Here is a 72,089-nt window from a genome sequence, read left to right as displayed (position 1 = left end):
GCAAGCACTTTGACCGGCTTGAAAAATTATCCCCAACCTTTCTTCTTGCTGTTTTTACATGAGACTTTATAAACAGAAATCTGGAGGCAGAATTTTAGAGCCTTTCGATTTTTTTTCTGAAATAAAATCTTGTTAGTGTTTAATTAACCTTACCCCTGGAAAGCTCTTCCTTAGGATTAAGTTAAATCCTTTATGGTTTAATTATCATTCATTTTCTTTAGTTCTTTCTGTGGAGATGGAAATTTCCTGATTGTAGTCCTTCCTTAAAGAATTCTGCCAATCCACTGGAAACTAGAAGATAGTTGATACATTCCCCTTTTGTTCTTTGGTGGTGTTGTAAGGAAGAGAAAGAGGGTGTCAGGTCCAGGGTCAAATCCCAGGGCCTCTCCCATGACCGTAACCTTGGAGAAGTTATTTAGTTTCTCTGAGCTTCACTTTCCGTATCTCCTTTGACTTACCTCACAGAATCATAATGAATATGACCTATGAGAAAACTAGTAACCTTTAGCCAATGTTCTCTTGCCTCTTATATATTAAAAATTCTCCTTTAAAAGTTTTACTTTTACCTGCCTTTACACGTTCTAGGGGTGATAGCCCAGGCTCGGGATAGAGCTAGAAGTCAAAAAGTCCTAAAGTATGAAGACTGGGTCATTTGTCCCTCAGTCAGTGGCCATGAGGTCGTTGGTTGGTCACTTAGTCACTGGTATGGGCCACAGTCCTCCTCCAAAAGGTCTTAAAGACCAGTGTGGTGTAATGGGATATACATATTTAGTCTTTGTCCCCAGTTCCTGTCAAACTGTTGGAATTTCAATTGTAGAACACCTAGGTGGTGTTGGAGAAATAGCGAATTTGTTGGTTTGGGGAAAAAAAAATCTCTCATCTGCTGTCAGAAAGAATCTGAGAACCAGGATTTAAAGCACATATCCTGGAGTCAGATTGGGTGGAAATCTTTGCTCCTCTGCTATATTAGTTGTCTATTGCTGCACAAGAAATTACCACAAACTTAGCAGTTTAAAACAGTACCTATATACTATGTCACAGTTTCCCCCACTCAGGAGTCCAGACATGGTCTAGCATCCTCTGCTCAAGGTCTCACAAGGCTGCAATTAAGGTGTTTGCCAGGCCTTGAGCTCTCATCTAGACTCAGAGTCCTCTTCTAAGCTCACATAGTTGTTGGCAGAACTCATTTCCTTGTGACTATAGAACTTATTTCTTCAAGACCAGCAGGAAAAAGGGAGGCTCTGCTGCTTCAAGTCTCTGATCTTGGGAAAAGCCTAAGGTCTCTTATAAAGGACTAACTTGATTAGGCCAGGTCCACCCAGAAATGTCTCCCTTTTGATTAATTGGAAGTCAAACTGATTAGGGACCTTAATTACATCTGCAAAATTCCTTAACCTTTGCCATATGAGGTAACGTAATCATGGGAGTGATATCCCACCATCTTTGCCATAGTCTGTTGGCTTTTTCAGATGGTCTCTTTCTTGTGTGAGTTGTGTCTTTCAAGGAATTGGTCAATTTTATTTAAGTTACCAAATTTGTGATCATAGAGTTGTTTATAGTATTCCTTTATTATCCTTTTAATGTCCATGAGATCTGTAGTGATGTCCCCTCTTTAATTTCATTTTTTTATTTTGATTTATGTTAATTATTATATATGGCTTATATCATCATATGTAAAAAGTAACCAAGCAGAATTTTAAAAGCCCTTAGCTATTATATATTATCTACTCACTTCTTTTTTTTTTTAACATCTTTATTGGAGTATAATTGCTTTACAATGGTGTGTTAGTTTCTGCTTCATAAGACAGTGAATCAGCTATACATATACATATATCCCCATACCTCCTCCCTCTTGTGTCTCCCTCACACCATCTCTATCCCACCCCTCTAGGTGGTCACAAAACACAAAGCTGATCTCCCTGAGCTATGCAGCTGCTTCCCACTAGCTATCTATTTCACATTTGGTAGTGTATATATGTCCATGCCACTCTATCACTTTGTCCCAGCTTACGCTCCCCCCCACTCATGTCCTCAAGTCCATTCTCTACATCAGCGTCTTTATTCCTGTCCTGCACCTAGGTTCTTCAGAACCTATTTATTTATTTATTTATTCTTTAGATTCCATATATATGTGTTAGCATACGGTATTTGTTTTTCTCCTTCTGACTTACTTCACTCTGTATGACAGACTCTAGGTCCAACCACCTTACTACAAATAACTCAATTTCTTTTCTTTTTATGGCTGAGTAATATTCCATTATATATATATGTGGCACATCTTCTTTATCCATTCATCTGTTGATGGACACTCAGGTTGCTTCCATGTCCTGGCTATTGTAAATAGAGCTGCAATGAACATTGTGGTACATGACTCTTTTTGAATTATGGTTTTCTCAGTGTATATGCCCAGCAGTGGGATTCCTGGGTCATATGGTAGTTCTATGTTTGCTTTTCTAAGGAACCTCCATACTGTTCTCCATAGTGGCTGTATCAATTTACATTCCCACCAACAGTGCAAGAGGGTTCCCTTTTCTCCACACCCTCTCCAGCATTTATTATTTGTAGATTTTTTGATGATGGCAATTCTGACTGGTGTGAGGTGATACCTCATTGTAGTTTTGATTTGCATTTCTCTGATGATTAGTGATGTTGAGCATCCTTTCATGTGTTTGTTGGCAATCTGTATATCTTCTTTGGAGAAATGTCTATTTAAGTCTTCTGCCCATTTTTGGATTGGGCTGTTTGTTTTTTTAATATTGAGCTGCATGAGCCACTTGTAAATTTTGGAGATTAATCCTTTGTCAGTTGCTTCATTTGCAAATCATTTCTCCCATTCTGAGGGTTGTCTTTTCGTCTTGTTTATGTTTTCCTTTGCTGTGCAAAATCTTTTAAGTTTCATTACGTTCCATTTGTTTATTTTTGTTTTTATTTCTATTTCTCTAGGAGGTGGGTCAAAAAGGATCTTGCTGTGATTTATGTCATAGAGTGTTCTGCCTATGTTTTCCTCTAAGTATTTTATAGTGTCTGGCCTTACTTTGAGGTCTTTAATCCATTTTGAGTTTATCTTTGTGGATGGTGTTAGGGAGTGTTCTAATTTCATTCTTTTACATATAGCTGTCCAGTTTTCCCAGAATCACTTATTAAAGAGGCTGTCTTTTCTCCATTGTATATTCTTGCCTCCTTTATCAAAAATAAGGTGACCATATGTGTGTGGGTTTATCTCTGGGCTTTCTACCTGTTCCATTCATCTATATTTCTGTTTTTGTGCCAGTACCATACTTTCTTGATTACTGTAGCTTCGTAGTATAGTCTGAGACCTGGGAGCCTGATTCTTCCAGCTCCATTTTTCTTTCTCAAGATTGCTTTGGCTATTCGGGGTCTTCTGTGTTTCCATACAAATTGTGAAAATTTGTTCTAGTTCTGTGAAAAATGCTGTTGGTAGTTTGATAGGGATTGCACTGAATCTGTAGATTGCTTTGGGTAGTATAGTCATTTTCACAATGTTGATTCTTCCAATCCAAGAACGTGGTATATCTCTCCATCTGCTTGTATCATCTTTAATTTCTTTCATCAGTGTCTTATAGTTTTCTGCACACAGGTCTTTTGTCTCCTTAGGTAGGTTTTTTCCTAGGTATTCTATTCTTTTTGTTGCAATGGTAAATGGGATTGTTTCCTTAATTTCTCTTTCAGATTTTTCATCATTAGTGTATAGGAATGCAAGAGATTTCTGTGCATTAATTTTGTATCCTGGTACTTTCCCGAATTCATTGATTAGCTCTAGTAGTTTTCTGGTACCATCTTTAGGATTCTCTAGTATAATATCATGTCATCTGCAAACAGCGACAGCTTTACTTCTTTTTTTCCAATTTGGATTCCTTTTATTTCTTTTTCTTCTCTGATTGCTGTGGCTAAAACTTCCAAAACTATCTTGAATGATAGTGGTGAGAGAGGATAACCTTGTCTTTTTCCTGATCTTAGAGGAAATGGTTTCAATTTTTCACCACTGAGAACGATGTTGGCTCTGGGTTTGTCATATATAGCCTCTATTATGTTGAAGTAAGTCCCTCTGGCCTACTTTCTGGAGGGTTTTTATCATAAATTGGTGTTGAATTTTGTCAAAAGCTTTCTCTGCATCTATTGAGAAGATCATATGGTTCTTCTCCTTCAATTTGTTAATATGGTTTATCACATTGATTGATTTGCATATATTGAAGAATCCTTGCATTCCTGGAATAAACCCCACTTGATCATGGTGTATGATCCTTTTAATGTGCTGTAGGATTCTGTTTGCTTGTATTTTGTTGAGAAATTTTGCATCTATGTTCATCAGTGATATTGGCCTGTAGTTTTCTTTCTTTGTGACATCGTTGTCTGGTTTTGGTATCAGAGTGATGGTGGCCTCATAAAATGAGTTTAGGAGTGTTCCTCCCTCTGCTATATTTTGGAAGAGTTTGAGAAGGATAGGTGTTAGCTCTTCTCTAAATGTTTGATAGAATTCGCCTGTGAAGCCATCTGGTCCTGGGCTTTTATTTGTTGGAAGATTTTTTATCACAGTCTCAATTTCAGTGCTTGTGAATGGTCTGTTTATATTTTATTTCTTCCTGGTTCAGTCTCGGAAGGTTGTGCTTTTCTAAGAATTTGTCCATTTCTTCCAGATTGTCCATTCTATTGGCATATACTTGCTTGTAGTAATCGCTCATGATCCTTTGTATTTCTGCAGTGTCAGTTGTTACTTCTTCATTACTAATTCTATTGATTTGCGTCTTCTCCCTTTTTTTCTTGATGTGTCTGGCTAATGGTTTTCAATTTTGTTTATCTTCTCAAAGAATCAGCTTTTAGTTTTATTTATCTTTGCTATTGTTTCCTTCATTTCTTTTTCATTTATTTCTGATCTGATCTTTATGATTTTTTTCCTTCTGCTAACTTTGGGGGGGTTTTGTTCTTCTTTCTCTAATTGCTTTAGGTGTAAGGTTAGGTTGCTTATTTGAGATGTTTCTTGTTTCTTGAGGTAGGATTGTATTACTATATACTTCCCTCTTAGAACTGCTTTTGCTGCATCCCAGAACTTTTTTCTCTTTGTGTTTTCATTGTCATTCGTTTCTAGGTATATGATGATTTCCTCTTTGATTTCTTCAGTGATCCCTTGGTTATTTAGTAGTGTATTGTTTAGCTTCCATGTGTTTGTATTTTTTACAGATTTTTTCCTGTAATTGATATCTAGTCTGATAGCGTTGTGGTTGGAAAAGATACTTGATATGATTTCAATTTTCTTAAATTTACTGAGGCTTGATTTGTGACCCAAGATATGATCTATCCTGGAGAAAGTTCCATGAGCACTTGAGAAGAAAGTGTATTCTGTTGTTTTTGGATGGTTGTCCTATAAATATCAATTAAGTCCATCTTGTTTAATGTATCATTTAAAGCTTGTGTTTCCTTATTTATTTTCATTTTGGTTGATCTGTCTTTTGGTGAAAGTGGGGTGTTAAAGTCCCCTACTGTTATTGTGTTACTGTCTATTTCCCCTTTTATGGCTGTTAGTATTTGCCTTATGTATTAAGGTGTTCCTATGTTGGGTGCATGAATATTTACAATTGTTATATCTTCTTCTTGGATTGATCCCTTGATCATTATGTAGTGTCCTTCCTTGTCTCTTCTAATAGTCTTTGTTTTAAAGTCTATTTTGTCTGATATGAAAATTGCTACTCCAGCTTTCTTTTGATTTCCATTTGCATGGAATATCTTTTTCCATCCCCTCACTTTCAGTCTATGTGTGCCCTTAGGTCTGAAGTGGGTCTCTTGTAGACAGCATATATACAGATCTTGTTTTTGTATCCATTTTGCCAGTCTATGCCTTTTGGTAGGAGCATTTAATCCATTTACAGTTAAGGTAATGTTCAATATGTATGTTCCTATTACCATTTTCTTAATTGTTTGGAGTTTGTTATTGTAGGTCTTTTCCTTGTCTTGTGTTTCCTGCCTAGAGAAGTTCCTTTAGCATTTGTTGTAAAACTGGTTTTGTGGTGCTGAATTCTCTTAGCTTTTGCTTGTCTGTAAAGCTTTTAATTTCTCTGTCGAATCTGAATGAGATCCTTGCTGGGTAGAGTAATCTTTGTTGTAGGTTTTTCTCTTTCATCACTTTAAATATGTCCTGCCACTCCCTTCTGGCTTGCAGAGTTTCTGCTGAAAGATCAGCTGTTAACCTTATGGGAATTTCCTTGTATGTTATTTGTTGCTTTTCCCTTGCTGCTTTTAATGTTTTTTTCTTTGTATTTAATTTTTGATAGTTTGATTAATATGTGTCTTGGTGTGTTTCTCCTTGGATTTATCCTGTATGGGAGTCTCTCTGCTTCCTGGACTTGACTGACTATTTCCTTTCCCATATTAGGGAAATTTTCAACTATAATCTCTTCAAATATTTTCTCAGTCCCTTTCTTTTTCTCTTCTTCTTTTCGGACCCATATAATTCGAATGTTGGTGTGTTTAATGTTGTCCCAGAGGTGTCTGAGATTGTCCTCAATTCTTTTCATTCTTTTTTCTTTGTTCTGCTCTGTGGTAGTTATTTCCACTATTTCATCTTCAGGTCACTTATTCGTTCTTCTGCCTCAGTTATTTTGCTATTGATTCCTTCTAGGGAATTTTTAATTTCATTTATTGTGTTGTTCATCACTGTTTGTTTGCTCTTTATTTCTTCTAGGTCCTTGTTAAACGTTTCTTGTATTTTCTCCATTCTGTTTCCAAGATTTTGGATCATCTTTACTATCATTACTCTGAATTCTTTTTCAGGTAGACTGCCTATTTCCTCTTCACTTTTTTAGTCTGGTGGGTTTTAACCTAACTTCCTCATCTGCTGTGTGTTTCTCTGTCTTCTCACTTTGCTTAACTTACTGTGTTTGGGGTCTCCTTTTCACAGGCTGCAGGTTTGTAGTTCCCATTTGTTTTTGGTGTCTGCCCCCAGTAACTAAATTTGGTTCAGTGGGTTGTGTAGGCTTCCTGGTGGAGGGGACTGGTGCATGTGTTCAGGTGGATGAGGCTGGATCTTGTCTTTCTGGTGGGCAGGACCGCATCCGGTGGTGAGTTTTGGGGCATCTGTTACATTATTATTATTTTAGGCAGCCTCTCTACTAATGGGTGGGGTTGTGTTCCTGTCTTGCTAGTTGTTTGGCATAGGGTATCCATCACTGTAGCTTGCTGGTCGTTGAGTGGAGCTGGGTGTTAGCATTGAGATGGAGATCTCTGGGAGAGCTTTTGCCGTTTGATTTTATGTGGAAGCTGGGAGGTCTCTGGTGGTCCAATGTCCTGAACTCGGTTCTCCCTCAACCCAGAGGCACAGGCCTGACACCCGACCAGAGCAGCAAGACCCTGTCAGCCACAAGAAAGAAAATAAATAAAATAAAGTTGTTAAAAAATATTAAAAATTTAAAAAATTAAAAAGTAATAAAAAAAGAAAGAAAGAAAGAAGATAGTAACCAAGCCAAAAAACAAATCCACCAATGATAACAAGTGCTAAAAAGTATACAAAAACAGGGACTTCCCTGGTGGCACAGTGGTTGAGAGTCCGCCTGACGATGCAGGGGACACAGGTTCGTGCCCTGGTCCGGGAAGATCCCACATGGCGCGGAGCAGCTGGGCCAGTGAGCCATGGCCACTGAGCCTGCGCGTCCGGAGCCTGTGCTCCACAATGGGAGAGGCCACAACAGTGAGAGGCCCGCGTACCACAAAAAAAAAAAAAGTATACAAAAACAAAACAAAACAAAACCAACAAAAAAACGGACAGACAGATCCCTAGGACAAATGTTAAAAGCAAAGCTAAACAGACAAAATCACACAAAGAAGCATACACATACACACTAACAAAAAGAGAAAAAGGGAGGAAATATATATATCGTTCCTCCCAAAGTCCACCGCCTCAATTTTGGGATGATTCGTTGTCTATTCAGGTATTCCACAGATGCAGGGTACATCAAGTTGATTGTGGAGATTTAATCTGCTGCTCCTGAGGCTGCATGGAGAAATTTCTCTTTCTCTTCTTTGTTTGCACAGCTCCTGGGGTTCAGCTTTGGATTTGGCCCCACCTCTGCATGTAGGTCACCTGAGGGCATCTGTTCCTTGCCCAGACAGGACAGGTTTAAAGGAGCAACTGATTCGGGGGCTCTGGCTCACTCAGGCTGGGCTGAGGGAGGGGTATGGAATGCGGGGCGAGACTGCGGCAGAAGAGGCCGGCGTGACATTGCAACAGCTTGAGGTGCACCATGTGTTCTCCTGGGGACGTTGTCCCTGGATCTTGGGACCCTGGCAGTGGCGGGCTGCACAGACTCCCAGGAGGGGAGGTGTGGATAGTGACCTGTTCTTGCACACAGGTTTCTTGTTGGATGCAGCAGCAGCCTGAGCATCTCATGCCCATCTCTGGGATCTGCGCTGATAGCCGCAGCTCACACCTGTCTCTTGAGTTCATTTAGGTGGTACTCTGAATCCCCTCTCCTCGCGCACCCCGAAACAATGGTCTCTTGCCTCTTAGGCAGTTCGACTCTTTCCTGGACTCCCTCCCAGCTAGCTGTGGTGCACTAGCCCCCTTCAGGCTGTGTCCACGCAACCAACCCCAGTCCTCTCCCTGGGATCTGACCTCCGAAGCCCGAGCCTCAGCTCCCAGCCCCCGCCTGCCCTGGTGTGTGAGCAGACTAGCCTCGGGCTGGTGAGTGCTGGGCGGCACCTATCTTCTGTGCAGGAATCTCCATTTTGCCCTCTGTATCCCTGTTGCTGCGCTCTCCTCCGCAGTTCCGAAGTTTTCCCCCTCCTCCCCCCACAGTCTCTGCCTGCAGAGGGGTTTCCTAGTGTGTGGAAACCTTTCCTCCTTCACAGCTCCCTCCCACTGGTGCAGGTCCCATCCCTAATCTTTTGTCTCTGTTTTTTCTTTTTTCTTTTGCCCTACCCAGGTATGTGGGGAGTTTTTTGTCTCTTGGGAAGTCTGAGGTCTTCTGCCACTGTTCAGTAGGTGTTCTGTAGGAGTTGTTCCACATGTAGATGTATTTCTGATGTATTTGTGGGGAGGAAGGTGATCTCCACATGTTACTCCTCTGCCATCTTGAAGGTCTCTCCCCCTCTTTAATTTCTGATATTAGTCTTGTTCTCTCTTCTTTTCTTAGCCCAGCTAGAGCTTTATTGAGCTTATTGATCTTTTCAAAGAACTAGCTCTTGGTTCCATAGATTTTCTCTATTGATTTCCTGTTCTTAATTTTATTGATATCTGGTCTAATTTTTATTATTTATTTTCTTTGCCTTACTTTGGATTGAATTTACTCTTCTTTTTCTAGTTTCCTAAGGTGGAAATTTAGATGATTGATTTTAGATCTTCTTTACTAATATATGCATTCAATGCTATAAATTTCCCTCTAAGCACTGCTTTTGCGGCATTCCACAAATTTTGATAAGTTGTGGTTTATTTTCTTTTAGTTTAAAATATTTTAACTTTTATCTTGATATTTCTTCTTTGACCCATGTGCTATTTAGAAGTGTGTTGTTTAATCTCCACATATTTGGGGATTTCCCTGTTATCTTTCTATTATCGATTCCTAGTTTAATTCCATTGTGGTCTAAGAATAGACATTGCATAATTTCTATTCTTTTAAATTTGTTAGGTTTTGTAACAACTCTAAGAGTTCAACTAGTGAACCAGGTAGATGTGTTTCATGGCCCAGGATGTGGGCACCAACCTAACATCTTATGGTATGTTAGGTGTGTTTTATTGCCCAGAATGTCGTCTATCTTGGTGAATGTTCCGTGTGAGCTTGAGAAGAATATATATTGTTAGTTGGATGAAATATTCTATATGTCAATTATATCCAGTTGATTGATGGCATTGTTGAATTGAACTATGTCCTAACTGATTTTCCACCTGCTGGATCTGCCCATTTCTGGGAGAGGGTGTTGAAGTCTCGCACTACGATAGTGGATTCATCTATTTTCCCCTTGCAGTTCTATCAGTTTTTGCCTCATGAAGTTTCATGCTCTGTTGTTAGGCACATACATTTTAAGAATTACTATGTGTTCTTGGAGAATTGACCCCTTATCATTGGGTAATATCCTTCTTTATCCCAAATTCTGTTGATAAGAAGCAAGTCACAAGTCCTGCCAACACTCAAGGGGAGATTTTTACACAGAACCGTGACTTGTTGGGGGGTCAACCTAGGGTGTGTCCACCATATCTAGATACGGGCAGTGATCTTGGACCAATCGTTTCACCTTTCTGCACTTTAGTTTCTACCCTTGAAAAATGGGGATAATAATTTTAACCACATCATTGGATCACTATGAGGATTTATTAATACCTAAGAAGCATTCAGAACAGTGGAACACAGCAGGTGTTTATGACTTTTAGCAGTTTCTCTTTAAAATAGGGACATTTCCTGCACTGTCAACCTCTTAGAATTGTTACAAAACAACTCGGGGTTGCAAGGTCTCTGTTAACTAAAAAGCACCACACAAATGGGGATGGGTTATTGTTTTAAGGCTTATCTTCCTCACTCTTTTAACAAATGTTGCTTTTTGACTACTTTCCTGTATATTTTGCAACGACACATAATTGTCTCTTTACATTTGTGCATGGAAGGAAGTGAAGGCTCTGCATCTATTCATCATGTTGGCGCTTCACATCTGCCTGCTCTGAGATATTTTCTGCCTTGTTTTAGCAGCTGCTCAGGCAACAAAAATGTCACAGGGCAGCAAATAAAGAGATATGAATGCACTTAAGCTGCTGTGTGATCTTATGAAAGTCACTCACCCTCTCTGAGCCTGTAGAAGTAAAATAAGGGGTTGGACAGCACTAGCTAATCTCCAGATGACCCCTTCAGTGCATACCTTCTCTGATTTTGGCTTAATTTGTCAATTCTACCCAACTCCACTTGGAATCTCTTGACTCAGACCCATGAACTCTTTTCTTTTTATAGGCTGTTCATGGTTTCTAATGCTTTGTGCTCTCTTCCTGGACTTTAGATCATCTAATTTTCAATGGAATCAAGAAAGCCCCTTCAGAGACAGCAGAATTCATTCTCAGAAATGAATAATAATTCTAGGAGCCAGAAGCAAAGTAATGCTAACAAAGTTAAAAGGCAGGCAAAATTAACAGATGCTCCCAGTAATGACCAAGGTGCAGAGAGGTTTTTCATAATGACTGCTTCCATAGAGCATAAATAGGAATGCATCCCTTTCCTCCCGTCTCCCCTCACACCATCTGTTATTTGTGTCAGGCAGTCAGTAATTGCTATATGTGACCCTTGTTGTTGGTAACAGGGACAACACTGTACACTGCAGCTTTCTTTGCTTTCTCCCATCTCCTGGCAGCTGTGGCTATAAGGTTTGTGTCTATCCTAAGATGGTAGATCAGGATTTCCCTGGCTCTTGTAACTAAATATAAACCAATCACTCACCCTCCCAATTGGGAAATAAGTTATAAATAACAAGTGGGAACAATCTTTCATCAGAGAGACTGTGGTTACTAGGAAACGGGCACTGCAGTCAAGCTGTCTATTGTCATTATGTATCCATATGGCATTGAATATAAGCTCTGGTTCTCTGTCTTTGGCCTTTCAAATGGTTCCTGAGTACACTATTCTTGTATATTAGAGTATTCTACTCTTTGGTACATTTGGGGTTCTAATTTGGCCTCTGTCATCAACTTGCTGTGTGACTTTGGGTGAATTAATTCACCTCTCTGGTCCTCAGTTTAATTCTCAGTAAAAGCGATGAGAAGGTTCGACTAGATCAGGGCTTAACAAATGACAGCCCACAGACCAACAAATCTGGTCTGCTATCTGTTTATGTGCAGCCAGCAAGCTAAGAATGGTTTTTACATTTTTAAATGGTTAAAATCAAAAGAATACTATTTCATGACATAAAATATTTTAGTATTTCATAGTATAATTTGACAATACATAACTATAATTTGTAATAATGTACATTATAATATTTATGAAAATTATATGAAATCCCGGTTTGTGTCCATAAATAAAGTTTTGTTGGAATACAGCCACACTCACTTGTTTACATGCTGTCTATGGCTGCTTTCAGACTCAAGAGCAGAGTTGAGTAGTTGCAGCAGAGATCATATGGGTGGCCTGATAAGGACTAGAAATATCTCAGCCCAAGACAGGTTTGGGTGCTGGATTCTGGTCCTGCCCTTGTCTGGGTCGGGCCAGGCCTGGGGACCAGGGTAGTGAGCCACATGCCTGCCCTGAGGACCAGAGCCTGCAGTGGTTCTAGGCCAAGGCCCCTGCAGGTCTAGTGGAGTGATGGGGTGTTAGGATGTCCTTGTCGTGACAGAGAGACTCCACGTAACAGTGGCTTAAACAAGCCAGAAGATCGTTGGTCTTTTCCATAAAAGTCCAAGTAACCTATACACTAACAGAGACATATCAACTTATTGCAATGTATGGAATTTATTTGGATCCTGCAAAAAAGTTTATGAGATAATTGGGGAAATTAAACACTGTATGTTTAATGATAATAACAAAGAATGGTATGATGATCATGTTTTTAAAAGAGTCCTTATTCTGAGATATATGCTAAAATATTTATGGATGAAATGGTGTGATGTCTGTGATTTGCCTCAAAATAATCCACTTGGGGAGGATTGGAAGTGGATGAGGCCATACAGATGAAACAAAATTGGTCAGGAGTTAGTAGTTGAAGATGTGTAATACGTATACAGGGGTTCATTGTATTACTTTCTCTAATCATGTATATATTTGAAATTTTCCACAGTAAAAAGTTTAAAATATTTAATGTTCATAACCAGTGATTTAAAATTTGTATTTTAAAGGAATTTAGTCTATGAAAAATCTCACACAAGAGCCCAAAGCATATAATTACCGTCATTGTGTTTTTGATAGAAATTTCTAGTAAAAAGTTTCTCTATGAGAAAAAAATTCCTTGAAGAGGAATAATTGTATTAAAAGTTGTAAGCATTCAAAAAATTTCAATTGATGCAATATAGTTTATTAATAATTTCACTATTGATATATAATCATTTTAAATCTTAAAGTAGATAAAGAAGACATAGAACTTACCACTAATTCCCTAGCCAAATACACCGACTTTTTTTTAGCCTGCATATCAATCATGTAAATATTTAGCATTTACCAGTGCCTACTATAATACTGCATGATGCATGGCGTTATATTATTTCTTCAATAAAACCATAATAAAATGATTTCTTGGAATTGAAAATAAGTCTGGGTTGGCAGTGATTAGTATGGTGGCTTCGTAATCGTCAGGAACCCAGGCTTTATCCATTTTGTGTCTCTACCATCCTCATACTTGTTTTGTACCTCATGGTCCAATATAGCTGCTTTACCTCCTGCCATTAACTCTGTATTCCAGAGTGTAGAAAGGGGGAAGAGGTAAAAGACATGCCCTTTAAGAGCATGACAAGGAATTTGTACATGTCACTTTTGCTCACACCCCAAAAGCCAGAACCATGTGGCCACTACTTGGAAAGGAGATTGGAAATGTAACCCTTAGCTGGGCAGCCATTCATTCTACTAAGAATGTTTTTACTATATTGTAAGGGGAGACTAGCCCTTGCGGGGGCAATGAGTAGCCTCTGCCATTGATACATTATAGGTATGTTTTACGTGCGGATTCCAGAAGTCTTCCTCTTGATCTGAGTCTATTTCTTGCTCTTCCCTTTCCTCCATCTGTATTCTGATCCCTCCTCCCCTTTTTCTTGCTCTCTTGTAAATAGCTTAGTTTGAGAGTGCAAGTGACCACGTTCCTTCCATTCTAGTTGTTCTGATCCAGACACCCCCTTACTTATTATTCATGCATTTCTACCCATGTAGTCATTTGTCTCTCCCACACCCACACTCACATACTTGGTTTTGCAGCACAGGGGACATAGGGTTAAGTCCTGCCTCCTCTACTTAGTCTATCTGTGACCTTGGGTAAGTCCACTAAGCTTTGTCAGCCTCATCTTCCTCACCTGAAAGAAGGCATCCTTGCGTCTGAAAGAGTCCCTGCTCAGCCTACATATGTGATAATTGTGAGGATGAGAATAGTCATGGGGAAGTGCTTGGGCTTTATAAAGGGTGAAGAGCCACATGGCTGGGAAGTAATGTATGGAGGGAGCCCAGGTACACCGCACCTTTCCCGAATCTGATCACACTGTTCTTCTCACAGAGGGAGCCCCCAGGAGCCCTGCGTCTGCACATGACCCCATCCCAGTTCCAGCTGGTTGATTCAGGCATAGAATCTTGTCCCAAACAGGCTTGATTTTTTTATTTGGGGAATATGCATTTGGACTGGAGGGACAGATGATGGTGAGACAATCCTCCTAGTGGTTGAGATCTGTAGGGGCCAATCACAAACCGTGGGATCCTAGAGTCTTTCCACGGTGCTAGAGGTCAGCAAGTCTTTGTATTCTGTGAGATGCCTTATTCCCTCAATAAATTCCATTTCTTTGCTTCAGTTTATTAGGTTAGTTTCTTTTCCGTACAAGAACCTCAACTAAACTCTGTTATTGGCAAACTTGGCAGTGTTTAACATTTGGTACCCTCATCTTATAAACCTGTGCCCTTTCACCCTCTCAAAGAGAAAGGTAAACTGGTTTCTTCTGTTTCCATGTTCCTTCCCAATCAAAACTGGCCATTAGAAAAGGATCCAACAACAATTATTGACACTGCAAAAAATGTGAATTTGTAGATATACACCTCTCCCAGGCTGATCAAATCAGCCTTAATTCTAATCACATAATAAAACATATTTTTTTCTAATAAAAGAATTTTATGTGTCAGAACAGGAATGAAACGGTGGCCTTTCTGGCAAAAGGGAAGAGCTTTCGACCCTCTCCACCCCCATTTAGCACTGTACTGCACAGGTGGCTGCCTAGTTTGCTTGTGTGTGTGCCCACATGTGGACGTTTCCACATTTGTATGCATCCGCACCACACTCTGTGCAATCACAAGCAAGCTTAGCTACACTGGATTTGAAGGCAGAAGACCTGGCTTCTCCTATGTTTATCTGGCTATTTCTTCTTGCCCCCAAGACACCTCCCAAGCATTTAGCTCTCACTGAACTGGGGGCACGACCTCTGAGGCTCTAGTCCTACATTCTGTCTTCTCACTCCTCACCCACTTCATATTTGGGTAGCTTGTCTTTGGTTTAACAGAAAAAATGTTCACCAGACACTTATTAAAAATGGCAAGAGAGATTTGATTCAAGCGACTGCAGTAGAGGAGAGAGACTTTGGTTTAGAACTGAACTCACCTCTACCCCTCACATTTGGTCAATCATCAGACCCTGACGATTTGGCCTCATAAACATTTCTGCATCCCTTTACTGCCTGAGTCAGACTCTCATCATCTCCTGGGTGAGTTTCTATAAAATGTCCTTGTTGGTTGACCAGTCTCTGTTCCTACCCCTTCTCAACAGGCCCCAGCATGTCCTTCTATAACGTAAACCCAACTATGCCATTTCCTTTCGATAATTTGCTGTGAAACGACTGCACACAAGGTCCCCTCCCCAGGATGGGTTCTTGCTTCCTCCAGGCCGCCTCCACAGATATGGCCTTCCCAGGTCCCTAAGCATCTCTCCACGGCCGGCCTGTAGACCTAAATCAGCATTGCATTGCTCTGGCTCTGTGACCTTGCTGAGCCAACATAGTCCCTGTGCAGGACAGACTCGCAAATGCCTCTGATGTGGGGCTGCCAGGTTAGGGCAGGTCCTGGTACCACGTCCTCACCCCTGCACAGTCAAAGTCAGTGCTCCCAGTGACGTGCTGTCCTGCCTGGCCCTGCTGTACCCTCCAGGAAGTGCTGGATTCCTTCAAATCATTAGCTGCTTTAGTCGAGAGGGACTGTAGAGGTTTTATGAGTGGGTCGTCTTTCATGTATAATGCAGCTTTGGATCCAGCCCTGACTCGACAGATCGTAGGCTAGGGTCCTTTCTGGATGCATTTATAAGACATCGACAAGAGCTGATAAGCGTGATCTGTTGGGTCAGAGAAGGAAATTTTGTAGCTGGGTGTCTGGAGAGGAGAGAAGAGGCACTTGTGACGGGAGAGAATGCCATCCCATGTGTGGCATTTGGGTTGCGCTCAGCCTACAGGTCTGGTTTTGGGCTTTCCTGAAAGGTATGTGACATCCCAGGCACAAACGAGGCTAGTGGGGGGTACAGGTGACAGAGTGTGCTCTTCTCCACCCATGCCCTCTCTCTATCACAGACTCCATGCATTCTAGAACCCTAGGGTTGCAGAGTGTCCCTGGGGAACAATTCCTTTGCCTTGGGAAAGCAGTCTTGTCATAGAAGCCTCAGAGGCAGGTAGGCTGTGAGCTGCCTTGGTGTGGGAGCTGGGATAGCAGAGGAAACAGGAGGACTTAGAAACTTCCAGAATAAAGTAGGAGGGACTTGGGTGGGAGGGCAGGGTGGGAAGCAATGCCTTGGTTCTCTTTTTGGCAGGGGGCTGACTATTAAGAGCCATCGAAATTTGGAAATTAAATCTCGTATGATTGTTATTTCTGTTCATCTACTGGGGAAGTCCAGGGATATTTAGATTGGTTTCAGATGGGTCAACAAAGGTCAGGAAGAGTTAGATGATGCCCCAACCTTACAGAACTGGCGAGAGCAAGAGTTTGGGCTTAAACCATGTCTCTTTCCTGCTTCAACAAGCTGGTTCAATTTGAATTTACTTACTGAGAAGATAGTCTGTATTTCAGTGGCAGCGTAGTTTCAGTGATTTTAGGAAACTGATTTAAGTTCTAAGAGCAGGGGCCAAGGCCTTGTACGTCTTTCCTGTAGGGCATGTGGTTGAAGCTTAATCAATATCTTGCGAGTCATTTGATTCATTCACTAGAATCGGTACCAGCATCTTCTCTGGGGTGTTGTAGGTAGTTATTGGCAAAAGATTGGGCAGATGTGGCAGTACAGTAGACCTTATATCTCAACGTCACCACCCCCTCCAAAATGAAGGCGTGAAAGCGCTGGTAGATTTATGGTTAGACAGAAACCAAGGGGAAGGGTACATGCGAGATGGTAGGGAGGGGACTGAGTTTCGGGACTTCAGTAAAGATTAGAAGCAGTCAGGTCTCTGGGACAGAAGGAAGGGTTGAAAATCGGCCATTATCATTCAACAAAAATTTACCGAGTGCTTAGCACACATCAGGCATTGTTCTAGGGCTTCAACAGTGGATGAAACAGAATTGATTTACGGAGAAGGCATTTTGAGGATTGGGTTATATTTTCTTTACATCTTTCCTTAAGCCCTTGTAGTCCTAGCATGATGGAAAGACTTGGGTTTGTAAAATTTATATCCCAGCTTGTTCAAAAAAACTTACAGCAGCTTTTAAAGTAGTATGCAATTCACGAAGATACCATAAAACAGAAGAAGTAACAGGTAAATGCATTTCAAAAAATTTAAACATCATGGGGACCCGAATCCAGCCAGGAATAAGGCTAGTTACCAGGACACAACATGTATCTTTGAAGTCCTAGATGCCACAAGTGAGCCACAGATGCGGCTTTAGGCTTTTCGGTGACTGAACAACTTGGGGGTTTGCGGGGGTGGTGATACCACCATTGAAACAACCAACCAACTATGGTTCTTTGGAAGAAGAACAACAAATCCTAATACCAAGACCGGAAGGAAATTCCTTTGAGAATCCTCCAAAAAACAGGACGCTCTGTGGATGTCCTATGAGCCTCAGGTGAGGCTGGGAGAGCTCTCACCTTGAACCCAATGGCCAGGGCTTCGTGGCTTCATATGGCATCTCCTGCAACAAGGCGGGGGCAAGCGTGCCCATAGTGAGTCAGGCCCTGCCGCTTTCTTCAGCAGACATTACACACGCGGGAAAGCATGGCTATTGATCCTGCATGTGTTTCATGAGATAAAGAACTTTAATGTGATTCACAGAATAGCTGGAAGCAAGGCAGGAGGGAGATAAGAAGGCTTGAAGTGAGCTTCTTGCAGAGAAATGTGGGTTTGTAAACATGATCAGAACAATCTCCGCTCAGGCCCTCTGGCTCACCTGGCTCGTTACGTACACGTGGGTTTGGCCATAGATGTGCTATGGAGTGGGTGAAGAAGGCCAGAGAAAGCATGGGAAAAGGCTGTCACGTTAGGGTAGAATGAATACATCTAGAAACGAAACTGCTTTGCCTTCTCCCTAGAAATCATCTAGAGAGCCCCTCCCCCTCCCCCCCTTTAAGGAAACACTTGCTGTTCCGTCAGCTGGGGTATCTGTGAATGCGAAACACAGAGAAAAAGTGAAGCTGTGTCTCCACGTCTTTCTCTCAATGTATCTCCATGTCTTTCTCCCTCTGATTTTAGAAAACAGTAAAATGGGAAAGAAATTGTGAAGGAAGTTTGATCAGTCATTACAAGGCAAGAAATGACACTAAAAGATAACAAGGGATAAAGATTAATGTATGGGATGCAGAATCACATAACCGACCGTGATGGGTAGTTTGGGGGTCCCTGTCAAACTCATATCCTCTTCTAGGAGACCTCCCCTCACTCACACACACACACACACACACACACACACACGTACCCATCCTCTGGGCCCAGCCCCTCCCTGCCTCTGTGACTCATCTCTCTCTTTCTTCAGTTGCGTGGAGTAAGGATGGGCACGTGACCAAGGGCATCTGGTGCAGAGGCTGGGCTGCATCATTCTGATACTCATTCTCTCTCTCTCTCCCCCTCCTTCCCTCCCTCCCCCACTCCCTCTCACTCATTGGTTCTGGATCTTGGGGATAATGTAGATCCTGCAGATAATGGAGAGCTGGACTTCTCCCCCTCATGTTTTGAAAAACAAAGAAAGCTGGTATGCAGAGAGAGAGAGGAAAGTGAATTAGAGGTACAGGGAGAAATGGGCCAGAGGCATGTGGCCTTAGACACACACACACACACACACACACACACACGTACACACAGAGGAGGGTGTAGGAGAGAATAGAAGGGAGGGGAAGGGCAACCTTGGTCCTACTGGCTTTCCACGAGATCTGCCTCTCCCTGGGGCCGTCCTCGTGTACTAGGGTGATGGCGATGGTTAAGATGTTTTAAGTGGGTTTTTTTTTCTATATTAAATATTCACTGACCAAGATATTAAGTGAAATAGGAAGTTTTCTTTCTTTGGGGGTAAAGAATAGAGGATTAATTGATATAGCATAAATATACTCTATGTATTTATATATTTATGAATTTTAAAAAGGAAATAGCATTTTGTGCAGGTGGGAGGACAGTTGTGAAGTTTGCTAGAAAGTGGAAAAAAAAAAAAACATGCAGGAAAGAGCTCCCAGTTCTTTTTTTTTTAAATTGAAGTATAGTTGATTTACAATGTCATGTTAGTTTCAGGTATACAGCACAGTGATGCAGTTATATATATATATATATGTATTCTTTTTAAAATTCCTTTCCCTTGTAGGTTATTACAAAATATTGAGGATAGTTTCCAGTGCTATACAGTAGGTCCTTGTTGCCAGTTTCATGTTAATGTGTGTGTGTTGGGTGGAGGGTGAAATATTTCACTGGTTCTATTTGCTTTTCTGCTCTCCTATGTCAGTTTCACTTCTTCACCTGTATTCCAGTTACCTCTGCCCAGTCCAGGTAGCTACACATAAGCTTTGGGGAGAAGGGGGTGACGACGGTGGACTTAAAAACTGATGTTAAGTTCAGTAGTCGCTAATTTAGGTGTGAAACAGAGTCAGATACATTCTTGAAGAAAAAGTTTGCTTTTGTCTCCAAACCAGCTAGAAAATTCCTAGGGCTGGGGATGGGCAGGAGGGGGAGAGGTACACCTAGATTAAACCTAGAATCTCTGCTAGACTAAGTACCATCTTTTTCCAGCACCAGAGAATGTTGGGGAAATGAAGGCAGTGCCTGAGTGTCACCCTCATTGCCGTCCAGGTGAAGCCTCAGCTGACAGCAGGGAGAGGGTTTCCCATCAGTGTCCTTGCAGGAAGGACTCTGCTCAGGGCCCCGAGGCTTCACTCAGGGCTCGTCTGACCCAGAACTGTGGAAAAATACCTCCTCCAAATGCCCTGGCCCATCAGGAGGGGGAAGTAAGGGCAAGTGGTACTGTGGAAGGGAAAATGGCTGCCTGCCTAGGCACGACCCAGGTGACAGCCCAAACCTGGGCAGTGATGGAAGCCTCCCCCCTCCCTCCTGGCTCTTTCAGATACATTAAAAAACCTTCCTTGGCATTATTTAATTAATTTCACAGTTCTTACAATATTTTGTGAAAAATGAAACTCTAGGATAATTGTTGATTTGGGGGGGGATTTATGTAGTTAAGGAATCGCATCTGTTTTTACTGCACAAATTTTAAAGCTCTGTCTTTAATAATAAATTGAAGCTTTAAAAAGGAAATAAGGATATCGACAGATATTCTTCTCTGCTCTCAACCACAGATCAAGAAAGAATGTTTTTCTGACTCTACATTTCCTCCCCCCATCTTCAATGCCTTACCCGCAGCTAGATCCACTGTAGGTGCAAGATAAAACCTTTCTGAATGAATGAAAAGGGGTTTATTAATTGTCCATTGGAAAGAATCCTGAAGGATACCAGAAAAAGCAAAAGTATTTTATTTACTCGTTAGATATTTATGCAGAAAATTCACTCTCTGGTCTTCATTTCGTGGCTGGGGCGTGATGAGTAATGTGGCCAGAGGGCCATGGCTTTGCGGAGGACGACGGCCTAGGGAGCCACTCAGTGGTGGTGGTAGAGGGTGTACCTGGCCTCAGGCTGTATCTCAAGGGACTTAAAGAGCTTCTCACTGTCATGAAGCAGAACTTTCCTGGAGAGCAGGGCTTTGTTGGCGAGGCTAAGTAGTAACAACCACCCAAACTCAGCGGCTCTACAGAAAGTTTATTTACCACTCTTGTCACGCTCCAGGGCAGGTCACGAAGACTGCCTCTGCTTTGAAGCCTCGCCACTTGGATCCCATGACCTCCAAGCCTGCAGTGCCAGGGGAAGGCAGAGCTGGAGCATCGCATGGGAGGGTCTTCAGGACCAGCCCCAAAAATGGCCTGGGTCACTTGAGCCTGTATCCCATCAATCCAGACTCACTCCCATGGCCCCAGCTGCAAAGGAGCTGGGAAACGTGCCTTAACTGTGTTCCTAAGAGGAACGGGGTGGGGAGTGCATAGCAGTGTCTGCCACAGAGGGCCAGTGGGGAGGGGGTGACAGCCAAAGATCAGCGTGAAGGGAGCACCTATGTGGGAGCAGATGAGTGTCTACACCAGCTTCTCCTGGGGTGTCTGGCAGGAATGTGCATCAAACATGGTCCTTCCCCACGTGAAGGCCGTACTCTTCCTTTTCCTTGGCTAAATGAAAGGATGGCAAGTTAAGTGCAATTAGTGAGCTGGGGCATCTTAGAATGCATACCTGTGAATTAGATGTGATACCCTTTTTTGCACTAGGTAAAGTCCGTGACAAACTGGAACCTGAGGAGGCTGTAACGACAGGGCGAGCGGCTTGTGTGCCCTGAGACTGTGTGTCTCTGTTGGGGCAAGGGCTTGAATTGCTTGAGGGTCCAGACACCTTCTCTGTGCTCTCCCTTACAAACCAGACTGGAGGAGAGAGGGAACAGAGGCTATATCAGGAGCCCCTGAGACTCTCCCCCCTCCTCCAGGATTGGATTGCTGGCCCACAGGGAGAAGAGAACTTGTGCCAAGGGAGGGACACACCCAGCTTGCGACTCATCCTGTTCTTTGCGAGTGAGTCGAAGTCCCTCCAACCAAGACTCTAGTAAAGAGATATTACCTTTTAAGACATGTGCCTTTTAAAAAATTATTGAAGTGTAGTTGATTTACAATACTGTGTGCCTTTTAATTGTTGGGTGGCTTTCAGAGCACCATAGCTATTCCCCAGGGTCTCTACCGCCATTGTGTGATACTGTCCTGTAGGACCCACAGGGGACACTTTCTGGAGGTTTCTGACAGGGTCATCCAGTTGGCCTTGGGCTCCTTTGGACTTTCCAAACAGGCCAGTGAGTCCCAGCTCTGGGCATGACACGGCAGGGGTGTCTGGTTATCTAAGGGGGTACGGGGGAATCACAGAGTCTGTAAATCAAAGTGTAAGTTTATTGAGTTTGCATTTTTATCAGCAAGAGGGTGTTTTCCTGAGTGGGAATTTTCTCCTGGAAGCCAGGGCCCCAGGCCTGCCCAGCCTTTCTCTCTGTCCTTTAGCTTCAAGGAACAGGTACCTCTTCTCTACATTGACCAGCACTGCTCTGTCCCTTGTCACTTGGAGGAGGGGGCTTATCTGCTGAAGCAGACATCTGCCCTGAGCCATGAACGACTGCCATGAGCCATGATGAAGGGGGTTGAGAATGGGCGGACCACCAGATCACACCCCGAGCACCCAAATAGCACAGGCTCCTAACATCTAAATAGAAGGGGTCAGGGGCAGCAAGGCAGTTAGAAAAACAGGGCTGATGGCTTGGGACTGGTCTTGAAGCAGCATTTCTCTAAACCATCACCCTCTTTACTTATACTGGGTCTTGTTGGAAGGGGAAAGGTTGAGGAAAATTGAGAGAGGTTAAGCTCTCTGCTCCCCAGCCTCTCCCTGGCCAGTTGTTTGGGTTTCCATTAGGTACATGATGGGGACAATACCCACTGTAATGGCAGGCTAGTGTATTCCTCCTAGCTGGTTCATCCTGGCGCTGCCACCAGTGTGGACCCCTCCTCCCTCCACCAGAGCTGAGACGGGCAGACCTCCCCATCTCACCTCTCTCCCTGCAAATGGGCCTCCAGAGAGGAGAGGCATTGCCCCGGCGTTGTGTGCTGTGTGAGTCACCAGCCAAAGTGATCAACCTTGAATGCTTGTCAAGTGACGTGAGGGCAGCTGCTCTGAAGGAGTAGACGGGACCTCCAGAGCACAAGACGCGTAAACTGTAAAGTGAGCACAGAGGGAAGGTACCCTCCTGTTCCGTGTCCACTGCCAGCTCTGCCCCAAAGGACCCAGCTTTCACAGCTTCTTGCCGTTCTCTCCCACAGCATAATAAGCACTGATGTTCTGGGGGCTGAGGGTGTGTACGGACACCGGGAAAGGAGCCCCCAACCATGGTGTTGTGTTTGCCGCCCTGCAGCCAGCAGGCGGCCCCGAGTCCCAGAGGGAATGTGAGACAGTGGCTGCCACCTGGGGTGGGAGGTCGGACACAGTGCGATGATTGTTTTCCCCGGGCCTCTGATCCCCACAGAGAACGTCCTGGCCATATCCCTCTTGGAAGTGTTACTCTCAGGCCATGTGTCACAAACGTTTCATCTGAGAGAAGAGAAGGGGACAGCTTAAGTGCTGTCCTCTGAGGGTCCAGGTTGCATCTTCTTGTATTTTTGTGTTCCACGCAGTTTGCGGGGGTCAGCAGTCCTCCTCTACTTCCCATCAGGAAGATTGTTAGTTTGCCTATTAGGTTGTCACTGAGGTTTCAGTTGCCACTCTGAGTCATCTCTGTTTACAGAACAGAGAACAACCAGGGAGTTGTTTTCTGAAGAAGAAAGCTTCGTGTTAGAAGTTTTTCAAAACTCTGAGAAGAGAGAGAGGGATCCAGTGGGACTCTGGGGACTTCCAGGGCCTCAGGCCAGTTACCCTTGGCGGTGAAGTTCCTTGTGCCTTCCTGCTCACTCCTAGAGGAGCTGCTCTGAAGAAGCAGACGGGATCACGAGATGCTTCTGTATTTAACTGTTTCGTGAAGACTTCCAGAACTAGGCTCCGCTAGCCCGTTACTGAAATAAGCATCTCTTCATCACTAGACTGACTTGGAGTCTTCTAGAAATTCTCCAGATATATTTCCTGAATGAAGGTAGAGAGACTAACATCTGGAAACGAAGGGAGTGTTCTGATGTCAGCCTGTGGGTTGCAGGTCACCATCAGAGCAAGTTATTTCTCAGGTAGACAGACAGCTGTTTTTTTCTTGTAAATTGTTCCCAAAGAGAAAAAAGTATTTTTTAAAACCAGCACTGTCAAAACCTCTTGTATGGCGGCTGAGTACCGAGCAGCTGTGGTGAGGGGCCTGGCGGTGTGTTCTCTGTCATTCTCTGCCTCTTCCTGAGCGCTTTCTCGAGGGCAGCAGGTGGAGGATAGAGGAACGGTCAGTTCTAGGCTCACTTGCGGCCTTTGGTTAGCGGCAGATCAATTTCATGGGTAATTCAGGAAAAAAAAAAATTGACTTGAGTCATGCTTTTGTGACAGACCAAAACCCAAGATGACAGTGATATCGCTGTAATCCCAGAATGTAATATAATTTCATAATTGGGAATTAGTGCTTGAAAACACTAAAAACTTAGAAGCAACAGCCCCAATGAGTCATTCTGCATCAAGTTTACTAGGAAGAATCATTTTTCACGATTTCTCAGTGGTCCCAGCAATTACGTCTGTTGAAAGTACTGTGTTTCTTCTTTTTTCCTCTTAGAAGTTTATACATTTTGACCAATAGGCATGGATAGTAAGAGTGTGCTTTAAATGACTTTAAAAAAGTGCATTGATACACTTTATCAATGCTCATTTAATGCACTATCATTTTAGGAAAATGATTCCAGCTCTGTTTTCTGGTACCTGTGGCAACAAATGTGCAGATATATCGGAAATAGTATTTGTTTGTATTAAAATATATTCCCCGTGCCTTCCAATTCCTACCTGACGGAGCAGGCATTTTGCACTCTGGTGTGGATACGGAATAACAATTTGTCCATTCTAGTCAACTGTCTTGACTACCCGGGCGAAGCAATTTCCCACCAGGTTAAACAACCTTCCAAAGCCTTCTTTCTGCTCCCCTGACTTCCTGGCCTGTATCCTTAGTACGTAGTTTGTAAACATTATCACAGAGGGTTTGGTACTTTAATTTGTGCATCTAAAAGGTTGGACAAAATTAACCATGTTTGCCCTTCAGTACATTAGATCTGCAGCTACGTTAGTTGTCTCTGTGTCTTTAGATTTTGCAAAAGGGAACTGAAATCCAGCAAATCGTATCAGAAGCCCATTCAAAAAGTGAACAAAAAAGCAAATGAAAACCACCCAGAACGACGTGGTGTATTTTTCACTTTGTGTTTTGTAGGCATAAGTCCCTTCTTTGTAATTTGCAATTTTTTCTGAGAGGCGGTGGATTTTCACTTCAGAGGCAAACAGTATCATGACAAGACAGCCGCAGGAGCCTGCAAGAGAAAGAACAAACAGCATGTTGGGACAAATATTTCCTGATTGTAAGGGACAGGAAAGAGGGTTTGTGTGCAAACTAAAGAAAGCCTTTTCCCGTTATCCTCATGTGCATTCTTCTGCAAAAATATATTTCAAATTTTTAATCCCGAACCTGGTTCTCCAACCAATGGCTGGTAGTGCCCGGGTTATGGTTCTGCGTGAGAAGACTTTCGGGGGTGGTGTGGGTAGAATCAAGCCGATCTTACAGAGACTGGGAGACGTTCCACTTTGCGTGAGGAGAAGGCTGAATTGCTGGGCACCTTAAAAGCACAGTGGTGGAATCAGGCTATAAAGCAGCCACTGCTATGGTGTGGCTTCAAAAGAACGATTTCTCTGTACTTCACAGGTCATGCAGAATAAATGGCAGTCATCCAGCCCCCTTGTGAAAGGGCTGAGGGTTTCCTTCAGAAGGCTTACATGGCTTCTCCCCTTCCTTGGGCTCCCACCTGGCCACAGCTGCCCAGATGTGTACCTGAGCAAAGGCAGCCATGGATAAGGTGTCAAGGCGGAGAGTATCTGTTCTCCTTGTTTGTAATAGAACTCAGGATTTTTACCTGGGCATGTGGCTGACTTGAATGAGGGCTACATTGGTTGAGGGGGGCTGGGATGTAGGGGCCAGAAAGTTTCCTTGAAGTGTGCAGTATTAGGGGCCTGCACTCTCTTTCCCCTGTCCTCCTTCCTGTAGCTGAAATATGGATGCAATGGCTGGAGCACCAGCAGACGTTTTGGACAAGGTGGCCTTAGAAATGGAAGACATATATTATGGAAAAACAGGAAGGGAGGAATTTTGGATATCAGACATCGGGAGCCACCAGTGTCTTCAGTGGACTTTAACCTCTAGATTTTTGTGTGAGAGAATAATAAACATGTATTTTTTTAACCCATTATCATTTAATTAATTTATTTTTGGCTGTGTTGGGTCTTTGTTGCTGCGCGTGGGCTTTCTCTAGTTGGGCGAGCGGGGCTACTCTTCGTTGTGGTGCGTGGGCTTCTCATTGCGGTGGCTTCTCTTGTTGCGGAGCACAGGGTCCAGGTGCGCGGGCTTCAGTAGTTGTGGTACGTGGGCTCAGTAGTTGTGGCTTGTGGGCTCTAGACCTCAGGCTCAGTAGTTGTGGCGCACGGGCTGAGTTGCTCTGCAGCATGTGGGATCTTCCCGGCCAGGGCTTGAACCCGTGTCCCCTGCATTGGCAAGCGGATTCTTAACCACTGCGCCACCAGGGAAGCCCTATTATTATTATTATTTTCCCCTTATTTATCACTCATTGGTAACCTACTCTAATCTTAAGTGGTGTGGCTGTGGCCTGGATGAGATCTCTGCAGGGCAGGAGCACGTCATATTGAGTGGTGCCTGGAAACTCTAATAGTCCCTCTCCCGTGAGGATGGAGAATGAGAGCCCCCCAGATGGGTGGATGGCACGGGGGCAGAAGCAGGTGGCAAGAGGGGCAGAGTCAGGGACATCGAGGAGAGCTGGGGCTCCCAGGGCTCCCACAGCTCCATCTGCATCCTAGGCCATCACAGTGGGGTGCTAGTTAACAGGAAACTTGCTGAGATGGTTTTCAGACTTTGGTCAAACCAATTTGGGTTCAAACCCTGATTCCGCTAGTAGCTATGTGAAAGTCGTCAATTTTAACCTCCAAGCCTCCACTTCCTTGTCTATAAAATGTGGACAATAAAGATGATTCAAGATTAACATTTGGTATTAGAATTGGCACATAGAAGTGCTCACTAACTGGTAGCTGTTCCTCTGGTTTTTATGTATTTTTTCATCTTGCAAGTCTTCGTTCCACCACACGCCAAAAAAAACCCTGAATCCATCAGATAGGCCACGCCAGAGAACGTACTGATACTATAGCGCCTCGTTCCTCCACATGCTCTCCCATTAGGTTTATGACTCCTTGAGGAGGGGTAAGTGCTTTTGCCTTCAATTACAGTTAATTCAAATGCCCTGGGAGCAGCAACATAGTGGCTTAAGTTCCCATTCATTAATTCACTCATTCATTTATTCCATGAGACTTATTACGGGCCAAGCATGGGAATAGTGGTGGAGATTTCAACGTTAAAGAAAATGCAGATGGTTTCTGCTGTAACAGAGAGTATAATCGGGCAGGGAACTCAGATAAAACAGTTGTAAACCAATTGCAGTGGGTGTCATAGTAAGGGAGGTGCAGGTAGCTATTACTGAGTAGGTGGGCAGCATCCTAGAAGGTCTTTTGGAAGTAGCTGTAGGAAAAGTTAGCAAAGGGAGGTTGGGCCATGTGGGGAGAACGCTCCAGACATGAGGTGCTACCATGCCAATGATGTTCCCATTCCTTTTCCAAAGGCTGGGTTTGGGTTGGTAAGATGGGGGTGGGGTTGGTTTGGGGGTGAGGAGGAAAGGTGAAATTCTATTTCTTCTGTGAGAATTTCACCTGGGACCGGCTCCCGCCACCATCATACATCCCCAAGTAATTAAGTGATATAATTTTCTTGAAACGTCACTTCCCACCAGCCTTGGAGAATATTCCTTTGTAAAAATTGTCAGCCTATTTTTGTATTCTGAGCTTAAAACCAGAGCTCTCCCCTGGCAATACTGTATTATTCCTTTATTGTTAGATCCAACAAAAAGGCTGAGATGCTGTTTTCTCTTTATCTTTTATTTGAAAATTGTGGAGAAAATGCCATTGCTTTTACCATGAGAACCTCTTTGTGTGAGGAGATGGTGAATTTCAGACAGAAGCGAAACACTGTATTTCCCTGGTGCTTGAAAGGAAAATTCAAGCTCGGTTTTCTTTTTCAAGTTGTTAAATATTTTAAAGGTACTGCTTTGTTAAGGAGAAAGCATCACACTGAGACTGCATTTCAAATTCTTAAAGTAAAAGTTGCTTGGGTATCTAAGACCCATAGCCCTTCACTGGAGCTAATACTTCAAGCATGCAAGCTCCCCAAACACGATATAGTTGTTAAGAGGACGGTCTGAGATTCTGCTCTTGGAGTCTGGAGTTGTCCGTGAGGTCAACTTGGTCATTTCAGAGTCAGAGCATGGAAACCCAGCCTGAGTCTCTGCCAACCCCTCAGTGACGCTAGGACACACAGAGGGAAACGACTCAGTGTGAATTTAGGATATTTTTGCCTCTCTCTGTCCCTGGCTCTAAATGAAATGTGGGACCACCAATACCTATTTATGGATTATGGACCAAAAGATACCCAAGAAGGGGCTTCCCTGGTGGCGCAGTGGTTGAGAGTCCGCCTGCCGATGCAGGGGACGCGGGTTTGTGCCCCGGTCCGGGAAGATCCCACATGCCGCGGAGCGGCTGGGCCCGTGAGCCATGGCCGCTGAGCCTGCGCGTCTGGAGCCTGTGCTCCGCAACGGGAGAGGCCACAACAGTGAGAGGCCCGCGTACCGCAAAAAAAAAAAAAAAAAAAAAAAAAAAAAAAAAAGATACCCAGAAAGAGTTTCTGTTTGTGGCCTGGCCGCTGGGGACATGAAGAGAGGTGTGTAAGGGATGTGAGTGGTGGTGGGAACAGGGCTCAGCACGTTTTCCGGTCTGGCCCTTCGCTTCCAGCAAGGGGGCTCCTGCTATGGGTCCCACATTTAGAGGGTCCTGCTCTCTCTCCTGTTGACACCCCTCCCCACGGGGTGAGGAATGCTTGATGTCAGTGGGATGGGGCCATCTGGAGTCCCTGACCCCATGCCAGATGGTACCCCTGGGACCCAGGAATTTCCTCCACAAACAGCCCTGAGCACACTTCCTGGGCTGGCACGAGCATCTTCCCTGGGTCCATTTACACAGGGGTGGATTTTGTGGCTTCTGCTGTAGGCCTGAGGGTGGCCAAGGAACGGCTGTTTGGGGGGCATGGTCAGAGCTCGGATACGCGGTGGAGTGTTCACACACTTATGCTCGAGGCCCTTTACGGCGTGGATGGAACCAGCCACGGGAAGAGAGACGAATAGACAGAGCTCGGCCCTCCTCTCATCACCACATCAGCTGCAGAATTCCCAGGGCTCAAGAAGTCTAAATCTGAATCTGGCCTCCAGGTCCAGGTCCTAGAGAGACGTGTGTCAAGGGTGAAGGATAAACATGTTTCACTGAATAGTCTATTAGCTTATAACTTTTAAATGATGAGACGCGTGGTATGTGGGCTTTCATTCGTGCTCTTGCCCAAGGGTTAGGAGGATCAAGCCTGCATGCTTCCTCCCAGTTACCCATGTCCCCCAAGAGCCCAAACTCAGCTGGGGCCATTTGGACAGATTTCCCCCTTGTCTGTCTATCTGACCAACACTGCTGCAGCTCATAAGAAAGGTTAAAGTTTACACCAAATTTAGGGAAACCTGACAAGCCTTGCTCAAGCTAGAATTTGGAATATAACCAGGCAAACGAGGTTTTGCTGCCGGGTGTCTTACTCAAAGACGAGCCATTTTCCTTTCATGTGTTTGATTTCCCCACCATCTGGCTGGTACCGTAGTGTTTTGTGTTTTTTTTTCCCCTTCTCCTTTTAATGACTTTGATTACTGAGTTAATTTCTGACTGAATAGGAGAGCTGAGTTACAGGGCTGTCACATCATGAATTATCAGTCAATTAACAAACATGTGTCATGTACTAGACACTACACACTCAGGGCTCTCCTCTGGCAGCTGCGACTACAGAATCGGTCACCTCTCCCCTCCAGTCCCTTACAATATAGGGAATGAAGCTCACAGCCAACAAGAAAGCTGTTTCTTTATCCCTCGGTGACCCCTGAGAGTGACTATACTTTATGGGTGGGAAGATCCTACCAGGGTCCATGGGAGTCTAGGGTACCATGGGTTTCAGTAGACATGTGTTCTCAAAGGTGAAAAACACCTCTGAAACTTTCTCCTATTATCACTAAGATTGCATCTGGGAAATAGTAAATTAGAATTTCTATTCCATTTAAAGTAATGGCCAAGATTTCCAGAAAGCTAACATGTCATCTTTAAACTCTCTTAGAGATGATGAGTGGAAGCAAGATTTGCCCCTCCCAAATATACCACTTCAACAGATTGATTATTTTGAATTAAAGTTACTTAAGAAACAACTAGTGCAAGAAGGACACTCTGACCTTCCTCTGTCTCCCTGAAATCAGGAAATAAATTTCCCATATGAAGCCTACCCTCCCTGCACCTGGAGGGTAGAAGGCATCCTTAACACCAGAGATAGGGAATTCAGGACCGAGATGGCTGTATAAACAAACCTTGCTACTTCTTCACTAATTTACTACCCCAAGCCCAAACTACTTTGGTCAGTTTTTCACAAATTTATTGTTTTTTGTCTGAAGGGTATAAACGCGGCCTGCTTGGGTCAGTTCTTTGAGTCTCATATTTTATGAGCTCCTGTACGTATGAAACAAAATTTGTTCTTCTCCTGTTAACCTGTCTTACGTCAATTTAATTACGAGGCAGCCAAAGAACCTGGAAGAGAAGAGTGAAAACTTTTTCTCCCCTACAATGACAACTGTTAGAGGCATTCCATTTCCTCCACAGAATGATAAGTTGAAGATTTCCTTCTTTAAGGAGTCTTGAGAGACGATACATGGGGTTGAAAAAGCCACTTCAGGTGTAAGTGCTAATTTTCTGTGAAATTATGTAATCTCACTAGAAAGTCAGTTATTATTGGTGAGATCTCCAGCAATGATTTCTTCCCCAAATGGAAGCTGCTCCAATTCCAAACTGCTTTAGAGACCAATGGCTACCATCTAGATTAGTAAAGCAAGCTAATATCTAAGAGTAGATTTTGAGGTCATAATGGAGAGCAATTTGGTCATGTATTTCCAAAGAGCAGGTGAGGAGGAAGTTATAACACCAGCTGGGTTCAGCTTTTCCCCTTCTTCTGTGATATAATGTCTTCTGTAACGGAGAGTTGAAGAGCCCATATCTAACTTAAGTTTTACAGATGTCATGTTAGTGAGAAGAGTGATTCATGCAAAGATCTTTTTCTCATTTGAACTGATTTTCAGAAAAGGAGATTGTCATGTGTTACTAGAAAATATGTAGAGCTGCTTCTGTTTTATTCATTTACCAACAAATACTTATTGGATGCTGACTGAACTATTCTGGGCACTGGGGATACAGCACTGAATGAAGCAGACAAAAATCCCTATCTTCATGGAGGTCTCAGTGGTAGAGAGAGTGGAGAGAGAGGCTATAACAACATAAGTAATTCCATTCTGTAGTTTATCAGAGTGTGATGTGTACTAAGGAGAATAAAATAAAGCAGGGAAGAGGGATGGCCTGGGGAGGCCTCAGTCTTTGCACTTGTGACAGGACAAGACTGAGCATCTCCTTGCACCAGCTCATGCACGGCCGGGCCCCGTGCAAAGTGAGTTAAACAATCCTTCTGTCGCGTCCTTGCCGTGAATGACCTGAATGCAATCCCGTCACTACGTTTCTGCCCCTTCAGATGCTGCCCTGTATCTCAAAACAAAATTCCTTGTCCGTTGACCATCACGGGCTGGCTAATATTACCTCTCTTCCTTCTGTGGCCTCCTTCCAAAGTTTATGCTGAGAAACCAGTCTTTTTGTTGCTGACTTTTCCTACCACCAATCCTATCCTTCCTCAGGCTCTGTGGCTTTAATGCCCAGGTGTCCCTGGATCTTTCTCAGACTCTGAACAACAGCTCCTCCATAAGGACTGAAGTGGAACTAAGTTGCAGATGGTTTTTCACTAACAGTTGCAGAATAATATGCCCTAGACTTATTACAGAGGCCAGGGTGTGATTAATACTGAAACTGATGTATGACGTGAAGCACCCTTCTATCCCTGTGCTGCTCTTTATTTTCCTGTCTTCTTGTTTTACGTATGACTGGGCTTATTTATGTTCCATGCCACGGCTGTAATTTTCGTAATTAATTATGTCCACATTAGGAGTATCCCCTTTTTAAAGAAAGGCCGTTGTTTTCTTTGTTTGCCTTGCTTGGTGTAACTCAAACATGATGCTACATGTAAGACAAGGCATAATAAATATGCTTTGCAATAAGTCCACATTTCGGTGGTTTCCATCGCCTCTAAAAGGCCTGAACTGATACATTTCATAGCATCCTCAGGGAATATTCCCTGAACTGTCTAGGATGTCCCACTAAGGATCCATGGCGAGTCTTCCACGTAACCTGCTCTCTTACATGCATATGTGGGGTAGACTCTCTATCATCAATTGGGAACCTTCTCGAATGGAAAGTGTAAAAGGCATATATCAGTGCTCCAGCGTGAAACTATGGGTCTAGCTGCTGCTATACTCAGCTCCTCCTATTTGGGCACCTGCTCTTTCTCCACCTCCTTAATTTGAGGGCCTCTCTCTCTCCTACTGTGTTATAAACCTTGAGGAAAGTGTTTTTCACCCTGTTTTCCCCATTCTGCCTTCCCCTGCCACCCTTCCCTCCCTCTCATTGACTCTCGCAGGTGGCCTCCCTTTCCCATACTTCATTGTTGATCTGTACTCTTTTTTCTTTTTTAACTTTTAATTGGAGTAGAGTTGATTTACAATGTCATGTTAGTGTCTGGTGTACAGCAAAATGATTCAGTTATATATATATATATGTATGTATGTATGTATATATATTTTTTCATATTCTTTTCCATTATGGTTTATTACAGGATACTGACTATGGAGCACTATGGTGCTCTACAGTAGGCCTTGCTGTTTGTTTGTTTGTTTGTTTGTTTTTGTGGTACGCGGGCCTCTCAATGTTGTGGCCTCTCCCGTTGCGGAGCACAGGCTCTGGACGCGCAGGCTCAGTGGCCATGGCTCACGGGCCCAGCCGCTCCGCGGCATGTGGGATCTTCCTGGACCGGGGCACAAATCCGCGTCCCCTGCATCAGCAGGCAGACTCTCAACCACTGCGCCACCAGGGAAGCCCTGTTTATCTGTTTTATATCTAGTTGTCAGTATCTGCTAATCCCAGACTCCTAATTTATCCCTTCCCCACCCCCTTCCCCCTTTGGTAACCATAAATTTGTTTTCTATTGTTGGCCTGTACTCTAGAACCATCCCCCTCTTGTAGCCTCTGGGACACCACGTCTCCTGATTTTCCTTCATCCTCTCCAGACACACCTAGTCAGTATCCTTTGCTGCCTCCTTCTCCTCTTTCTTCTCAACCCCAAAATTAACTGATGGTGTTATTCAGGGATTGGTCCTAGGCCAATTTTTCTCTATCAACATTCTCTTCCTAGATGATCTCACCCATGTTCATTGCTTTGAGTGATATCTATATCTTGACAACTCTTAAATTTATGTTTTTTGTCTAGACCTCTTCTCTGAGCTCCAGACTCATATATCTGACTGTCTACTTGAAATGTCCTCTTGAACATCTCATACGATCTCAAACTGGACATGCCCTAAATGGAACACTTGATTTCTAATGCTAAGCTCCTCTCCCCACTTCTTTTTTGCCCTAAACTCTAAGCCTGTTCCTCCCCTGTCTTATTCAGCTGGATTAATGCCACCACTGTCTACTAATTGCTTAAGCTACCTACAAAACATTTTGCTTTTAGAATACATTTTAGAATACATTCATCTCTCTCCATCTCCAATGCAATAGCCTAGTCTTTCACCAGACATTTCTTAAAAGGGAAATCAGTTGGACTTCCCTGGTGGTGCAGTGGTTAAGAATCCGCCTGCCAATGCAGGGGACACGGGTTCGAGCCCTGGTCCGGGAAGATCCCACATGCCAGGGAGCTACGAAGCCCATGTGCCATAACTACTGAGCTTGCGCTCTAGAGCCTGAGAGCCACAACTACTGAGCCCATGTGCCACAACTACTGAAACCCACGTGCCTAGAGCCCGTGCTCCACAACAAGAGAAGCCACAGCAATGAGAAGCCCGTGCACCACAACGAAGAGTAGACCCCGTTCGCCGCAACTAGAGAAAGCCCACGTGCAGTAACGAAGACCCAATGCAGCCAAAAATAAATAAATTTATAAAAAATTAAAAGGTAAATCAGCTATCAGACAGCTTCTTAAGGACTTTCAGAAGTGTCTCATTGCAATTAGAATCCATTCTGAAAGACTTGCCGTGGCTTTTGAGGTCTGACATTAACTGACGTCAACTGATCTAATTTTTTTTTTTTTTGGGCCATTTTCCCCTCACTGCCTGTTCTCTAGCCACATGGGCCTTCTTTCAGTGCCTACAACAAGCTGGCCTCTTTCCCTAGCATCCTCATGTGTGTTTTTTCCTCTCCTTGGGAAGTTCTCTGAGGATCCTTAGCTCTTTTGTATCTTTAGAACTCAGCTACCTGGAGTAGCCTTTGCCGACCACCATATCAAGACCCGATCTTCCCTTCCCTTCATTCTCTATCATGACAGCCTGTTCATCACCATTATTGTGATCTTTAATTCCCTATGTAAACTTCTGTTGACTCTCCCACTAGATTTTAGCCTCCATGAAGGCAGGACTGTGTGCCTGATGGGTTGTGGTAACACCAGTACCTCTCGTAATGGCTGCTACGTGGTGGCACTCAGTCAGCGTTTGTTGAATAAATGAAATAAGTGCACCTGTATCAGTGGTTCTTGACACTGGTCACACATCAGAATTATTACCTACGAAACCTTAAAAAAAAAAAGAAAAAAGACCAGTGCCCAGGCTCCACCCCCAGAGACTCCAATTTGTGATGCGGGACCAGCATCAGTATTTTTGGAACTTACTTCTGGTGATTCTAATGCATGGTCCAGGAAGAGAATCACTGTCCAAAATGAACCATGGGAGATCATTAAGATATTACTAAAATCCTAACTCAGGGAAAGACTTCTCAGGCCTGGGTTATGATTGACAAGATGAGAAAGAGCAAATTAACTGTCTTGGGTGGGTTTCATGGAACAATGATAGTGGGAAGAAAGTTACATGAAGAAGGCTGAGGAATGTGAACCAGTCTGAAGGCCGTGAGAAGTGGAAGAGGCACTTTTCTGGTCCAGAAGGGCCACAGGATATTGGGCTGCAAGGACAAGCAGGCTGTGGTGACAAACCGTTGCTGACCTCATCCAGAAGTTGGCGCCCTTTTTCCTTTTCTCCCCCTGAGGTCTGGCTTGCAGTGCATCAGGGAACTCAAGGAGATGCCCACAGCGTTGTTACTCTAGGCAGCATGCAAGGTCCCAGACAGACAAGCGGAAGAGCTCCTTTCCCTTCTCTTCCCCCGCAAGGAGGATGCCAAGCCTGGGGGTCCCATCCAGCAGGGAGGTAGACAGCTGAAGAAAGAACCCTGGTGTGACATCAGCACAAGGAAAGGTGGCATCTTGGGGAACCCAGGGCTGAGTAGGAGGAGAAGAAGAAAAGGGAGGAAGGAGTTTTTCTCTGCTGGCTATGAGGGAGGCCGCTCTCTTCTCTCTCAGCAGAAGAGAGCTGCCCCAGGGGAAGGAGGTCTCTAGTGAAGTGTGACTCCCACGGGCATTAAGGGACACCCCCCCCCAATACAGGCTCTGGCCTCTGAGTGTGTGATTCATTGCCTCACATTCCGAGTGTTTGTGATAAGGGCCGTGAAATCCCCACCTTTCCCCGAGTGGGGTTTACAGCTGGGGTCTCTGTGAATATTACAACTTTCGATAAACTTTTCCAAGCCTCCAGAGGCTTACGGGTACCATATGTAGATCAAAGGGAATGAAGTAGTTAGTCTATGATTCAAGAGTGACCTGTTACCTCTAGAGGTCACAAACTGTCAGTCCATCTGACCTTCAAACATGTTTCGTTGTCAGGCACAGTTTTTTAAAAATTGTTGAAAATTCTGGTTTTTAAAAACAAGAATTCTTATTTTAAAAATAAGAATGTTAGGGCTTCCCTGGTGGCACAGTGGTTGAGAGTCCGCCTGCCGATGCAGGGGACACAGGTTCGTGCCCTGGTCCGGGAAGATCCCACATGCCACGGAGCGGCTGGGCCTGTGAGCCATGGCCGCTGAGCCTGCGCGTCTGGAGCCTGTGCTCCGCAACGGGAGAGGCCACAACAGTGAGAGGCCCGCGTACCGCAAAAAAAAAAAAAAAAGAATTTTTAAAAGAAACAGATAATCTGGAAACACTGAGCCTTTATCCTCTGTGAGACGCAGATCTGGAGCTGGCTCCTTCTTTCCTTTCTCCCTCTCTCTTCCTTCCCTCGTCCACAGACCTTTATTGAGCACCTGCTTTTGCAACAAGTTCAAGGATAAATACAGTACAGTGTGAGCCCAGGGCCTGTGTTCCCGCATATATTTCTGTGCTCAGGTTTTCTCTGCACTAGACTTGGCCAAAAGCCGAGATAAGATCTGGGACTTGGATTAAAGTCTGCATTCTCTGAGTCATCCTGCTTTTCAAATACCGTTAGTTTGGTCGTCCGTTAGAACGGTCAAATAATTTGTCTTCCAAATGGGCTGTTCTCAGTTTCATCCAGAAGCCAGAGTGTGAGATGGCTGTACCACTTAATAAGCGGTGGTGTCTTGGCATCAAACCAGCTCTTCTTTTCTGTGCTTTGTGATGCAGGGTGCAGACTCCCCCCACTCTGGTTCTGCCTTGTCACCTGCCCCAGTCCTACCAACAGGGAGGATACCAGGGCAGGGGAGGAAGTCTGGCTGGCCTTGCCACTGGGTAGCACTTCTCTGGGCCTCAGCTGAGGAGTTCCCAAGCCCTTTCCACATTGCCAGAGCTGCCTGCTGCTGTCACATGACAGTGCCACCTCTTCAGAGGTCTGAGACCCAGTGCCCCAAGGCCTCTCCTTAAGCCTCTAGGTTCTGGTAACACTAAACACTTCCCTGGGTTCCCTAGCCCTAGGGCTGGCCACTGCTTTGTGACATTGCCATCTCTGAGTTACCTCAGCGTCTCCTTGTTTTTCAGTCCTCCAACGTCTATTTAATCAACTCCCTATAGCCCTGGTTCTCAAACCTGAACTTGCATCAGAATTACCTGGAGGGCTTGGTGAAACACAGACGGCTGGGCCCCACTCGAGAGTTTCTGGTTCAGGCGGTCTGGGGTGAAGCTGGAGAATTTCCTTTTCTATCAAGATCCCAGGTGATGCAGGTGCTGCTGGTCTGGGGACTCCACTTGAAAAACCACTCCTGAACATTATATTCCCTCTGTTAAAATAGTGTGTATCCTGTTGTCTAGTTGGTCCCTGGTTGCTTCAAGGGCCTTCACTGAAACGGCACACCACCCAGATCCTCCAGTTTGGTTTGCTGTCGTGGGTGGGGTGAAGTAATCCCAATACCCACTTCTAACCTGACCCTCCCTTGAGACTGAACCGCTACCTCTGTCTGTCTGTGTGCACCCTGTATTTGCGTTCTAGCTCCTCTGCCCTGATTGCAAAGCTCTTGGCCTTCCTTTACATTATTCTGTTCCATCTCTTTGGATCTTGTCCCACCGCCTCTGCAGGTCTACTCTGCTAATTCCATCCCATTCGCATTCTGTGCTGTTTAAGTGACCGGCTTAACATCTCCTTCTGGGCTTGCTTTGGCAAGTCAGTGAATACGTATTGAATCGTTTACTGTGTGCAGAGGCCCATGCTGGATACTTTCCCTAGCGATCCAAAGATGAGAAGGACTTAGACACTGCCGTCATAGGGTAATCATTTCTGCACAATTGAAACTGTATTATTTGCTTGTGAAAAATATGGAGAAAATATTAGCAGAACCTCCGCTAGAGAGAGAACTATATTGGTTGGGTAAATAATTTGAATAGCAAGATGTAGATGGTGGAAGACCCCAAGAGATTGAGACAGGCTGAGACCTGGGCCCCTTTGTCTCCTCGAGCGAAAGAATACAAAGAAACTACAAGGGACTAAAAATCACTGCACGCATGTGCACGTGGGGCAAATTATGAACAATAAGATACAAAAAGGTCAGAGCGCAGCTGCCACTTCTGAGTTGCGGGGAGCAAAAGCGGGGTACTGTGCAGGATCCCTTCACACAGCACCACCGAGGGGGTGAGCAGACCACCTGTCACCCCTCCAGCCTGACCCACCGATCTGCTCCCACCCTCACCCCATTTAAGGAACCGGCTCCCCCCACCTCAGCGAGCAAGCTAGGGCACCTGTTACTTGGTGTTACTCCCTTGTGCTTCAGCACAAGTCCCAGTAAAGCCTTGCCTGAATTCCGCATTTTACCAATTTCTATTGATTAAGGAGCCCAAGAACCCAGGTTGAGTAATAAAGGGTGCTCAAGTGATCATGAATAGAGGCTCATATACTGCTTTCTAAGACAAGGGAGCACCCGTTAACTACAAGGCTTTGTTTGATAGAGAGGGAGCTCTGAGAGTTTGTGGCTGGAGTTGAATTGTGCAGGGAGAAGGGAGTGGTGTCAAGAGAAGGAAGGGGCCTGGTGGCCTGGGGGCTGGGGGCTGGGGGCTGGGGGCTGGGGGCTGGCAGCCAAAGGGCAGCTGCAGAGAAGCAGAGAGTCTGATACAGATCTTCAATACACTGTTTGCTGGTGTGAGTTACGTTCTCTCTCATCTCTCCATGAAATCACTAATACAATGACTTGCTTCCTGGGGCTATGACAAAGCATTGAGTCTTGTTTGCAAGTTTGGAGTGGGGTGAAGTCAGAGACCTCCCCCTGAAGGATGGTGCATGTGAGTTATGTAGACACTTTCGACTTTCTCATCTCTTTCTCTTTCTTGTAAATATATCCTAAGCACCCTGTGGCACTGCCTGGGTTTTATATTGTTTCCCATCAGCCCTAGTTACTGAGGAGGACGTGTTCATTAATGAACTAATTTTGGGGTTTAGAGTTTTCTCCTTGCCCAGATACACCTACGTAGGCTACACGAAGACCCTATAGGCCTGAATATGGCAACTCATGTGTGGGTGGAACACTGGCTCTTTACTCTTTTTTCATGGCTTTTATTTATTCTTCTGATTAGGAATAAATAAATGTACATTACTGAATGTTTGGAAATAGTAAAAAGTATGAGAAAAAATAAAAATCACCCATAATTTTACTGCTCAGAGATAACTACTACCAACAGAATACATTCTCTATCTCTCTCTCTCTATGTGTGCGTGTGTGTATATATATATATATATATATATATATATATATATATATATATATATATATGTGTGTGTGTGTGTGTATTTATGTATATCTATATGGAGGCTATATATATGGAGAGTCTATATACAATATATGTATATATTCTCTATATTTATATATAAAATCAAATTAGGTTCATGTTTATAAAATCTTATATACGGCTTTTTTCACTTAACTTTTTGATACAAACACTTGTCCTTTTGATTTCATCTTCTTCAAAAATATAGTTCAATGCCATCTAGTCAAATAGATCACCAGAATGAATTTATTGAATTCCCCATTGTTGGATAAGTATAGTTATCTCCACTCTTTGCTCTCATAGATAGTGCCACCGTGGACATCCACGTATATGTACTGTCACTTTACATTTGGGTAGCTCTGTCTTTTGCACATTGAAAAGCGCATTTATCTTCAGAGATAGAATTCTGTACTCACCGGAAATGAAGCTCAAGAGATACAACCCCAGTGGACCATGCAGGGTTTCAAAGGGCTTGCCGAAAGCATTGTACATGAAGAAGGCCGTCCCCACCAGGGTTAAAACGATGAGGATCGTGGAGAAAAGAATGACATTGACGTGGATACTCACTGGGATGGCTTTGAGCAAATCTGGGAAAACTGAAGATAAAACAAAGATTAGAGGAAATTTCATCAGCGGTCATCTGCAAGTGTAATTTTAAAAAATTAAATCCTTTTTTTTTAACTTCAAAAATCACTAAAATCCTTCAGAGGAATACATTCTCACTTACTAATTTACAAGGGATTTACAAAAAGGTTTAAACATGGGATTATTTTATAGAACTCACCAGTAAAAACTAGCAAAGGGGAAGATTTGAGGGAATTTTTTTTTTTTTGCCCTCGCTCATATGTAATTATTTAAATAAACAAGTGCTGGCTTTATAATCAAAATCTATACATTTTGATGACCAAACTTTTAATGACATTTCTCATTAGTCTTTAAAAAAAAAGGTCTATCTTAACTTGTAATGACATTTTCAGAACTGGGGGAGTTCAAACGTCAGGAGGTTTCTATATTTCCTTTGATACAAAAACAAAAATTGTTCCTTGTTCACACCAAGATTAAAGAATGGGGTATTTTCAGTCAACTTCAATATTTTGATGTAGCACAAGCTGTGGGAAAATAATTTCTGGTAATACAAGAAATATTTTCCATTTAGAAAACATGCCAAATCTATTTCTAGATTTTGCGTTCAGGGCAAGTTTTTCTTGTTTGCAGAAGAGATGAAATACTTTATAAATGTAGGATTTCTCTTATCTGGTGAGTCGTCAGCATGTTAGCGTCAGTGAATCTGGAAAAACCAAACTGGAGAAGTTTAGTTTAGTCCATTTTAGTTTCCCAGACTTTATTTATTGAGCACCTACTGTGTGCCCGACATTGTTCTAGGCGCTGGAAATAGAGCCATAAAATAAGATAGACAAGGTCCCTGTTGTCTTATGGAGTTTATATAACCTAATGGGAGTTGATAGACAAATAACAGGTAAACAAATGAATGTGATAGTTGATTGCCAAAGAAGGCCACCATCAATTCCTTTCCTCCTTTTACAAACATGTCACTTCTGCTTTAAGAGGTAGAAGTTATTCCTCAGTCCCCTTGAACCTGGGCTGGCTTATGACTGCTCTGACCATTTGAATATGGCAGCAGAAATACATTGTGCCACTTTCAGGCCTGGCTTATAAGAGGACCAACCATTTCCACTTCTTTTCTCTTGGAGACTTGAGCTGCCATGCAGGAAGTCCAGTTCTCTGCTGGAAAAGGAGGCCACCCAGAGGAGCACCGGGGCACCAGACAAGGGAGGGAAGAAGCTTAGACATCCAGCCCAGAAAAGCCTCCGGATGACTCCAACCCCAGCCGCTGTTTAACGGCAACAGGGAAAGTCCCAATCAAGAACTGCCCAGCTGAACTGGTAAATTTCTGTTTCAAGCCCCTGAGTTTTGAGCGGCTGTTACCCACTGATAACAAGACACTTTCAGATTGTGATAATGCTGTGGAGAAAGAAAACAGGGTGATGGGGTTTTGAGTGACTGGATGAGTGGATGGGGGTGGTCAGGAAGGTGACACCTGAGCTGACACCTGAATGTTGAGAAGGAAGTGCCTGTATAAAGGTCTGGGGCAGAGCGTTTCAGGGAAGGGGAACGCAGCTGAGGCAGCGCTGTGCCGGTGTGGGCCGCGGTTCCTGGTGAATGAGGTGGAGGAAGAAGTGGGTTTCTGTAGGCTGGGATCAGATTCTCGGCTCCTGCTAGATCCTGGTCTGTTGACTATGGTGGCGGGGGTGGGGGGGGCGGTCTGCCTTTAGGCTAAATCATTTGGAAGCCACTAGAGGTTTTTTTTTTTAACATCTTTATTGGAGTATAATTGCTTTACAATGGTGTGTTAGTTTCTGCTTTATAACAAAGTGAATCAGTCATACATACACATATGTTCCCGTATCTCTTAGTTCCCACTAGAGGGTTTTAAGTAGGAGAGTGACCTAATCTACTTCAGGATGTGAAAAGATCGCTCTGCCTGCTGAGTAATGAGTACACAAGGGAGGCGGAAGGGGAAGAGGGGAGGGGGAAGGGGGAGAGGGGAGGGGGAAGGGGGAGGGGGAAGGGGGAGAGGGGAGGGGGAAGGGGAAGGGGGAGGGGAGGGGGAGGGGAGGGGAGGGGGAGGGGAGGGGAGGGGAGGGGAGGGGGAGGGGAGGGGAGGGGGAGGGGAGGGGAGGGGAGGGGAGGGGGAGGGGAGGGGAGGGGAGGGGAGGGGGAGGGGAGGGGAGGGGGAGGGAGAGGCCAAGGGTGGAAGCGGGGATACTGGGGGTGGGTGTGGGGAGTTGGCAGGTATTTACAGTGATAAGAGATGGAGGCCTGGCCTAAGGTGTAGCAGTAGAAGTGGTGAGAGCTTGTCAGATGTGAAGATGGAAGATAGAACTTGTTGAAAGAAAGAAATCGAGGATAACTCCTACTAGAGTAACTGAATAAATGGTGACGCTATTGAGACAGATAAGTAGAAGGAGCAGGTTTGGCCAGGGGAGGGGGAAGTGATGCAAGAGTTCTGTTTTAGATATTTTAAATTTGAGCTGTGTTTCGGATATCCAAGTAGAGACGACAAATAGAATTTGTCTGCAGGTCCAGGGAGAGGGTGGAGGTATTTAAGGAGGTGAAACTAGGGTGAGGAAAGCAAGGTACCTAGGGCAAATAGGGAAACTTAAGGAGACAGTCGCGCTCTGGGGCCAAGCCTGCCCTTGCACAAGCCCAAGAGTAAATGCCTCCTTAACTTTTATGACCTAGGTGCCTCCGTGGCCTCACCCTGGTTCTGGAGCTCGTATTTAAAGCCAAGGGAATGGCTATCACCTGTGGAGAAGCTGTAGCTAGAGGAGAGAAGGGCCCAGGAGAGAAAGAGAGCTTGTGAGTTAGGAGCAAATCCATGGATTGGACAGCAGGAAGCCAAGGGAAGAAAATGTTTCAAGGAGGAAGTGGTCGGCTGTGCAAATACATGTCCTAAGGCCACAACGCTGTGCTCCTGACCACGTGTCAGAAAGCAACCAGGTGAAGGAGTTGCAACCCGGTTGAAGGGTTCAGAACAAACCCTTCACCACTGCTAGATATAACTAACTACCTACAGACGTGCGTAAAACATGCTTAGCGCTATCAGCTAGGGAACATCCTCTCCACGAGTACCGACAAGGTCATTTGTTTGTGCCCTGCCGGTCATTTGACTGCTGAGGTTTACTTGCGCTATATTTCTTTTACCTTCCCATAAGAGAAATGCACACTAAATCTATGAGATACCATTTTCCACAAATCATATTTACAAAGATTAAAACGTTCAGTGATATCCTGTGTGAGCTAAGGTGTAGGGAAATGGAGATCCTTGTGCACTTTTCTTGGGAGTGTAAATTGGTACAGCTTCCTTGGGGCAGTTGGGCACTACCTATAAAGAATTAAAATGCACATATCCTTTAGCTCAGCAATTTTACTTCCAGGAGTTTATCCTATGGATATTTTGCATATGAATCCAATAAAATATTACAAGGGTATTCATGGCAGCATTTTTTTGGTAAAAACAAAAGGTTGGAAATAACTTACGTGTCTATCAGTATGGCATCCATACAGTAGAATTAAGTCAATGATTTCAAACAATGAAGCAAATCTTTAAGAACAGGTATGGAATTATCATCAAAATGCGATGTTAGATGAAAAAAACACATCAAACAAAGAAAAATGCCTCATTCTATCATTTGGGTAAAAGCCAAAGGAGAATGTATATAATAACAAGTAATTATTTAGGTACTTAACTTATCTGATTTAATTCTCTCAGCAATGCCATGAGATAGGTACTATTATTAGTTCTATTTACCAGAGGAAAAAACTGGAGCTCAGAGGCGATGTGCCCAAGATTTTTACTTAGTAAGTGGCAGAGTACAGACTTGAACTCATGTTCGCACTCTTATCTACCAGGCTACAGCCTGGGGACAGGCATGCTTGTCTAGGTAGAGACTATTTCTAGAGGATTACACATGAAACTGGTAACACTGCTTCTGGGGGAGGAGACTGAGGGATATTTCATTATGTACCTTTTAGTACAGTTTGGAAAAAAATTTTTACCACTCTGCAAGCATTATCTATTCAATAAATACATGAATACTTTAAAAAAACAAAAGGATAAATGAAGACAAAAAATTCCCACGACTGTTCTAGATTAAAAGACACTTAGGAGATGTACTAACCAAATGCAATGTGTAGGTATTAGTTGGGATCTGAACAAAACTTTATGAAAGACATTTTGAGATAACCAAGGAAAATTGAACATGGACTGAGTTTTAGATGATATTACATAACTATTATTGATTTTGTTGGTTATGTTAAAGGTGTTGTGATTGTGTTTTGAAAAGTCCTTATCAATTAGAAATCAGATGAATGGATAGATGGATGGATGGATGGATGGATGGATGGATGGATGGATGGATAAATATAAAACAAGAAGATACCTCTGCTTTGTTTGGAAGAGGGTGCAGAGGCACACGGGGTGTGGAAGCGCACAGGGGCTGAGCCTCGGCTGTCAGTGATTCTACTGGTCCATGCTACCCTGTGCTCTGGGGGCGCAGAGCGAAGCAGCTGGTCTATGATCACCAGCCCTCCAGAGATTCCAACTGCTGAGATAGCTCAATCAATCCAACCTGTTATTCTTACGCTTGGGTAGCTGTTGACTTGGTTTTGACTAGCAGTTATCAAAAACCTTGCTTCCTTCCATCTCCCCACTTGTAGAAAATGTAGCCACCTCTGTGTGTGATGGGGCAGCTAGGTGAAGCCCCTTTGAAAATTGAGGTTTGTTACTGAATTGAAACAAAGGCAGAAGAAACTGCACTGATTTGCCTCCTGGAAAGAAAAGCCAGAAGCTAAAATAAATTTCATGTGGAGCATATTAATTCTTATGAAGTCTCTTAAAATTCCTACTCTTGTGACAAAGTCACCCAGGAGTGCACTAATCCCTGCATGTTATGCTTACATTTTATCAGGTTTCTTTGTTTGATGAAAATTCCCTGAGTCTGTAATGACCAATCAGAACTCTGATAACAACCCTCCATTTTCCAGCCAACACTAATATGAGTTTTCCTTTGCAGAAGATGAGAGCAGACCATTCAAATAAATACTGGGAGGTGTCACTTTAATGATATTGGATATTGTGTATCTAGGAGGTAGATTTGTCCGGTCCTTTCCATTCTTTGAGGTGTAGGATTACAACACAGGAAAAGGATTTGAACATTTTGATCTGTGGAGGGACTGTCATTAATCCAGCGTTGCTTCTGGCCTTGAGAAATTACTTGATTAGCTGTTGACAAGGGAAAGGGAGTTATTTATGAAAACGGGCAGCCGATGCCACGTTAGCAGCACAGTCTTGGTCTGTGGGTTCAGCGTTACTCTCTCTCTTTCATTCCCTTATCACTGATTTCCTCCATTCTGTCTATGAGTCCGTGTGTCTAGGTCTCCTCATCCTTCAACCACCCCAAACCCCTAATTACCCTTCTTTTCTCTTCATTATTTCATTACCAGACTTCCTCAAAGAGAAATATGTGAGTAATAATAATACGAATAAAAATAACAGCCACTAATTATATGGCATTTGCTATGTACCATGTGCTTTAGGTATATTGCATAAATCAACACACTTAATTCATACAACAATATAAGGAAAGTACTATTTTATCCTCAGTGTATAGGTTAAAAAAAAAGCGCAGAGAAGTTGAGTAATTTGTGTAAAGTCACACAGTGGCATTGCTGCCTTGGCTTTTACTTTCTCCTCCCCAGCTCCTATATGTGTGACTTTATAAGAGACTGCCAAGTATTTTCCACAGTGGCTGTACCATTTCACCTTCCCCCCTGCAATGTATGAGGGTCCCAGGTGTTCTGCATTCTTACTGGCACTTGTCAGGTTTTTAAAAATTGTAGTCATTTAATAGAAGTGTACTTTATCTTGTAGCTTTAATTTGCATTTGCCAAATGACTAATGATGTTGAGCATCCTTTTGTGAGTTTACTTGCCTTCCATATATCTTTTTTGTTGAAGTGTCTATTCACATCTTCTGTGCATTTTTTTTTTTTTTTTCCGGTACGCAGGCCTCTCACTGTTGTGGCCTCTCTCGTTGCGGAGCACAGTCTCCGGACGCGCAGGCTCAGCGGCCATGGCTCACGGGCCCAGCCGCTCCGCGGCATGTGGGATCCCCCCGGACCGGGGCACGAACCCGCGTCCCCTGCATCGGCAGGTGGACTCTCAACCACTGTGCCACCAGGGAAGCCCTTCTGTGCGTTTTTTATTGAATTGTTTATTACTATTATTATTGAGTTTTGAGAATTGTTTATGCATGCTGGATACAAGCCCTTTATCAGATAAGTAATTCACAAATATTTTCTCTGAGTTTGTGACTTGTCTTTTCATTCTCTTATCAGTATCTTTTGAAGAGCAGTCCTTATTTTTATGAATTCCAATTTATGAGTTTTTTCTTTTATGTGTCACATTTAGAGGTCAAATCTAAGAAGTCTTTCCCTAATGCAAGGTCACAAATAATTTCCTGTATGTTTTTCTTCTAGACATTTTTTGGCTTTAGGTTTACCTTTTAAGTCTGTGATCCATTTTGAGTTATTTTTTGTACATGGCCAAGGTTAAATTTTTTTTTGCATATGAATATCCAATTGTTTCAGTACTTAAAAGCCCATAGACTTAACATATGACCCAGCAATCCCACTCCTAGATATTTGCCTAATAGCATTAAAAACATATGTCTACACACAAATCTGTATGTAAATGTTTACAGTGGCTTTATTCATATTTGCTAAAAACTGAAACACATCTTAAATATTCATCAACTGGTGAATGGACAAACAAGCTGTGACCTGTCCATAAAACAAAATACTACTTAGTAATACAAAGGGACAGACTGTTGGTGCATACAGCAGGTTGGGTGTACTGAAATGCATTATGGTAACTGAAAGTAAGTGAATTCAAAAGGCTGCGTATTGTATGATTCCATATATGTGACATTCTAGAAAAAGCAAAATGATAAGGACAGAAAACAGATCAGTGGTTGCCCGGGGTTGCAGGGTAGGGAAGGATATTGACCACAAAGAGGCACAAGGGATATTTGGGGGGTAACGGAAGTGTTCTATATCTTGATTGTGGTGGTATTTACATGCCTCTATGCATCAGTCAAAATTCATAGACCTGTACCCTAAAAAGGGTGAGGTGTATTGCATGCAGTTTTACCTCTATAAGCCTTACTGAAAACAACAAAAAGCAGGAGGAACAAGGTCTAGAATGAGCAGGGTCCTCCAGACGTGAGTGATAGCCTCAGCAAAGGTGACCGTTTGGCATGGAGGAAGGAAGAGCTTAGTTAGAGAGAAGAAAAGGATTACTGGGCCAAGAGTCAGGCGCCCAGGTTCTGGTCCACTATGGGACCCTGAGCAGGTTAATTGGTCTCTCTTTTTCTCTGTAAAATGAGAGTGCTCCATGGGCAGCCAATGACCAGGCATTTGAAATTTTTTTTTTTTTTTTGCGGTATGCGGGCCTCTCACTGTTGTGGCCTCTCCCGTTGCGGAGCACAGGCTCCGGACGCACAGGCTCAGCAGCCATGGCTCACGGGCCCAGCCACTCCGCGGCATGTGGGATCTTCCCGGACCGGGGCACGAACCCGTGTCCCCTGCATCGGCAGGCGGACTCTCAACCACTGTGCCACCAGGGAAGCCCCAGTCATTTGAAATTTGACAAAGGAAGTTCATGTTTCAGCTTCTTTTCGAACTCTCTGAACTCCCTAAACCTTGATTTCCTTATCTGAAAAATAAGACTAATCCCACCTTTCTCTCCCGTCTGTGAGGATTCAATGACATCAGCGTATGGAGAACCTAGCGCATGGTAGGTGTTTAGTAGAGGTCTGCTGTGGTGCGCCCCTAAGGCCAATTCCACCACAGTCCACCCTTCCCACTTCCTCAAAGACACTGCTGAGGAATTCTCTCCTCTCTCTGCCACAGCATCAATTTTCCCCGTCTGTTGGATCAGTTCCATCATCACACAAACATGCTATCATTTTCTCATCTTAAAACAAAAAATCTCACTTAAGTCCTTCTCCAGCTATTACCCTCTTTCTCAGTTTCCCTTACAGCAGACGCTCTCAGGGAGTTGCCTACACTCTCAGCATCTCATTCCTCTCTCCACTTTCTCTCTTGAACCCATTGCACTAATGCTACATTTCCCAGGGCACCAAAGAGCTTCAAGCTGCCAAACCCAATGGTCCATCTTTCTCCTCATCTCACCTAGTCTACGTTTGACACAGTGGCTCATTCCCTCCTCCTGGAAACGCTTTCTTCCCCCTGGCTTGCAGAAACTGCCCTCTCCTGGGTTTGCTACCTCCCTGGCTACCATCTTGAACTACTTTGTTGGTTCACCTCATCTCCTGAGCCACGCAGGGGACAACTCAGTTCCTTGACCACTTTGTCCTCTTCCCATACTCCCCTGGTGCTCTATGCAGTATGCTGGCTTTAACTGGAAGTACTCTCAAGCAGATGTTTCCAGCCCAGACTTCTCCCTGAATTCCACCCTTGCATGTCGTCCAATTACCTATTGAACATCTTGACTGGGATATTGAATAGGCATCTCAATGTGTCCCAAACTGAACTCATAACCTCCTCTTCTCACCCTTGCTTCCTTTAGCCTTCTTCCTTTAGCAAAAGCCTTCAGTTGCTGGCAGTCCGATTCTTCCTTGGCCTCACCCTTGATTCTTCTCTAACTCTCACATTTCATGTTTAATCCATCAGGAAAACCTCCCGGCACCATCTTCAGAGCCTGACCACATCTCCCTGTCTTCACTGCTCCACCTGGTCTAAGCCACCACCATCTCTCACTTGGACGACTGCAAGGGCTTCCTAACTGGTCTCCCTGTTTCCACCCCTCCATCCTGCAATCTGCTCTCAACCCAGTAGCCAGTGGAATCTTTTAAAAGTGAATTGGGTTATTTCAGTCCCCTGCTCAAACCCTTCTAGAAAATTCTAATCTCACCCAGAGTATAAGCCAAGTCAATACACTGGCCTACTAGGCAGTACATGATTGGACTTCTTGTCAGACCTCTGACTTCATCTGCTACCTGCTTCCTTGCTTGGTGTGCTCCAGCCACTAGTCTCCTTACTGTACTTCAAACGAGCCAAGAAGACTGCTACCTCAGGGCCTTTGCACATCCTGTTCCCTCAGCCTGTATTATTTCCCTAGATAACTCATGGCTTGCTCCTTTACCTCTGTGTATTTACTTAGATGCCACTTTCTTGGGGAGGCCTTCTTTTTTTAAAGTTGCAACCCCCTGCCCAGTCACCCCCCCACCCCCGAATTCCCAGCACCTTGTGTTGTTTTTATTTTTCTCCATAGCAATTATCACCGTTTGATAAGTGGCATATTTTTAGTTATTTGTTTCTTTGTTTCCCCTGTAACATGAGGACAGGTGCATTGGTCTGGTTTATCCACTGCTGTATTCCTAGCACCTAAAAATGCTGGCAAAACAGTATTTCTCAGCCTTTTGTTTTCACTGTTGCTCCTTACCCGAGGAGTCTTTGTAGACATTCCTCCTAATCACCCTCCACTCATGAAATTTTAATACACAGATACATTGTATATTGGTTTCTGTATTGTATTTGTATATGTACTTTATACACATATAATACGTACTTTCTAAGGAGTAAGGGATATTTTCTTGCCCCCAAGAATCCATTTTCACCTCCTTAGGGGGTTCTGCTGCTGTGGAGAATGCATAATGTAGCTTCTGGACACAGATATGTTGGATGGATACGTTTTCCTTGGAGTAGGACGCAGGGATGGAGCCTGGTTAGCAGATTTGGGGTTTCTTGGTGGAAGCCAGTGATTCTGATGGAAAGGAGTTAGTGCCACATTGGTGAGGAGGGAAGGAAGGAGAGGAGAGGACCATGCAGATAGCGACCTCTGGGCCAAAGGAGAAGAAGAAGGGGGTTGGCAGTTTTAAGTGTGTTGGGAGTTTCTGGTTGAGAACCAGAATTTGTCCTTTGAGTCAGGCAGTCACTGGTGACCTTGATATAAGCTGTTTCTGGGGTTGGTGGTAATAGAAGCTGAATTGAGTTTTTGGAGAGAATCTGGGACAATGCGGAAATAAAATAGAATAGTTTGCCAAAGGGATGATAGGAGCCAGTGTGGGTTTTTGTTTTTGTTTTTTTTTTCCTTTTAAGAAGTTGAAAGACCTGGCTGGCAACTGGAGTGGAATTTCAAATCTCTTTATTAAAAGAAAAATTTTAATCCGACATACTTGGGAGATTGTCAACATGTTAGATGGAAACTGATGGCTGTTTAATAATAAGGTTTAAAGGTTGGGATTTGTGAAAGAATCCATCTCAGACTTGAACATGACACAGCTCTTTTTTGTTAGCAGGGCAGGAGGATGGGGGAAGATGGACTTGTTCTCTCCATATTTCTGTTAGTTTGAGCAAAGGTCCAACTGTTTATGGAGGGATCTTATAATTGAACAACATTATAAGAGTGACATGGAAATTAAGATACAAATTTCACTCACAGTCTCACCAACATAAAAAGCAAAGCTTTTCCTTTATTTTTGTTCCTTTCAAACCTTTAGTCCATCTTAATATTTATTTCGTACATTACTATAATCATAATGAAGTTTTAAGGCCACATTCTGTTCTTTTTATTCAGAATATAAGCATTTCCCATGTCATACAGATTGTCTTCATAACTACCATTTAGATAACTACATGAATTTTCCATCAAACTGATGCAGTATTGTCCATTAGGTAGCCTTCCATTATCTCGGTATTATAGCTAATGCTTCCATGAACGTTTTCAAGCACATACCTTTTTCTCTCTTATTATGAGGGTGGGTGATGAGCAGGAATAACCTTTCTGGATGAATTCCCAGGAAAAGACTTACTTGGGCCAGCATGCTTTCTAAGAGAACGCTATCTAGATATGTAAAGCTCGAGGGAACCTAAAGATGTTGAGTTACAGTCTGTAACATACATGTTAAACTCCTGGTTCAAAGCTCAATTTCCCCTCTGTGAAGTCTGGAAAGTGGAGATTTCTGACAAGATATCGAGTCAGAAACAGAGCTAGAAGGAACTAGTCATTGGACTGACTCTACCAATAGAATAGAAGGCAGCCACGTCACAGGAGGGAGAGGAGAGAAAGGGAACCCATATCACATAGCTTGCTCAGCACAGAGGAAGGCTGTGGTACCCTCATGACTACAGTCTACTATTATGAAACAGAGCTGAGTAAGTCACAGGTTAATGACTGGGAGTAAAAACGCAGTCACAGGGATGCTCTCTTTAGGAAGGTTACTCTCCTGCTGTCATTTGGCCGGGGTGGGGGGAGGCTCTATTCCTTGGGCTGTATGTCTTGCCTCTGGACTCCCACTCTCCTTGAGCCTCTGATCTGTGGCACCCCCATTTCTGCAAAGCCTTTTCCAGTCTTTCCCTCTTCTGTCCCTCGTCAGATATTCCAAACCTCCCCCCGCTTTTAAGCAACTGTCACATCCCCACTCCATTTCCCTTAGTCTTGTCTGCCTGGCCTACAAAAGGCTCGAAAATATCTAGCGAACCGAACTGTTCCATTTCACAGAGAAAACAGAGGCTATCAGAGGAATTACCTCAGCTTTTCAGTACCCCAGGGCCACCCTTCTTTTTGGTCCAGGCCAACCTTACCTCCATTCTTTTTTTTTTTTTTTTTTTTTTTTTTGTGGTACGTGGGCCTCTCACTGCTGTGTCCTCTCCTGCTGCGGAGCACAGGCTCCGGACGTGCAGGTCCAGCGGCCATGGCTCATGGGCCCAGCCGCTCCGCGGCATGTGGGATCCTCCCAGACCGGGGCACGAACCTGTGTCCCCTGCATCGGCAGGCGGACTCTCAACCACTGCGCCACCAGGGAAGCCCCCTCCATTCTTAATGAAAAAATTTTTTCTCCTGTCCAAGGCTTGGCGTCCTCCCTGTGCTCTCAGACCCTCTTTTGCTTCACAGGGTCCTTCCTAAATCCATTAATTATCTACGTGTCCTATCTGTCTTCAGCTTTTTCCTCCCTACTGGTCTATCCCCTCAGCATAGAAGCATACTCAAGATTCTCCCATTGTGCGCACACACACACACACACACACACACACACACACACACACCCTAGCCTGGCCTTAGGACTCTCCTAACTACTCCCTGACCTCAGTCTTTCTTTGGGTCCTTACATTTCATTCCTTCCTCAGCTCCTGCAAGGACCTCCCTTCTTTTTTTTTTTTGCGGTACGCGGGCCTCTCACTGTTGCGGTCTCTCCCGTTGCGGAGCACAGGCTCCGGACACGCAGGCTCAGCGGCCATGGCTCACGGGCCCAGCCACTCCGCGGCATGTGGGATCTTCCCGGACCGGGGCACGAACCCGCGTCCCCTGCATCGGCAGGCAGACTCTCAACCACTGCGCCACCAGGGAAGCCCCAAGGACCTCCCTTCTTAAAGGAGGACCACTCCATCAGGACTGCTTTAGCAAAGGTCCCCCATGATCGTCTATAAGAGTCCCAGGGCTATCTTCGTTGTCTCGCACGCGATGCCTCTGTGGTGGTCAGGACTGTTGACCATCGCTTCCTGGTTGAAGGTTGCTCCTCCCACGGTTCCCCCTCAGCCAGTTCCCTCCCAGCTCACTGATCATCCCCTCTCAGTCTCCTTCTCAAGTCCCTCCTCTTCTACCCGGAAATATTGGTCCTTTCCAGAACACATCTTCTTTTGCCTTCTCATTCGATCCCCCTCTCTGGGAAGCCTCCTCTTCAGCTGGAGCTCCACCTGCCACCTCCAACCTGCCAATTCCCGGCACTGTGCCTCCGCCGCAGCCTCGCTCATGACCTCCAGATCTGCGTAACTGATGGATGTCTCTTGTTGCTGGCCCATAAATGAACCTCATTAAACATGACACAAAGTAATTTCATCTTCTCTCTGAATTTTCCCCTTCTGTATTTAGCTTGGTGGACGATCACAACCGTCCCTCCAGAGGAAATCTGGGGTTCATCCTCTGTCACCAAGTCCTGTTGATTTGTTTTTGGTTTTTTTTTTTTTGAGGTACGCGGGCCTCTCACCGTTGTGGCTTCTCCCGTTGCGGAGCACAGGCTCCGGACGCGCAGGCTCAGCGGCCATGGCTCACGGGCTCAGCTGCTCTGCGACATGTGGGATCTTCCCGGACCGGGGCACGAACCCGTGTCCCCTGCATCAGCAGGCGGACTCCCAACCACTGCAGTCCTGTTGATTTTTCTTCTGATTATCTTGGAAATATTTGCTCCCCTTTCCAGCCCTCTGACAGTGCTTTGGTTTGGACCTCCAGATCTTGGAGGAGCCTTCTGACTACCTCCCCACCTCTCTTTTGGTCTTCCAATCCGTCTTCTGTCCTGACACATACCTGCTAAACATCCTTAAAGGGTCTCCCAATGCCCACAGGATAAAGCTAACTGCTTCCGTTCCGCGAAGTCCCTCACGTCCTGGTCCCTGCTCCCTCTCCTGCCTTACCTTCCTCTTCCACCTGTCTCTCAGGCACCCTCTGCACTCTGGCTACAGTAGGCTCTTCATACCTTGGCCCATGCTGTTCCTTTGCTCAGATTGGCCTCTTCAGTGCCAGTTAGTGAAATCTAACTCTAATCTTTCCTTTCCTCTGATTTCTCTGTGCCTTGGCCTGACAGAGAGTAATTCTCCTTCTTTGAGCTTTCTGAACAACAACATTCATGGTGATGGTAAAGGGTGCTATTCCCCCATCCATAGTTCTGGTTCTTCCCCATTCTGTTCTCATGATAGGATTGCACGTTTTGGCCCCTTTGGAGGCCCCATGTAACAACCTTGGCCAAGAAAATATAAGTGGAAGCGGCATGTGTCAGTTCCGGGTCGGAGAATTTAGTTGCCAGTGTGATAGCCTCCACAGCTCTTTGTTGCAAAAGCTGGTGACATTCCGGACGGTGGCTGCATCCTGAAACAGACCTATAGCTAATCTCTGACGAATACGTACTGTGAGCAAGAAATCAATCTTTGTTGGGTTTTTTTTTTGTTTTTTTTTTTTTGGGCGCACTGCGCAGCTTGTGGGATCTCAGTTCCCCGACCAGGGATTGAACCCGGGCCATGGCAATGAAAGCCTGGAATCCTAACCGCTAGGCCACCAGGGAACTCCCATTCTTTGTTGATTTAGACCTATAACATTTGGGCGTGTTTGTTATTAAAACACAACCTAGCCCTTCTTGACTGAGGAACCTGTACAGCTCTTATAAGTGGTCAGTTATTTAAAAACACTTCTGCTAGATTCTTAGTTGTTTCTCTTATTCCCTGTGTGTCCTCAGAGTCTAGAAGAACACTTGAGCACATAAGCACCAATGATCTTTTTGTGGGGGGTGAGAGGAATGAGGGCACATATACTCTAATTTACAAAGAATTTGTGTTTTACATGTGAGGTTACACTGTTTTCAGTAGATCATTGGAAAGTAATAAGATAAAAAAAAACTGTTTTTACTAACTGCTAAGTATGTTCTTTTATTACTTGCCATTAATCCATGTTTTATTTGATTGCTATAAATGTATGGCTTTCATTTCACTTGCCTTAAAATTTATTTTATTTCTATCGCCTGGGTTCTTCTGTTATATTTTATCCTGAAACTTTGTTCTCTTTTTATCTCTTACTGATTCCAGTCTAGCAGTCATATCTTTCATCCTGCAATTCTTAAAACAGGAATCAGTAAACCCGGTCTAAACCTATGTCTAGGCACTAACCAAGACTATGAGATGGTTAGAATATCATGCATGACCAAAGCAAGAAGGGCGGGGAGCTGGTGGGAAGAGAGAAAAATAGCCAGGCATTAACCGAAGGACAAAATGGCAGGTCTGGAAAAGCACAGCTTTTGGAATTAGGAAAGTCTGAGATTAATCTGTTTTTTCCATTTACTGCTCATGGGGGCCTTTGCTACCTCAGCTCCCTTACCTGTAAACGTGGGTGGTAACAGAAATAAGTCACAGAATTTTTGAGAGACACAGTGAGATCATTTATGTGGGAGCTCTTTGTAAATTGTACGTAATCACTTAAATATTTTTTAACATGACAAGAGTGGCAGAAGAGTTATAGTTCCACCAGGAGAGGTGGATGTAAGAACTCAGTGCGGTGAGTGCTGGCATTTTCAAGTCTCAGCCTTGATCACTGGGAGGGAAAGGAGTTATTTGGCCCACAGGTGGGGTCATATCTGTACATTAGGACCTAAGATCCTCCCAGAGGAGCCCTTAGATTACATGGAAGTCAGGCAAACTATCTTGTAGCTCAGAGTTTGTTTTTTTTTTTTTTTCTGACCTGGTGGGTGACTATTGCTGTACGTAATCCAAGAGCTTTGGGTTTAGAGTTAATCGCTTATTTGCTGCCTGACACACACTCCCCTCAGTGTCTGAGCTACTGCTCCCATCCTCGCTTCTGTTTCCCTTGTGCACTTGCGTGCACATTCTCTGTAATGGTTTTCTAAAATGATGCTTGGGCTGACGACACACCTCTGAAGAGGACTCCTGACTCTTAGAAGGAGCAGAGCCCTTCCACAGGAGACGCGCAGGTGGAGGCCGAGACATTCGCTTTATTTCTGATAAAGGGCTGAGGAATGTGGTTTAGATCGTCCACCCAGTTCCGCTGAGTTAGGAGCCTCTCCCCCACTCCCTGCCAGCCACAGGCTGGCCGGGGGAAGAGCAGACTCCGGTAACTGGTGGGCAGATTTGGAAAGAGGGGAAGCCTTTGAAGCCGCTGGGGCTGGGAGCCAAGTATGCTCAGTTGCTTACTGCAAACCCATCAATCAGATCTCTCATTCCCTCCGAGGCCAGGTAGGTGTGGGTGAAGCGTGAGACCCTTCACAGAAACACGCAGCTAAAGGAATGGAAGGCAAGCATCCCAACTCAAATGTGACCAGAAAACCTCCCAGCTGTGTGGAAACAATACTAAATACTGCTTCTCCTCACTGCCCTCATTCTGGTGACCTGCCCAGCCCTAACACTGAGGGCTTCTGACTCTTGGCCTCACCTGATTCTACCTGTTTTGCCGTCATCCACCGCAATAGTTCTCAACCGTGGCTACACATTAGAATCACTTGGGGAGCTTCTAAACCATCCGGTGCTCAGGTCCCACCTCCAGAGATCCTGATTCAATTGGTCTGGGGTGGAGCCTTGGCGTCAGTAGTTTTCAAGACTCCCTGGGTGATTCTAAATCACAGCCAGGGTTACAGGCCACTGATCTAATGGTTTAGGTCGCATCGACCCTATTTGTCTTCATCTGGCTAGATGTAAACTGCAGGTAACGCCATCTGTGAAGCTCTCAGAATGAAAGCAGCCCCTCTGATAATGATGTTAGCAATGGTACCGCCACTTCTTCCCAGATTAAAGCCGTGATGGTAGCTTCAGAGGTCCTGTTTTTCTTCTCAACTTGTCCTTCACATAAAAGGTAGGTTTCAAAAAGAAGTTGTATTTGGCCCCTTGGTGCTCAGCTATTCATTTTCTTGAAAGGGAATAAGGAGGAAGATTTCTTTTCTTCTTACAGAAATGCTCTTGATCTGACTTTCCCCTCAGCCCATCTGCCGCTAGTCATTATGAAAATCCAGTAAAAGACATTCCCTGACATAAACTCAATGCATTCATCTCCCTTAATATCACCCCTAGTCGCACACCCAGGTATTGAGCCAGGCTTCTGATGGCTACGTGGTCAGGGAGAATGAAATCCATGACCCCAGCGCTTAAAAGGAGGAGACATGATGATATGATAGAAGCATTTAAAATACAGTTTTCTTGGTACCGCGCCTGAATTTCTCTCAGCTGAACTGTATCTACCTGACTCCAGCCTATTGGAAGCAGCCCCATGAGTGAGTCTTAATCACCCACAGTGGCTGAGGGACAGCAGATGCTTTGGTGCATCTGTGTCTCTGATAACAGAACCCACTTAACTGCTCTGAATCCACGCGGTGTGATTATATTGGGGTAATAACTCCCAAGAATGGCTTTGCCACAGTTATAACATGCTGAGAGGGAGCGGAATACGAATCCTGCATACATTTGTCTGCCAGGTACAGTCAGCTATTCGTCAGTGCTATCATACCTATAATAAGAGAGCATCACACCACAACCAGTCTGGGTGTTCAGCTGCACGACTAGACGAAAGGCACATTTGTCATTGTTTAATTTAGATGAGTTTTGTTTTTAAAAGAAATATGCCGTTAGCTTTATGAAAACCCTGATAGAGTTCAGAGATTAAAATGAGTTTTTATTTTTCATCTTTTGAAAAAAGAGATCTGGATTTATACTCATTCTATCCCATCTATCCCACTGATTCCTCATTTAAAAAGTATCAGTTTTTTGTAGTGAATCAAATGTACCTGCTTTTTTTTTTTTTTTTTTTCCATCCCTGCCTCTGTTTTGAAACTGTTCATGTCACCTCAGGAAGGAGCCTGCCATTTTCGTCATTGCTGTGGTGAAATATTTATTGTAGTCCAAGTAGCTAACTTTGAAGATCGTACCGTGTAGATTTTCGCTGGCAGAGATTTTAACTCAGCTAACCACATGTGCGGTCAGATATCTCTGCCTTCAACGTAAACTATCAACGTCAAGGTGATATACTTACGTAACCCATGTGACCTGCTCAACCTAGATTCTTAAACAGGCTTGGCTTGACGGTTTTACTTTCCAAAGGTCAAAGATTGGGACTGAGATATCAGGGCCACTGAAATGTGAAATAAAGAGGAAATGAATGAATTCAAACCTTAAGACCAAGTACCATCACCTGGTCATATGAGAACTAGCTCTTGTGAAGCACCAACATAATTGTTTCTCATCTTTGAGGTTTTTTTTTTAATTGAAGTATAGTTGACTTACAATATTATATTAATTTCATGTGTACAACATAGTAATTTGATCTTTTTATAGATTATACTGCAAAGTTACAAATATTGACTATATTTCCTGTGTTGTATATTACATCCTTATAACTATTTATTTTATAACTGGGAATTTGTACCCCTACTTTGCCTGCCCCACCCAACTCCCGTCTGCTAACCACTAGTTTGTTCTCTGTATCTGTAGGTCTGTTTCTGTTTTGTTATGTTTGTATTTTGTAATTCACTGCATATAATTGAAAACACACGGTATTTGTCTTTCTCTGTGTGACATTTTACTAAGTATAACACCCTCCAGTTTGATCCACATCGTCAGAAGTGGCAAGATTTCATTCTTTTTATGGCTGAGTAATATTCCATTGTATATATAAAACGTATCTTTTTTATCCATTCATCTGTTGATGGATACTTTGTTTCTATATCTTGGCTGTTATAAATGATGCTGCTGTGAACATAGGGATGTGTATATCTTTTTGAATTAGTGTTTTTGCTTTCTTGGATAAATATCTCGGTGTGGAATTGCTGGATCGTGTGGTAGTCCTATTTTTAATTTTTTGAGGAACCTCCATAGTATACTGGGTAGTGGGTATACCAATTTACATTCCCACCAACAGTGCACAAAGGTTCCTTTTTCTCCACACCCTCACCAACCCAACATAATATTTTAAATAGGTGGTGAAACTGAGTCCTACTCTTACATTTTCCTCCACTCTTTGCATCCTTTTTTGCGTATTGTAAGGAGACAGAATGTGGCAGAGGAATGAGCAGATCAAGAATTTCAATCCTAGGTCCGCTACCTACTAGGTCTGTGTCTTTGGGAAGGTTTTGTGATCTCTCTGAGTTTCCAGTTTCTATATTTGTTCAAGAGAAGTAGCATCATAACATCTCCCGTGTAAGGGTTGGAGTTCATATCTGCAAAATGCCTGGCACCCGTGAGGCACCCAATAATCGGGCAGCTGAAATTAGTATTTTTTTCTTTTGGATCGTCTGAAAGTCCTTGGGGACGATGAGTCACCCTCAGAGACCAAAAGAGAAGGCAGAGCAGCAAATTGTGAGGACAATTTAGGAGTCATCCTCCAACAGGTAAAGTTCACACTCCAGGGTTAAGTTCTGGAAGTTCCACTGAGGACCTGCCACATAGAACCTCAGAAGCAGCCCCGTCATGTCAGCCTCTACTTCATCTCTCAGGACAGCCCAGGTCAATGGCTTTACTGGCTGTTAGAGTGGAGGGTAATTTAAAGGGAAGGAAGGGGTGTGTGTGTGTGTGTGTGTGTGTGTGTGTGTACACATATATGCAAAATTACAATTGTCAAAGAAGGCTGATTTTGTGGATTATTTTTCTGGTAAGGATATTAGAGGTAGTTGTTAGGGAGGAGAGAGAAATAAACGTTCTTGTCCTGTACTAGCCAAGGAGACCCAGAAGTTCCTTTTCTCAAAAACACCTTTTCCATATTTCTCGCTAATTTGAGGATAATTTCTGCTTAAGTTCTGCCTTTGGGTAAAGAATACCTGTGGAGTGTTAAATATACTAGTTACTCCTCATTTCTTGCCATCACCAGTTCATGAAATCAGATTCAGGAAAGAGGAGTTTTTCAGTGAGAATGGAAGAGGAGTTTCTAGGAAAAATGAAAGAAAAAAACGGAAGCAAGTAGGGCAGCCTCTCCCCGCCTTTTGATTTTCTCCTTTTTTTGCTTTCTCAATAATTCTCTCTTAATTACTTGTTTATGGCTGTTCCTGCTCTTTGGAACCCACTAACCCATTTCCTTAGAATTCCAGAATTCCCCATTTTTCATTTTCTCCTTCTTTAACCTGCAATTTTCTACACAAAAAGTAAAAGGTTATGACAGGGGGAAAAAAAAAAGAAGCATTCACTTTGATAATGAAATTCATCTGGGTCCTAATAAATGGTAGGTATCTCAGAATACTTCACTTTAAAAATCAGGAGCTTTGAAAACGAAAGAGCAAAGGCACACAAAACTCACCACTTCTAATGATGGTGGCAAAAATCTGTCAGTGGGGGTTTCAAGCAACTGAAGCTAGAAGAGTCATGCAAATTTAAAGCTGGAAGGGCCTTGTCTAGAACAGCCAGCCCCTTGTTATACAGATCATAGAATGTTTGAACTGGAAGAGACATTAGAAATAGCCTAGTTTCACCTCCCATTTTGTAGATGCAAGAACTGAAAACCAACGAAGTGAAATAATTTGCTGGAAGTCTAACCTCCAGCGAGTGGCAAATTGCATCGCAAATTGCTTAAACATTTACTAAGTACCCCTTTGTGACAGACGTCATGCTAGGTCCTGGTTTGAGGGAGAAACGGGATGGTTTGAGGGATACACATCCCCTTGCCTTCTTGGGGCTCCGGTTCTCCTTGCAGTGAAACACACATCCTCAAACACTTTTAGTACAAGGTGATTTGAAATAACAGAGTGAACATTAAGGTCTGGAAAGGATATAACCGTGAGAATTGGCTTTCCCCTTCATGCTACAGTTTCCTAAACATTACGATCTGCTATCCCACTAATCACTTTTTCCCCCCAATGGGAGGAAAACAACATCATTATTAGCTGGACTGTTTCAATGGGTGAGTGAGACTAGACAGTAGCCCCTCCCCCACACCCCGAGCTAAAAGGCCAGAGGGGCCCTGCATGCTGGGTGACACAGTACAGGTGGCTTCCTTGCCCCCCTCCCTCCCACCAGGTAGTCTTCCTCAAACTCAATACGTGTCCCTCCTACCTGCGCTGTGCCTGCTTCCACACCGGCGGTGCGCTAAGGAAGAGGGGAGAGATAGGCATTGTTACTAGAAGGAGGTACATCAAAGACCTTTGCAGCTCTGCCATGTGTAGGTAGGGTGATGGGAGAGATGCAAGTTGATCACCTGGAACAGGTGGGAACAGCAGGAGACAGGAGTCACACCTGCAGGGGACCATGGAGACAGAGTGCCAACTCTCAGTGTTGGTCACAGAGACCCTGAATCCCAACTATTCTACGCCAAAATATGTTTGAGAAGCCACCTGCTTGCTCACCGAAGTAGTTTCAACATTCCCTCTGCGGTCTGGGTCATATGCCTCATTTGGTCAAGAAACTCTGCTTCTCTAAAACGTGAAGTCAGCTAAATTTCTTCTAAGCTTTTTCCAAATTTTCCATCATAAGGTCCAAGATGCTTTAGAAAGTATGACTCAAGTTGCAAGCTGTGATACGTGATTGGTTAAATTTTATTTTTCCCATGTCAAAAAAAATATTCCATATGTTTTCCCCAGCTCATTGAACTGTCTTGGCAATGAAGAGATCAGCATATGTAGGAATGATTGACACCATATGATTCTTGGGTATCATATTTTGATGATGCTCTGCACTGTTTCAAACCAAAACAGAAACACACCCACACACCCTGTGCTCAAAAACCAGTACTTTTTGTCTTGATGACTACATTTAGAGTTGAAACATCATCATTAAAATTTTACGGGTGACATATCAGGAAAAACTAAGCCGACCAAGTTGTGTTGCCTAGAAAGAAAAACAGTCCTTCATTATAATGAATGAAATTGTGTGCTAGGTAGGAAGGCTAGTGACCTCTAGAAGATGAATCACTGACCCATAAATGGATGAGAATCAGCCAGAGTAAACGAGGCAGAAGTTTTCCCAGCATAATTGTGCATGCTGGCAGGGAAGATGTTTGTTATAATTAAAAGAGATAGAATGGTCAATAGGGAACATTTAATAGGAACAAATATGACAACATCACCTAACTATTTTTCTGGTCCATTCTTCATCCTCACGTTGTACCATACATCTGGGTTTTAAGAGGGACACATACATTGCACATAAAAATAACACACATCAACTTGTACGGCAGAACCAAGCAAAAATTCATTTAGAATAAGGACACTGTCAATGCCCAATTTATTCAGAGTAAACCTCCAAGTAAATCTGCACCGTCCAATGCAAGATTTTCTTCACTAGGCTGGGGAAAATGTTAAGAGTATCATGGGGACTAATGCAATCCTGTGAGATAGGCTAGGGTACTGTGTAAACCCCACCAGCTCTGTGAGTCTTCACAGAAGGCAAAGGGTCACCTGATTAGAACAGCTTCATTACAGACAGGGCCGGCGTGGGACACAGCCATAAAAAATCCTTCATTGAACCAGAGAGGACTGTGGCCCTGTGAGGATTACATGAGACAAGATATGCATAGCACTTACTGTGAAGTAAGTGTTTAGAAGACATATTGTTTTGGAACATGTCCTGTGCTATGAGTAAAGCTTATCTTCATTTCACTGTACAAAATGCAGAGGCTCCAGAAAAATCCCCTGTAGGCTCCCTGCTTTTGTCTAAGTTCATTTGTGAGAAGCTTTACTCACACTTTAGCTGCCAATGACTCATGGTTAAATCGGTTCACTCATCTTTTTTCCTTTTTTGTTTTTTAATACAGTTGCAAATCACGTGACATTCTGCTTTGTTCTTTTCTCCCCCCTAAGGGAAGCTAAGCAACTCTAAGAGCCCCATTATCTTAATGAACTAAAGCCATGCAGTGAAAAGGGTGGGTATCCACTTCATCAAATCTAGTAGATGATAATTTCTTGACAAGCTGAAGACTAATTCTTGGGGATTTTCTGGAGCCCTATGCAAATTCATATCGCTTAACAGCCTATGTGAGTTGAAGGTTGGTGTCCAATGACTGCTAAGAAATTGTCAGGAATGTTGCAGAAATATAAATAGGCCAGCACTGAAATTTAATTAGACACTGCATACGTTAATAATAAATTCAATTAATTTAGCCTTCTACCTATGCTAGAAAAAAAATACCCAGGCAACATAATAATTCATTTTAAATGCCTCACTTGGTAACCTCCTTTCCTGAAGAGTGATTTATGCAGTAATTTCCTGGCTGTGTCTTCATAAGATTGTTCCAAACCAGCCCTTTTGAAATAATAATAATTTCTGAATGTGCACTAGGAGAGATATAACAAATGACTTTTTATTAATTTTCATTTAATGAGTTGCCTATTCACATGGTAATTTTTTAAAAATTCTCTTCTTAAGATAAACAGGTTGTAAATACTACAGGTAACACTTCCATTTCACAAATATCGCGACAGGAAAATCTGTCTCACATTCTGTACGTGATTCGAAGGTTAATCAGTGGCAAATTTTCTATCCTAAACAGGCTTCTAATTCTTTCTCAGTTAGCACAGCACATCATTTTAAATTTCTATAGTCAAATGATCCAAATTGGGTAAGGAAGAAAAAAAAAGAATATTTTTCAACAGCAAAGCTCCTAGGAGGGAAAATAAGGGTGTAGACAGGAAACAAAGTTCTGTGCAAGGGGGAAAAGCAGCTAGAGTTGGTTAAGGAGCCCATGACACTGGTTCTTTTTTAAAGAACAAAACCAAGATCATCTCTTACAGCTTTCCTGTCGCACAAGTTCCTCCCTTTTAAAAACGGAGCCCATAATTTCTTACATAAATATTAATATTTAAGAACTTTAATTGCTTGTCTTTTCAAAAAGTTTAATTCCCTGGCAACTCATGAACTATAAATTGTCATAAGAAAAATAGCAAGAATGAAATAATAAAAACTAGGAAGAAGAAACCGTCCAGAAGAGGCCTGGGTATTTCAAGTAGTTCATACCTGTTTAAAACATCCTGCAATAGACAGGGCCAGGCTCTTAAAAATAATTTCTTGCAACACTTGGAAGAGTTTGCCTAAAGTATTAAATAATTCAAATGCAATAGTTACTTACATGAGAACCGAAAGGGCCTTGCTCCCAGCCCGCACTGTCTCACGCCCTCTCCATGGAAAAGCCCGTACTGCATCTCGCCCATGAACTTGTCCAGCTCCTGCCCTGAGGCATTGACGAGCAGAGCCCCAGTTTTGCAGAAGAAGGTGGCTTTGATCCACAAAGGTGTCCCCAGGGCTGCCACAGCTCCGAGGGCACACACAAAGCTTAACATCCCAGCCATGCAAAAAATGACTTTCTTCTGTTGGCTTGGCATGATGAGAAATGGCTCTTGTGAGGGTGAGGTTCAAAAACCAGACCTTTGTGACCGATGAGAAGTGACTGCCCCTTCGACTGCATTTATTATGGAAGGTGAACAGACAGAACCCCGCTGAAAAGGCAACTTCACCATCGATGGTGTTTCTCACCAGGTTAAATGTCAGAATGCCAGGATGAAGGTGGCTTCATCACGCTTACTTGTTTTTTTTCTCCTTTTCTGCTGCCGCTTCTAATTTGAAATCTTTGGACTAAGAATCTGTAAAATAAAACTCTTTCAAACTGCCTTCAAGTAGCTCCTCTTGTGTCCCTTGGTAACAGAGGTCTAAGATAACAGATGGAGTCCTCCGTGTAACTTGATGAATGCCTCCCCTCTCCTCTGCCTTTTGTCTGATTGGGTGAGTTGAAACTTTCAGAAACGGGCTTGGCTCCTATGGTAAATTTTCAGCAACTTGAGAAGTTCATTTATTGATGTGTTTTTATTTTTGTTTTTGCTTTTGGTGGGGAGAGAAGAGGAGTGTCATTAGAGGTAGGAAGAATACACACACACACACACACACACACACACACACACACACACATTGGCAATTAATTGATTTTGGAAAATGTTCATTGTAGCAGGATAAAATAATGGACTGAAGGGGATTCTGTATGGATCTGAAGCACCGTAGACCAGCCACCGGGGCTCCTAGCTCCTTTCCTCCCAGATCAGTGATTTAGAACCAGTGTGTCAATAGAGAGTTTGATTCAGTTTTTTCCTGGCACACAAAAATATGGAGAGGCAGGTGCAAATATCTAGATTTCTAAATGTTTTCCTTTAAAACATTTGGCTGCTTTGGGACAATGGCAAGGGAATGTGGTTCTGGATCTGAGAAATACAAGAATCTGGAAAGAAGACGAAGGCATTGTCATGGAAATAATGGATTGTAGTCAGATGGAAGGCACTGAGAATTCATCACTGAAAAGCACAGGTCCCAGCAGAGGTAACTGGTCAGAGAGACAAGAGACCAAGGTGTGAGCAATACTAAATAGCAAAGTGAGTTTGGTTAAATTGTCGAGATCTGAAAACTAAAGTTCAGAATTCAGTGACAGCTTTTTAACCGCATTTCCAGTGAGATTCCTCTTTCTGCAAACAGATATAGTACTTGTTTGTGTGTGTGTGTAAGTGTTTAATGAATGTCTATTTATGCCACATTATTGTGCTAGGCTCTGACCTACAAACTGAACTTTTAGTAAGAACTTATTACATCTGGCACCTTGCTAAGTATTTTATCTAAATTATCTAATTCTCACGATTAGTGTATAAAGTGATGAGGAAGAAAATCACGGTGATATCCCCATTTCACAGATAAGGAAACTGAGGCTCAGAACAAGCAAACAACTTGCCCAAGAGAGTAGTGGAACTGGATTCAAATCCAGGCTTCCTGAGCTTTATTTGCTATTCGTAGCAGCCCTTGACCTTGAAGAGATGGCCGGCTCTTCAGTTTGGGTTGGGTTGGGCTGGGAGTAACGGCAGGGTAGCCCATCATCTGTTATACATCTTGGGTGCCTGGAAAACACAGACATCTGCAAATAGAACTTTCCCAGTTGGTCAGAAGCACCTGTTGACGCTAGCTTCTAGTCTCTTGATGCACTTTTAAGCATGGCAGCTTAGAAGAAATTAATCTGTGAAGATTCCACACCACTGACAGCATAAATGAGTCTTAGGTTAATAGCTCTTTGAGGGGGACTTTAAGGTATACTCTTGGACTTCTTGGCACGGCTACCCTCTTTTAGTAGTTGCCAGAGGCTGTCTTGTTGGAGATAGACAACTAAGTATAGAACCAATTCAATCACTCCAATGTCCCTTCAGGGGAGGCGGGGGGAACATAAACCACGGCCACAGGACAGGGCACACACCAGATTCCGAAGAGTCACTCAAAATTAGGTTTACAATATAAGTAAGCCTATTTATTTCATGTAACTTGACACACAGAATAAACGACTCATTTGGCTTCCCAATGAATTCTCCACTGGATTTAGAATAATTGCCATGATTGTCTACTAGCAAAACAAGGGGGCACCAGTGCCCCTAGTAAGCCGTTATGTGAGGGTCCATATGCCACACCCATTCCAGAAACTTTAAGATGTCTAAGGAGAGCTAAGTTAATTAAATCAACATATTCTGTAATTGGAGGAGACAGAACATGTCCAAGCCTAGAAGCAGAAATCACCTACAACTTAATCAATACAATGAATACCTCTACAGAAAGGACACGGTAAGAGAGGGGTAGTTAGCGTAAGATGTTGGTTTCATGAACAAAGCCCTGTCAAATGTACCTAAAGCTGTCCAAGAAGAAAAGCCCTGGCTATGTGTGTGGACAGCAGTTAGATCACGTCAGTTCTTAAGTTTGCATCAGTCTATAGCGAAGTTTTCCCTGATCTGTAGAAACGTGAGAAAAATAATACAGCGTAGTGAGTTCACCTTTCATTCTGAAATTTGTCTTTCCTAATTTTTGTTAAGATTTCCTTTCTTTAATGGAATAATAGTAGTTGAATTTTTAACATCTTACCTGGCAAGCTAAAAAATTGGCAAAACTATATCTGTTCCCTGTTAAAAAAAAAAACTACTCGTCTATGACATACAAATTACGGATCCCCGTGTGGAAACAAGGAGGCCTAAAACCTCCTGGTGACCTGGCTGGTCTCTTTGCCCTAAGCCAGTGGTTCTCAGCTGCTCATTGGAATCACTTGAGGAGATTTTTAAAAACTGCTGATGTCTGGGTTCTAATCCCTGAAATTCAGATTTGTTTGATATTCGAGTATGGCCTTCATGGCGAATCACACCAGGTAATTGCACTGTGCAGTCAAGGTTCGAAGCCAGGGTTCAGACCCCATTCTAAACGGCTGCCTTCTGATGACTGACTGGGCTTTGCAGATATCTCAGCGGTGGAATGTATCAGGCATGGCCATCTGGTCACTTGAGAGAAAGTTTCTCATTATAAATTAATGAACTGGCACAACCACTTACAGCTCAGACTTTCCTGAATTCTGTTCAGCACCAAGAGCATCATCTTGTCGAATTGTCCTGATGAGGTCAAGTTTCAGCCTATCCAAGATGAAAGACCAGATCGTGGATCATAGCTTTACCCCAAGTCACCACACGAGCGTTAGCGGTGATGTCTCCCGGTTGTGAAGGGCCCGCCTCGGGTCCTACGCCTGTCTCCCCTCCTCTCTGTGCAGCTCCCTTTCAAACTTCAATATCAACCACCCACAAGCTGCATAGTAGTGTGTGTGATCCACCCTCTGAGAATGATATAATAGAACCCGGCAGTCATTATGCCTGACAGCCTTCTTTTGAAATTTCATCTTAAGTGTCTTGAATGACAGTGATGACACCATTTTCCTTGCAGCCTCTCCGAGAACGTGAGTCATTAATGTCAGCAAGTTTTCACCAAGTATTCTTTACTTCTCTCAATCTTAATAGCAATACATTTGGTGACATAAGAAAAGGGAGCTAAGTCTTTCCATCCTCCCCAGTGACCCCTTTCCGGTGCTGGATGATGATATAATTCCCCAGTGTGACTGGAAACAATATCAAGAAAGGAGTACAACCGCAGTCGATGTTTTTACTTCCAATATAGTATTTGTGTCTCTTCTCACGCTAATTTGGCTTCATTGGTTTTTCCTTATGGTCATTCAAAAAAAAAAAAAAAAAAAAGCCTCCAATCCAAAGGCATAGAGATTCTCACCTGATTTGCCCCCTGAGAGTAAGAGGTAGCACGGCATGGTGGGGTGTGGAGAGAGAGCTGGGGAGAAAGATGTGCTCCAGGGTCTGGCTCCAGGTCCCTCACTAAATTAAGAATTCTTTAATTTCTCTGGCATTTGTTTTAGTCATTTATGAAAAGAGTGGTCTTGGCTATATGTATAGCAATTCTCAAATTATTTTCAACTGGAGAAACCGTTTCCTCAACTGAACTCTTGGGTGTAATAAGAGATAAAAATCGAGCTTTTATATGGGGAGAGGTGGGGACCCAGGAGCTTTGTCACTGGGCACCCCCCTCGCTCCTTATTCCCTAAGACCCCCCCATCCCAACCCTAAAGTGTGATAAGCATGGACCACACGATCGTTTAATTCCCTTCTAACTACAAAACATTTTTCTCACAAGTTATAGTATTAAAATGTGTCCATTTGCTAGATTATTTCTCTCTCTTTATCTGCCGTACTAACCTGTTATGTATCATAGAACATTGCACGGCTGAGAAACACCGGATGGTTGATTATTCCAATTATTATTTGTTAGATTATTTGGTGAGCCTTTCTGGGTTTTGTCTGATTTGTCACAAGTAAGAGTGATTTCGATTTTCTTCCAAATGGATCATTATACTCCAAGGCGTCTCTCAGAGAGATTCAGCAAGGGTTTATCCAGCTTCCTATTCTGAGACAAGAGGCCTTTGTGAATCTATCCCCTTTTTCTCATCTTTAAAGCAAAATCTGGCAAATTTGATTGACGTTCCTCGACTAATTCAAGTTGCCGGGGATCCTGAAGTAGCATTGTCATTCTCTAATGACTGTAAGGGGAAAAGAAACCACTCCACAGAAAGAACTGATGGATTTATTAGGGGGAAAATTACCGCATGTGCTAGACCTTGATGAGGGCTCATATTCGTAGAGCTAATTGCTTGAACTAGAGGATTAAAAGGGTTGAGGGAAGGGAAGGAAAAGAAAACAAAGTTCTCTTAGAATACAGATGAAGCCTCTGTGGATTTGGACTGGAGGGAGAATTCAGTGTGGGATTTTCAGGGTTGGTGATGACTGTGGGATAAGTATAAGAGTTGGGCTTCTTATACAGAACAGCCAGAGAGCTGGGAGTGGAGGAAGATTGCTGCCTGTGTCAGATAAGATGTGTGATACCCCTGATATTTCTGGGTTTCTTGTTGGTATCTCATTACAAGGATAGGTTGATTCGTAAACCTCAACCGAGCAGGATGCCCAAGCTATTACAGAAGGAAGACACAGTCTGAGGTACCTCCTTTAATAAGAATAGATGAACCAGTTTCTAGTACAGGGAAATAGTAATAATTTTCCTCGTTGATATAACCCAGGGTAGGTGTGTTGAGATGGTAAGCTTTGGAGTAGTTTGAATCTGTCATTACCAACTATTATTATTGTATAAATGTTTTCTTTTGTGTGGGTGTGTGACACTTAAAATCCTGACAGTTTCCTTGATGATTTGCATCAAAATAATATTAACAAAATATTAACAAAAATGTAATACATAGCGGGGCTTACTCTGTTTCAGCTGTTATTCTACGTATTAACTCATTTCTTTTCAGACACACTGGGGCAATTATTAGATTTCCTACCCCTTCTCTGGTTAAGATGTTCCAAGTAGTAGGATAGCTTAATCTTCAGTCAGGCAGATCACAAAGTCTCCTAAAATATTCTCAACTTGGAGAATTGAATGATAGTACAATTAGGTGGATTTATATCTTGTCGAATCTGTAGAAACAAGAAGTGTTGACTTATGGAGCTATGCTAGCTAGAGAGAGATTTAGACTAACTCTAAATTTTATTTTTGTTGTTGTTGTATATTTTATTTCTACATTTGTTATAAACTCCATAATACACTATTATTTATATTATTTTGCTTAAAGCAAAATTAATAAATGTGGCTTATTAAAAATGAGTGATTTTTAATATTTTCTACATATTTACCATATTCTTTTTAAATATATTTATTTTTTATTGAAGTATAGTTGATTAACAATGTTGTGTTAATTCTAAACTTAAGACATTTAAAAATTTTTTAATTTTATATTGGAGTAGAGTTGATTAACAATGCTGTGTTAGTTTCAGGTGTGCAGCAAAGTGATTCAGCTATACATATACACGCATCTACACTTTTTCAAATTCTTTTCCCATTTAGGTTATTACAGAGTATTGAGCAGAGTTCCCTGTACTATGCAGTAGGTCCTTTTAAATATAGCAGTGTGTACATAGACATACATTTTTATTAGTGACTTCCTTAAAAACATAGACTAGTCTGTCATTCAAAATGTTAGCTTCATATCAAACATTTACCTGAGCACTGACTATGGGCAGAGAGGGCTAAAAGTAGTAGATGGCCAAATGGAGACTCGATATTGTCTTAAGAGTTTCTAAGGATGGGACCAAAGCCACAAGATATCTTCAGGTTTGAAAATGTTAATTGCCTGGGGAAATCTGCGTTGGCAGGGCTTCACGGGAAAAGACAATTAACCAGACAATGATACCCGCGGAGCCAACAGTGTGAAATGACTACTGCAGGTGCTACTGCAGTGTAACACGTGTGCCTTTGGGGTGTCTGCCCAGCCCCCAGCACTTCCTTTGAGAAATTCCTTCAATACACACAGATATCAACTCTGTGGCTACCACATTTGTACTGTGTGACCCACCCTTTCTCGCCTACATTGATTAGGAATAGACATCTGGATCACTCAGAGTCCGCCTCCTGGAAATTTGGAGGTGAATTGAGAGGCACAAGGTCAAAGCTTTGGAGGCCAGTCTGCAGAAAGAAGGAAGCAGTCTTGCCCCACAAAGAGGGCCTTGAAGTGTCCTCTACTGCTCTAGCTGATTGCTCCGTTTTTCTGCCAGCTGTCACCCTTCTTCCCAGAAGTCAAATGTAGGTCTCCCCTGCCCAAGTTTTCTTAAGTCTTTTATCTGTTTGTTTGTTTTCCTGAGAAGCACAGATTTCAGCTCTTCCCACCAAGTCTGGTACTTGGTTTGTTGCACCAGGTGGAACTGGCTGGGAGGGTCACCTGAGTGAAGGGTGTGTGGTATCAACCTTGGACCCCATGTGCAGTGCATGAAGGCCCTGTGTCCCGCCCTGCCTTAGCTCATGGGAACTTTTGCTCAGGCTGGTCTTAGTTGGTCCCTCCTTCATCAAGCAGGAGCATTTCCCTCTCATGCTGTCCCTACCCCCATAGATGTCCAGGACCCCCCGCTCCAATCCTGGAGGAACCACAAGAGTCCTGGGTTGCTGACCTTCCTGGGATTAACTTTATGGAGAAGAACAGAAGGGCGCAGGTAGGGCTGAACTGAGTCCTGGGCACACACAAGCAACCCTGCTGCGGCTCTGTAGCTGGCAGTGTGCTGGCTGCCCTTCAGCGTGGGGCCTCACTAGCTGGTCCTGAGACGGATTGTATAACAGTGCAGTTAGGGTCAGCCGGAGAAAGACAAATATCATATGCTATCACTTATATGTGGAATCTAAAAAAATGATACAATGAACTTATTTACAAAACAGAAATAGGCTCACAGACATAGAAAACAAACCTACCAGAGGGGATGGGGGATAAATTAGGAGTATGGGGTTAACATATGTACACTACTGTATATACATAGATAAACAACAAAGACCTCCTGTATAGCACGGGAACTCTACTCAATATCTTGTAATAACCTATCATGGAAAAGAATCTGAAAAAGAGTACAAACATATGTATGTGTGTGTGTACATACATCTATATCTATATATCTGAATCACTTGGCTGTACACATGAAACTAACACAACATTGTAAATTAACTGTACTTAAATTTTAAAAATGGTTACTAAAAAAACCCCCCAAAACAGTGCAGTTAGGTATGGCGATCTGGGACTTGACCTGCACGCCCAGCCCTAGCTCAAACTCAGTTTCCCTCTACACTCTCTGCTGAATACTGGGTCCCTTCCTCTTCTTTGCCTTCCCAGACTGTAATATCCTTTAGCGAATCTGCAAGCAACAAGGCATGCCCTACTCAGATCTGATCTTTTCCGCCCACCCTCAGGGCGGATCACACCTGAATTAATCTTCACATATCTTTCCTTCTACCATAACCATTCTCTCCCCGCCTCTCCACCCCTCTCTTCCTCAGCTTAATTAGAAAAATAAATACTTTGTTCACCCGTGAGAAGATCTTGCCCAAGTGCAGATTTATTCACCTTTGTAAAACAATACTGTCCTCTTGGATGGTAAAACATAAGCTAGTCACTAGGACATCAAAGTGTTAAAACTGAACAGTTTAAACCTGGTGGCCAAGACAGCTTCATTAAGCTCTTGTAAAGCAAGGCAAAACTTCTAGGTTAAGAGGCCCTTACCAGGAAATTCAGATCGAAATGGACATGAGATCTTTATTAATTATCTGACTTCTCTGTGCATAGTCCTTATATGAAAAAATAATAAAAGCAAATTGTAGACAAAGCAACCTAGAAGGCTACAAATGCCTTATCTTTAAAGGCTCTTTCCAAGATGAGCACCCATGGATGGATAAAGGGGTGGTGAGTGCTGGGAAACCCAAGCTGGTCTGGGAAGAGCCTATGGAATTACCATACTTAGGAGCCAAAACTCTTTGACTCGTCATGTGCTGAAAATGACCAGCTAGTCAGATCAGACATGATGCTGTGTCTTTAAATGATGTCAAAGCCCTGGGCACTGAGCCGTGGACACTACAGAGAATAGATATAAATTCAGTGAACCTGGGATGCTTATGAAAGAGAACCACACTTCACTCTGTGTCTTCACTTCTGTTGGAATGA

The 72,089-nt window shown here is 43.4% G+C and overlaps 1 protein-coding gene across 3 annotated transcripts; it reads right to left on the bottom strand.

Annotated features, from left to right (window-relative positions):
- Nucleotides 1-24,868: 24,868 nt before the first annotated feature.
- CLRN1 (clarin 1) lies at nt 24,869-63,552 on the bottom strand (the record flags this gene model as incomplete). 3 transcript variants are annotated; one of them, XM_082655663.1, is made up of 3 exons in its annotated part: nt 24,869-25,176; nt 39,584-39,763; nt 63,300-63,552. In XM_082655663.1, 3 exons carry the CDS (start codon nt 63,550-63,552, stop codon nt 24,869-24,871), a joined length of 741 nt encoding a protein of 246 aa, XP_082511789.1. The 3 variants fall into 3 exon arrangements, with proteins under 3 accessions (XP_082511789.1, XP_082511790.1, XP_082511791.1); XM_082655664.1 differs by having other exon boundaries at nt 24,869-25,134; XM_082655665.1 differs by lacking the exon at nt 39,584-39,763 and having other exon boundaries at nt 24,869-25,134.
- Between the last annotated feature and the right edge of the window lie 8,537 nt (nt 63,553-72,089).

The sequence above is a fragment of the Grampus griseus genome (genome assembly GCF_964374135.1).
Source record: "Grampus griseus genome assembly, chromosome: 5".
NCBI classification, from domain to species: Eukaryota; Metazoa; Chordata; class Mammalia; order Artiodactyla; family Delphinidae; genus Grampus; species Grampus griseus.
This window is presented reverse-complemented; position numbering and strand designations above follow the sequence as displayed.